At 33.3% G+C, this 72,089-nt stretch overlaps 6 protein-coding genes and 1 long non-coding RNA gene across 7 annotated transcripts; 5 read left to right on the top strand and 2 right to left on the bottom strand.

Moving 5' to 3' along the window:
• The first annotated feature begins 2,097 nt into the window (after positions 1-2,097).
• On the top strand, positions 2,098-3,647 carry LOC131612184 (uncharacterized). Its single transcript, XR_009287313.1, has 3 exons — positions 2,098-2,224; positions 2,328-2,394; positions 3,234-3,647. It is a non-coding gene; the product is annotated as an uncharacterized LOC131612184 (long non-coding RNA).
• An 886-nt stretch (positions 3,648-4,533) lies between these two features.
• On the top strand, positions 4,534-5,583 carry LOC131614495 (uncharacterized). Its single transcript, XM_058886068.1, has one exon. It carries the CDS (start codon positions 4,534-4,536, stop codon positions 5,581-5,583), a length of 1,050 nt encoding a protein of 349 aa, XP_058742051.1.
• Positions 5,584-25,639: 20,056 nt separating this feature from the next.
• Positions 25,640-28,415, top strand: LOC131612183 (peptide chain release factor PrfB1, chloroplastic-like). Its single transcript, XM_058883990.1, has 7 exons — positions 25,640-25,917; positions 26,018-26,101; positions 26,257-26,477; positions 26,577-26,780; positions 26,965-27,180; positions 27,386-27,572; positions 27,850-28,415. Exons 1-7 carry the CDS (start codon positions 25,752-25,754, stop codon positions 28,152-28,154), a joined length of 1,383 nt encoding a protein of 460 aa, XP_058739973.1. The 5' UTR covers positions 25,640-25,751; the 3' UTR covers positions 28,155-28,415.
• A 4,547-nt stretch (positions 28,416-32,962) lies between these two features.
• Positions 32,963-36,744, bottom strand: LOC131609716 (uncharacterized). The gene is made up of 12 exons (XM_058881503.1): positions 36,529-36,744; positions 36,391-36,446; positions 36,280-36,313; positions 35,982-36,080; positions 35,704-35,852; positions 35,395-35,433; positions 35,159-35,251; positions 34,717-34,815; positions 34,531-34,617; positions 33,641-33,724; positions 33,391-33,456; positions 32,963-33,294 (listed from the first exon to the last, which is right to left on the bottom strand). The coding sequence occupies exons 1-12, from the start codon at positions 36,593-36,595 to the stop codon at positions 33,208-33,210; spliced, it is 960 nt and encodes a 319-aa protein (XP_058737486.1). The 5' UTR covers positions 36,596-36,744; the 3' UTR covers positions 32,963-33,207.
• Positions 36,745-46,220: 9,476 nt separating this feature from the next.
• LOC131614494 (uncharacterized) lies at positions 46,221-48,033 on the bottom strand. The gene is made up of 5 exons (XM_058886067.1): positions 47,909-48,033; positions 47,599-47,719; positions 47,223-47,513; positions 47,046-47,147; positions 46,221-46,832 (listed from the first exon to the last, which is right to left on the bottom strand). Exons 1-5 carry the CDS (start codon positions 48,031-48,033, stop codon positions 46,221-46,223), a joined length of 1,251 nt encoding a protein of 416 aa, XP_058742050.1.
• Positions 48,034-56,321: 8,288 nt separating this feature from the next.
• On the top strand, positions 56,322-67,285 carry LOC131614493 (F-box protein At4g22280-like). Its single transcript, XM_058886065.1, has 4 exons — positions 56,322-57,284; positions 57,365-57,508; positions 57,688-57,762; positions 66,842-67,285. The coding sequence occupies exons 1-4, from the start codon at positions 56,322-56,324 to the stop codon at positions 67,283-67,285; spliced, it is 1,626 nt and encodes a 541-aa protein (XP_058742048.1).
• A 1,708-nt stretch (positions 67,286-68,993) lies between these two features.
• On the top strand, positions 68,994-70,865 carry LOC131609715 (acyl carrier protein 2, mitochondrial-like). Its single transcript, XM_058881502.1, has 2 exons — positions 68,994-69,295; positions 70,343-70,865. The coding sequence occupies exons 1-2, from the start codon at positions 69,080-69,082 to the stop codon at positions 70,517-70,519; spliced, it is 393 nt and encodes a 130-aa protein (XP_058737485.1). The 5' UTR covers positions 68,994-69,079; the 3' UTR covers positions 70,520-70,865.
• Positions 70,866-72,089: the final 1,224 nt, after the last annotated feature.

Raw genomic sequence — 72,089 nt, 5'->3', positions numbered from 1 at the left:
TCATATGTTACTTCAGATTGTATTTTAACTTATAGTTTACAGGTTATATTTTTTCTTTCTTTTTTATCTTTATTATTTTAACAAAAATTGATTTTTGTCTTTTCTAATTTATTTTAATTTAAAATGAAATATTTATGTATTAAATGTCTTATGTCATTTTACATTTATAAGTTAGTTGAGCTGCTAGTTTTACCAAACAATTTAATTAATTTATCAACTATCAATCTCAACAACCGTTATTTTCACCAAACAAACTCATTAGATACCATTTTATTTGACATCTACATTGACTCATCACGACGATGAAGAGCACAAAGTATATCACTTACTTTGTCTTTGAATGTGTGGGTTGGACATAACTCAATCCTATAAAAATAATTTGTTGGGTAAAAATTGTCCCTATTTATAAACTCATATTCAAATCATATATTATCTATGGAGGATTCTTAGCACTTTGAGTGGTTGAGACTTATTTTCTTATGTTAGGATGCTAGAATAAGAATCCTAACAAAGCTAATAAACAGCTGTAAATTCTACACTAAGAAGACAAATAAAATAAACTAAGAAAATTAAAGACTTTTTTCATTTCATTGATATCTCAAATGTGTCAAAGACACTACATTATATAACATTCATAATGGATAATAAAACTAATAGCATAAATACTATTAGAGCTCAATAATAATAATACTAATAAATACTATTATACTATCTATAAGAGTGTATTTGATGTGGTATGTAGATAAAATAATTCACAAAGATAGACATTATCCATGAGTTTTTTTGGGGAGATGTGTGACAAGATAATTGGTTGCAAACTCTTGTCTCTTTTAGACAATATTCGAAAGCTAAGTATTTTGAAATAATTTCTAAATAAATTTTTTAATACTTTTATTGTGATCTATTTTTAAATCTGGATACCACAATATTTTTCGTCTTTTGCTCAATGGAAAGTTTACACTTACTACAATGAAGAGTTTATCCTAGCTTGCATGATATCTCCAACTACGGAGCATTCTATTAGTGACTCATATAGGTAACTCTATATGACATATTAGTGAATTATATATGTTTCTCTCTTTACACCGATCATTATGTATGTATTTATTCACAATACAGTTTAATAATACTATTTACATACGATGTGTTAAATTTTCAATAATTTAATTAAGAAACAATGCAGCCACGTGTTATCTGCTGCCGGAAACTTCTCGTATAAGATCAAGAAGATATAAGTATCTACACAGCATATTCTTTAGTTCATATTATCATTCAGCGCACGGCGCTTGAGTCAGACTATGACATGTTATATAATTTATTGTCCATGTAATCAAACATCTATGATACTCTATTAAAGAATGTCTTTAAATAAGGGTAATGTTATCAAGTGTTCTCGAAATATCGGTTAAGAGATTAAAAATGTAAGTTGAATATTGTTTAATTTAATAAGTTAAAAAGTTAATTTTTTATCTAAATTTTGTGTATTCAATATATTAAAAACATAAATAATTAATTTTTCTAAAAAATATTAATTGTATTCAATACATTATATCTAGAATATTTTTTTTATTTAAAATGGTTAACTAATATTTCGAAGACACTCGTTAAAATGACCCTTTAAAATTTAAATAATATAAAGTTAAATTCGAATTCAAGTGTACTGATTTTAGCACATCTTGTACACTCAATTTAATGTCTCCTTTCTTACTTTTCTAAAAAAAATATTATATTCAAAATGTGTATAAAAAGATTTAATTACTTTATTTTTTATGGAAAAAATTTAAAAATATATCTTTTACTATTACAAAAAATTAGATGAATGGTCTCACAAAAGGATTTAGTATTTATCTTTTTTGTTAAGAGTGTACGTTTTTAGGTACAATAAACTTAGTAGAGTGTTTTTTACAAGCAATCTAATTTATTTCATTCCACAACTAATTTTCAATATAAGAAAAAATTAAATTAATAAAGTTGCGCTTAGTTTAAGAATTGACTGTTTTAGCTAATAAGTGAGCTACTGAATTTGTTTGTCACTTAACAAACTTTACCTTAAAGTTGAGATAAATATACACTGTATTTGTTTGTGATAAATATATTCCCTTCTTCATTTTCTCTTCCTCTCTTCCTCATTTCTCATTCTTCCTCTCTTCTCTCATAGTGTATTTCTCTCTTCCTCTTCTCATTCTCTTACTCTTCTCATTCCATTCTCACACCATTTTTGAAGGTATTGATTTATTTAGTTTATTTATATTTTATATTTTATATTTAGTTTATTTATAATTTGTATTGATTTATAATTCTAACTTATTTTAATTTTTTTATTCAAGATTTTGAAGATTGGAGGAGATATTATAAGAATTGTACTTGAAGATTGGAGGAGATTAGAAGATTGAGGTATTTTTATAATTTTAAATCTGATATTTTGAAGTATATTTTTGTGTTATATTTGTGTTAATAGATAAATATTATATTTTTTCTGTAATATTTGGATATATTAATTAGATTATTGAATATTATTAGGTTAATGTAGTATGTAATATTTGTGATAATTGTATGTTTTTTCTGGAATTTTTGTGATATATTAATGTAGTATGTAATATTTGTGATAATAGATAAATTGTATGTTTTTTATAGAATTTTTGTGATATAAATTGTAGGTTATGTAGTAATTTATGGTAAATAGGTATATTTATGTTTTTTAATAAAACATATTATGTTTTTTATTAAAACAGATTTTGTTTAATAGAGATAATTTGTTTAGTTTATGGTAATATATATATTTTTAATCGAAATATAATTTAGTAAAAAAGAATATAATTTAGTAAATCGAAACATATTTTGAAATTTATAATATTTAGATATGTTATATTTTTTGGTAAATAGATATAATATTATTAAACATAATTTATATATGTAATTTTTATATATTATTAAGGGTTAAATATGTTAGAGGTCCCTATAAATATGCCAACTTTCAATTTTAGTCCCTACAAAATTTTTCTTCAAATAATGGTCCTCGCAAAATTTTCCGTCCCAATTTTTGGTCCCTCCCGTTAGATTCCACTAACGGAGGCTTACGTGGCCTGCCATGTGTCACGCCACGTCAGTTAAAGTTAACCCTAAAGAAAAAGAGATATATTGCGGGGGTTTTAAACCCCCTTTAAATAACTTTAAAACAATACTTTTTCACAAAAATAGAATAATAATTGTCAAACGTTCCCTATCTTTTGAAGATGGAGTTTTGTTGCTGAAGCGCTCAGGGCATGCACACACTTGAAGAAGCTTGGTAGAAGAAACTATATGAAAAGGATGCTAAGATTAGATAACAGGAAATAATTATTTTGGCTTATTAGATAAAGAAGAATAAGAGAAAATGGTATGTGCAAGTGCTATTGTGGCTCTGTTGCTTTGTACTGAATACAAGTGCCGCGGAGATATATTGTTTCCACCAGTGAGCACCATGAGCTTAATTAAAATAGGCACATATGACCCATCTTGTTATAAACATTTATACTAGTGGATGTCCATCCCTCTTCTTATTCTTCATCTTCCTATTCCACTTTAATGTACTTAATTTTCTACCTTCCTTGGGTCCTATAAATAAGACTCATGTTACAATGTAAAGTTCACCTTTGAGAAGAATATAATACAATGTTGCTTGTTCTCTTCTCTTCCTATCTTTTGATCTCTATATAGTTCCATTTAGTTTATAATACGTTATCAGCACGACGCTCTCAGGTATGATTTGGAGGAGATTATTTTTTTATGATATTCAGTAATTTTATAATCATATTAGGACATTTAACATTTTGTAATTTTATTGTTCGATAATTTTATTGTAATTTTATGGTTAAGATTATGTAATTTTATTGTAATTTTATTTGTCATAGAATTGATGTATGTTTAAGAATATTATAAAAAAAAAATCTTAGGTAGCAACTCAACTTTTTGTAAGATGGGTTGATGTTGTTGAGGTTGTGGATAACACATGTGGTTTTACAATGATTCCAATTTTAATGGATAGTGCACAAATAAATTTAATTGTGTCAAAGGATTAAAAGGTGGATTTGGCTTAAAGCATGAAAGAATTATTTTTGTTTATTCGATGGAATTGAATTAGAGAAAGAAGAAATTACTTTTTGCATCCCAGAAGGATATATGGTTTTAATTTTAACGCATCCCAGAAGGATGGTTATAATTTTTAGATCATTGTTTGTAACAAAAGCAGAGCATCCCTGAAGGATAGCGAAATAACATTGTATAGTTCATGAAGAACTCATAATGCTTTATTTATTTTATTTTATTTTATTGTATATGTAAGATGTATTTTGTCACTAAATTGATTTTTTTTTTATAAAAAAAAACAAATAATTTTAAGACTAATGTGACAATCTAGTTTACTATTGTGTTATTTCTAAATATTAGAATTTACAAAAGTATTATTTTAAATATTAATATTTAATATTTCCTTTATGATAATTATCTCATTATAATATTTTTATTTCTTTTATTTTTATGATAGAACTACTAAGTATGTCAAATCTTACAAAATGGGATTTTGGGGCTCTTGATATTTCAGGAAAGAACTATTTGACATGGGCCCTAGACGCCCAAATTCATTTAAGCGCAGAAGGTCACGGTGATACTATTAAAGAAGGAAATAAATCATCTGATCAACAAAAGGCAAAAGCCATGATATTCCTCCGTCGTCACCTTCACGAGGATCTTAAAAATGAGTATCTTACCGTAACTGACCCACATGTCTTGTGGAAAAATTTGAAAGATAGATATGATCATCAAAAAACGGTTATCCTACCAAAAGCTCGATATGAATGGATGCATTTACGTTTGCAGGATTTTAAAAGTGTAAGTGATTATAATTCTGCAATGTTTAGAATAACTTCTAAGTTATTATTATGTGGAGAAAAAGTAACTGATGAAGATATGCTAGAAAAAACATTTTCCACTTTTCATGCATCCAATGTGCTCCTGCAGCAGCAGTATCGAGAAAAGGGGTTTATTAAATATTCTGACCTAATATCTTGTCTTCTTGTGGCTGAGCAAAATAATGAACTATTGATGAAAAATCACGAGGCCCGTCCCACTGGTACAACTCCATTCCCAGAAGTGAATGTGGCAAGGCACGACCACTATAGGAAAAATCGTGGTCGCGGTCGTGCATACGCACGTGGACGTGGTCGTGGTCGTAATTATGCTCATGGTCTTGGTTTTGATCGTGGTCGCAATGGGAATCATAAAAACACATATTTCCACCCGAAGTGGAAAAATGTTGAAAAGAATGAAAAAGAGGGTCAGAGTAGCAAAACAAATGAAAATATTTGCTATCGTTGTGGAGGAAAAGGTCATTGGAGTCGCACTTGTCATACTCCAAAACACCTTGTTGATCTTTATCAAAAATCACTGAAAAATAAAAAGGAAAAGATCGAGACTCACTTTGCTAATGAAGATGATGATCCAGATTATGGTAATATGGATGTTACCCATTTAGATATTGGTGACTTCTTTGCTGATCCAGATGGAAAAATTGATCACCTTATTGGAGATGGAAGCGTCAAGAAATAAAATTTGTGAAAATTTTCTTTTTATGTTTTATGGATGTTTTGAATTTTATTTTCTAATAATAATAAAGTGTGTTTTCTACTTGTTTGTTTACATAATTTACTATTTAAATAATTTGTGTTTTTAATGTGCGCTTATAACTAATTGTTAAAAAAAAAATTATTATTGTTCTTAGAATGAATATGGACGCTAGCTCCAGTAATGAAGATATGTGCCTTGCTGACAGTGCAACAACCCACACAATTCTCAAGCATAAAAGATATTTCTCTAACTTAGTGAATCGAAAAACTGATGTCAGTACTATTTCTGGCACCTCAAAAATAATTGAAGGCTCTGGAAGAGCCCATATGTTGTTACGTGGTGGAACAATATAGCACATTGATAATGCATTATATTCCCCCAAGTCCCATAGAAATTTATTAAGTTTCAAAGATATCCGCCTAAATGGATACCATATTGAAACAGGAGATAATGGAGGGATTGAACATCTGTGTATTATAAAACACAATTCAGACACAAAATGTGTAATGGAAAAGCTATCGGCTTTATCCTCTGGCTTGTACTACACTTATATTAGTACAACTGAAGCACATGCAACTGTAAACCAGAAGTTTACAAATAATGATAAATTTCTAATTTGGCATGACCGGTTGGGCCATCCCGGTTATATAATGATGCGAACAATAATTGAAAATTCATGCGGTCATCAATTAATGAGTAGGGAAATTATTCAATCGAATAAGTTCTCATGCAGCTCTTGCTCACAGGGGAAGTTGATAATTCGGCCATCACCAACAAAAATTGGAAATGAATCTATCAGTTTTTTAGAGCGTATACATGGTGATATTTGTGGGCCAATACACCCATCATGTGGACCATTTAGATATTTTATGGTTTTAATTGATGCATCAACTAGATGGTCACATGTTTGTTTGTTGTCAACTCGTAACCAGGCGTTTGCGAGATTGCTAGCTCAATTGATTCAAATAAGAGCTCATTTCCCCGATTATCCTGTCAAGAAAATTCGTCTTGATAATGCTGCAGAATTTTCATCTCAAGCATTTAATGAGTATTGTATGTCTATTGGGATTGACATTGAACACCCAGTAGCACATGTTCATACACAAAATGGACTTGCAGAATCATTTATTAAACGAATAAAATTAATTGCAAGACCACTGATTATGAGATGCAAGCTCCCAGTTTCTGCTTGGGGACATGCAATTTTGCATGCTGCAACATTAATTCGCATCAGGCCAACGAGTTACCACACCTCTTCCCCTTTACAATTAGTTTTTGGTAAAGAACCTAATATTTCCCATCTAAGAATTTTTGGATGTGCAGTGTATGTTCCAATTTCTCTACCACATCGCAATAAGATGGGTCCTCAAAGGAGGATGGGAATATATGTTGGATATGAATCTCCGTCTATTATAAAGTACCTTGAACCAACAACAGGAGATTTATTCACTGCTCGTTTTGCTTATTGTCATTTTGATGAATCAAATTTTCCAGCATTAGGGGGAGAGAATAAGAAGCTGGAAAAAGATATCAGTTGGAATGAATTATCATTATCTCATCTTGATCCTCGAACAAAACAATGTGAACTAGAAGTTCAAAAGATAATTCACCTGCAAAACTTAGCAAATCAATTGCCAAATGCGTTCACTGATCCAAAAGGTGTGACTAAATCATATATACCAGCTGCAAATGCTCCAATAAAAATTGATATCCCTGTTGGACAATCTAATGAGTCTCAACCACGCCTGAAGCGTGGTAGACCAATCGGTTCCAAAGATAAAAATCCTCGAACAAGAAAGGGAGCTAAGAATAAAGATGGCCCAAGTGAGGATATAGGAAATCTAAAAGAATCGTCAGACATAATAGACATTTCATCTCTAGAAGAGATTGATCAGGTACCTGAAACTCATGAAAATAAAGAGATCTCGATAAATTATGTCCAAAATGGAATACAATGGAACCGAAACGAAGTCGACATTGATGATGTTTTTGCATACAATATAGCGCTGAATGAGATAAATGGCAAAGAGGATGAGGAACCAACGTCTATCAAAATTTGTAGACAAAGTGAGGAGTGGCCAAAATGGAAGGATGCAATTGAAGCAGAATTAAACTCACTCTACAAAAGACAAGTTTTTGGACCTGTAGTCCGAACACCTGAAGGTGTGAAGCCAGTTGGATACAGATGGGTTTTCGTACGAAAACAAAATGAAAAAGGTGAAATTGTGAGATACAAAGCTCGACTTGTCGCTCAAGGATTTTCCCAAAGACCTGGAATTGATTTTGATGAAACATATTCACCTGTAATGGATGCAAACACTTTTCGATATCTAATAAGCCTAGTAGCACATGAAGGGCTTAATTTGCACATGATGGATGTTGTAACAGCTTATCTGTATGGTTCACTTGATAGTGAAATTTACATGAAACTCCCTGAAGGGTTCAATGTACCAGATGCACACAACTCCGAATCTCGAGAACGCTACTCCATAAGATTGAAAAAGTCTCTTTATGGGCTGAAACAGTCTGGGCGAATGTGGTATAATCGCCTCAGTGAATATTTGCTTAGAGAAGGATATACAAATAACTCCATTTGTCCTTGTATTTTCATAAAAAGATCAGGAAAGGAATTCGCAATAATAGCTGTCTATGTGGATGACATAAATATTATTGGAACTACTGAAGAGCTCCCAAAAGCTATGAGTTGTTTAAAGAAAGAGTTTGAGATGAAGGACCTAGGAAAGACAAAATTATGTCTAGGTTTGCAAATTGAACATTTGGACAAAGGAATATTTGTACATCAAGAAGGCTATATAGAAAAAGTGTTAAAACGCTTCTATATGGACAAAAGTCATCCGTTGTCTACTCCAATGGTTGTTAGATCATTAGATGTGGAGAAAGATCCTTTCAGACCTCGAGAAAAGGATGAAGAATTGCTTGGTCCTGAAGTACCATATCTCAGTGCAATTGGAGCACTAATGTACCTTGCGAATTATACACGTCCTGATATATCATTTGCTGTAAATCTATTAGCAAGATACAGTTCTTCACCTACACGAAGACATTGGAACAAAGTCAAACATATACTTCGTTACCTTAGAGGTACAATAGACATGGGTTTGTTTTATACAAAAGTATCCCAATTCGAATTAACAGGTTATGCAGATGCAGGTTACTTGTCAGATCCTCATAATGGTAGATCACAAACTGGTTATTTGTTTACATGTGGAGGTACAGCTATTTCCTGGAGATCGGTGAAACAAACCATAGTAGCAACATCATCTAATCATGCAGAACTTTTAGCATTACATGAGGCAAGTCGAGAATGCGTTTGGTTGAGATCCTTAATTCAGCACATCCAAAATACTTGTGGTTTATCTTTTGAAGAATTAAATACAACGATCATATATGAAGATAATACCGCATGCATCGCTCAATTGAAAGATGGTTACATTAAAGGAGACCGGACAAAACACATTTCTCCAAAGTTCTTCTTTACTCATGATCTCCAAAAGAATGGTGATATAAGCATCCAACAAATTTGTTCATGTGATAACCTTGCAGACCTTTTCACAAAGTCACTCCCAAGCAGAATTTTAAATCAACTGGTACACAAGATTGGTCTTCATCGAAGAAATGACTGTTCAACTGAGGGGGAGAAATGAAAGGATATTGTACTCTTTTTCCTTCACTAGATTTTTTTCCCACTGGGTCTTTTCTAGTAAGGTTTTAACGAGGCATATCCTCGATGGACATCCAAGGGGGAGTGTTATAAACATTTATACTAGTGGATGTCCATCCCTCTTCTTATTCTTCATCTTCCTATTCCACTTTAATGTACTTAATTTTCTACCTTCCTTGGGTCCTATAAATAAGACTCATGTTACAATGTAAAGTTCACCTTTGAGAAGAATATAATACAATGTTGCTTGTTCTCTTCTCTTCCTATCTTTTGATCTCTATATAGTTCCATTTAGTTTATAATACATCTAATAAAGAAGATAGGATTATAATTGAAACAAAAAAAATATCAAACAATAATGTTAGTGTCAGAAAAACTTATAATCAACATATATTCTCTCAAGCCTAGGTAGGATATGGATTTCAACAATATTTTATGTAAAGAATCAACTAGTCTCATTATATTAGTTTTTGTTAAAATTCTCCACAAGAAGTATATGAGAGGAAATCAATAACTTCTTAACTTATTCATAATTGTGTCCCACTCATTGAATTTATTTATGGATTATGTTTTTTAAATGAATTTCTATAACTGTAGTTACTTGAGTCTTGGATCCTCGGTTTGAATATTTTGTTACTTGTTCTTTATGTGCTTTTGTTTTCCTAAGATTATGTATGTTTTGGGGGTTAATTTTGACAATATTTGAAGAGTCGAAACACATTGTTTGACTTTCCCAACTGTTGTTAGTTGAGAGGATTGCAGCAAATAGTGGTTTGTTCTATTTTCGCTTTGCTATGGCGCTCTTTGAAGAGACTTAATACTAAATTGCATATCGATGAACAATTGGGGTTTGTTTAAATTCTGCCATGTTATAGCCACTGTTGACTTTCCTTGTCAAGTAGCCACTATTGTAGTATAACATAGTATTAATTAATTTTCCATCTTGTAGAATTAAAACAATGGCTGAGCGAAATATTAATCTCATGTTCTTGATATTACGATTTTTCTCGAAACTGCAGAAAATTGAAAGTTGCCTATCAAAGGTTGAGCAGTCACCTTCTGAATCTATGCATAATACGCTCTCTCCAGCATTGAAAGCATTAGTAGCGGATAAACTCATAAAGCATTCAGATGTTGATGTCAAAGTTGCACCTGCCTCCTACTTCAGCGAGATAACAAGAATCACTGCACATGATGCTCCATATGATGATGAGGAAATGAAGGTCCACTTGATTATTTTCTACTGTAAATTAATTGAATTCTATTCTATCATCTTGTTCTTATCAAATCACACCTATTGAGTTTTTGGTGTCATTTTATTTCAGGAGGTCTTTAGATTAATTATATCTTCATTTGAAAATCTACATGATAAGTCAAGTCAATGGCAATTGAAAAGGACTTTAATCCTTGAAACAGTTACAAAAGTCAGGTCATGTGTGGTAATACTGGATCTTGAATGTGATGCACTCATTTTGGAAATGTTTAAGCATTTCTTTAAGACAATAAGGTAGGAACAGTTGTATTCAATGGATGGATTTATCGTTTCTGAATGTTTTTTTTTTACATTTATTAGACTTTAGGCCCTGAGCCTACCCTTGTCGATGAACACCAGAAATCTTCCAAAGATAGGGAACTTTTGATAATTATTGCTCCATTTTTGTGAAAAAATTATTGTTTTTTAAGTTATTTAAAGGGGGTTTAAAACCCCCGCAATCTATCTCTTTTTCTTTAGAGTTAACTTTAACTGACGTGGCGTGACACGTGGCATACCACGTAAGCCTCCGTTAGTGGAATCTAACGGGAGGGACCAAAAATAGGGACGGAAAATTTTGCGAGGACCATTGTTTGAAGAAATTTTTTGTAGGGACTAAAATTGAAAGTTGCCATATTTATAGGGACTAAAAACATATTTAACCCTATTATTAAACATGATTTATATATGTAAGTAATGATATCTAATTAAACATAATTTATATATGTAAATTATATAGACAACATTTATATTATACAATTTTTTTTAAAGTTTAATATTTATTAGTTAATGAAAAATAGAGGTTTAATATGTATTGAAAAATATAATATATTTTAAAATGGTAAAAAGAAATTTTAATATGTATATAGTATGTTATTATGTTAAAAAATGGTAAAAAAAAATAATATTATATTAATATATATTGAAAAATAGAATATTTTTTAAAATGGTAAAAATAAAATTTATTATATATGTGTATATGTTAAAAAGGTAAAAAGAAAATTTAATATGTATATAGTATGTTATTATGTTAAAAAATGGTAAAAAAATATAATATTATATATATAGACAAAAGTTTTATTATATTAGGGTATAAAGACATTTTATATTATATATATATATATATTTTTTTACATTTTATTTATATTTATATTTTTATGTAAGTTATTAAAAACATAATTTATACATTCTATTTTTTAAAAAAGAATAAAGTTTATATATTATGTGAGAATATTCTTGTTATATGTTATAGATTTTGTATAATAGCTAATATATATATATGTGAGAATATGTTATATATTATGTGAGAATATGTTAAATAAAAAAGTTATATATATAGTTTACATAAATGTTATAGATTAATTAGGGTAATTATTGTACAAATATGCAGTATGGAATATTATATGTACTATCGTAGTTGGATGTACGATAGATTGGAACCAGGAAGACGTGCACTTAAACCAAATTTCGTAGAAGGAGTTGATGGGTTTATCAAGTGGGCATTTGTTCAGGAATGTTGTCGAAGTGAAGGGGGGTTAGGTGTCCTTGTCTTAAATGTGAATGTAGACGTATAATTAGTGATCCAGAGGAAGTAACACGTCATTTGCATAGAAGGGGTTTTATTAAAAATTATTGGGTGTGGACGTCTAACGGTGAAAATTTGCCGATGAACGTGCCAGAGACTAGTAATACTCATGCTTTAAGCAGTAGACCGACTATGGAATATGAGGAAAACGTTAATATGATCGGTGAGATGGTTGAGGATGCTTTTGGCGTGAACGTGACCTATGATCAACCTGAAGATTTTGATGGGGAAGAGTTGCCAAATGAGGAAGCGCAGAGATTTTATCAGTTGTTGAATGAGATGAATATACCGTTGTTTAAGGGGTCGTCAGATTCAAAATTATCAATGTGTGTGAGATTATTCGCTGCTAAGGCAAATTGGAATGTTCCAGATCAGTGTTTGGAATTCTTCGCAAAAATGATGTTGGACTCAACTCCTATGAAAGATAACTTACCTACAACATTTAAAGATGCAAATAAGTTGGTGTCGAAGTTGGGTTTAAATGTAAGAAAAATTGATTGTTGCACTAATGGTTGCATGTTGTTTTATGACAATGAGTTTGGTACTAATGATGGATTGTTGGAGGAATGTAAGTTTTTTGAGAGTCCAAGATATCAAATTCAAAGTAAAGTTGTTGACCGTAAGCAAACACGTGTCGCAGTGAAGTCCATGTTTTATCTTCCGATCATACCAAGGTTAAAAAGAATGTTTGCTTCAATGCATAGTGCAAGTCAGATGACATGGCATCATACAAACAAAACAAGTCCGGGCACTATGCGACATCCATCTGATGGCGAGGCTTGGAAGCACTTTGATCGAATACATCCTGATTTTGCCGCTGAACCTAGAAATGTCAGGCTTGGATTATGCTCTGATGGATTTACTCCATATGTCCAAGGGTCGGGAACCGCATATTCTTGTTGGCCAGTTATTGTAACCCCTTACAACCTCCCTCCTGAGATGTGCATGACAAAACCGTACATGTTTCTGACATGTATCATTCCAGGACCGTCGAGTCCAAAAGTTGGAATTGATGTGTACTTACAACCTCTAATTGATGATTTGAAAAGGTTGTGGATCGGAGTATGCACCTATGATATATCCCGTAAACAAAACTTTACTTTGCGAGCAACCTTGATGTGGATGATTAACGACTTTCTAGCATATGGCATGTTGTCTGGTTGGGGTACACATGGAAAAATGGGTTGTCCGCATTGCATGGGAAGCTCTACGGCGTTTACGTTAGAGAAAGGGGGGAAGAGCTCGTGGTTTGATTGTCATCACAGATTCCTACCAATAAATCATACCTATAGAAGAAATAAGACAGATTTCAAAAAAGACGAAGTGGTAAAAGATCTTCCTCCGCCTCGACTGTCACCGGGTGCAGTATGGGAACAAGTTTGTCACCACCCAAAATTCACAGATACGGGTAAAGCATGTAGAATTCCAGGATACGGGGTCGAACACAATTGGACAAAAAGAAGTATATTTTGGGACCTCCCGTATTGGAAAGATAATTTGTTACGCCATAATTTGGATGTTATGCACATTGAGAAGAATTTTTTTGATAATATATTTAACATAGTGATGGATGTTAAAGACAAAATAAAGGATAATGAGAAGGCGAGACATGACATGAAAAAATGGTGTAATCGAAAAGAGTTGGAGTTGAAGCCTCAACCGAATGGAAAATTATTAAAACCCAAGGCTAGTTACACTCTGACTTCACAAGAAGCTAAAGCAGTTTGTAGATGGTTAAAAGAATTGAGAATGCCCGACGGATATTCTTCAAACTTAGCAAGGTGTGCCGATGCTAACACTGGGAAGTTGCATGGCATGAAAAGTCATGATTGCCACATATTTATGGAACAATTGCTGCCAATTGCGTTTGGTTCTCTACCAAAACATGTGCTTAATCCACTGACTGAAATTAGTAAATTTTTTAGAGATATTTGTGCCTCAACTTTAAGAGTGGATGATATCATTAAGTTGGACCAAAATATTCCAATCATTCTTTGTAAGTTGGAACAAATATTTCCTCCTAGATTTTTTGACTCCATGGAACATCTACATGTGCATCTTGCATACGAAGCTTATCTTGGAGGACCTGTTCATTATAGGTGGATGTATCCATTTGAAAGGTTTATGGGTGATTCTAAGAGATCCGTGAAAAAGAAAGCTAGAGTTGAAGGATCCATATGTTCACATTACTTGCATCGGGAGACATCACATTTTTGCAGTCACTATTTCAACAACTTGATGTTAACCCCAAGAATCATAAGGAATCCCGTAAATGTTAACGAAAGAAGCCAATTCACCTTATCAGTCTTTGGGCTTCCAGGTCGTCCATCTGGAAAGAAAGGTGTTCATTGGTTGACCCAACAAGAAATGCAATCCGCACATGTTCATGTGTTGATCAACTGCGTCGAAGTTAAACTGTATCTTGAGTAAGTATACCCAACTATTATTTTATCTATAGTGTGTAAATATTATTACCTTGAAACTTATAGTGTGTTTTTTCATAGGGAATTTAACAACGTCTATTTTCAAAGCACCGGTGTACAACCAACATCCGGTGTCATTCATGCACAATTTCCATCTTGGTTCAAGGATAGATTGTCATGCATTGTTACACTGACACCAGAAATACTCCATTTGAGAAATTTGTGTGAAGGCCCTATTCTAAGCGCAAACGAATGGCACACATACTTCGTGAACGGATATAAATTTCACACTGAGACTTGGACTGAAGGGAAAAAAACAAAAAACAGTGGTGTATTCGTAAAAGGAGTTACAGATGGGGGTAAAGATGATTTTTATGGCTTTGTTAAACATATCTACGAGTTGGTATACAATTACTTGGACTCGAAGAATAAAGTTGTCTTGTTTTACTGCGAATGGTATGATCCAACTAGAGGCACAAAAATAGACACGACATATGGTACTGTTGAGATTCAAATGGAGCGAAGGTACAAAGAGTACGACCCTTTCATAATGTCACATCGTGTTAGGCAAGTTTATTATGTTCCTTATCCTTCATTTGTGCCACGTAAGCGAGGGTTATGTGTTGTTATAAAAACAAAACCAATAGGCCATGTTGAAACTGACGATCTAGTGGAAGATCTTGCTTACCAAGTTGATAAAGTTGGACCAATTAATGATGTCATTGCAGTTGAGCAAATTACCAATTTGTCTTATATAACAAATGAGGGGTATGAAGTTGATGCTTCTATATTGTTGGTTGAAGATAATGTGAATGAAGAGCACGAAGGCGTTGAGTCTGAGGATAGTATCACATCAAATGATGATAATGATATGTATGAAGAGCCTGTAGATTTAGAATAATAAATGTATTTATAAGAGAATGTTTTTTTTTGTAATTTTACTTAATGAACCATTTATTGAATGTGTTAATGAATGTATATGAGAAACATGTTTGAATATATTTGTGTGAATGTATATATTTTATTAATTGTGTATTCTCAATAAATAGGTAAAATGTCATCCCGATCTGAGAAGGGTAAGGGTCAGAAGACCCGACGCCCAAGGATAGTAGTATGCCAATCTCCTCAGACAGCAGTGTGTCCCCCCCACTGAGTCAATTAGATTACATGTCCATGGCCAGTACCCAACCTCTTACGTCATTACTCTCCTCTCAGGGGAGGCCTATGTCTGGGTCACCATCTTTTTTTCGCCCACCTGTGGACTTTAGTTATCCGTTTCAGCAGACTGCAGGACCTAGTTTTTCATCATACCGGCAGACTGGAGGATATAGTTTTCCACCTAACACACAGGTGCCCCCAGGATTCCAGCAGACTGGAGGATCTAGCTTTCCACCTAACACACAGGTGCCCCCAGGATTCCAGCAGACTGAAGGATCCCACACTCCATATCCCACACAGGTGCCCTTATCCTTCTAGCAGACACAGGTGCCCCCACGCTTCCAGCAGACTGGGGGATCCCACACCCCGCATCCCACTCATATACCTGCACGTGAGGATGATCATGTGGAGCCGGGTGGGGATGATACTGCGCGGGATGAAGATGATGTTCAGTCTGATGGTGACGATGTTTAGGGGGAGGATGATCCGAGGGAGATTCATATCATTGACGGTAGATATTATATTTGGCCCGCTGGAAATTCGTAAGTATCTTATATAATAAATTTTTATTAAGTTTACATTTCCTTTTTTTCATATAAATTTATATTTAATGCATGCTAATTAACATAATTGTTGTTTAGGTTTGGGCCGAGTCGGACTGCTGACAGGTGTGTGTACTATGTGATTCAGCAAATGTATAAAGAAGCATGGACGAGATTTGGAGATGTTTCAAATAAAAATGCTTGGTTTAATTGTTTTAAGGTATAATTAATATATTTTTTCGAGTCATTGTTTTTTTAAATTTTTTTACTATAGTTTTCTAACAGTTTATTTTAATGTTTTCAGGAAAAGTGTACTTGGGATCCAATGAGCGAGAAACTTGTAAAAAAAAATTATTTCAGCAGAACATCAAAAAGACTTTCTGACACGTTGCGAAATATTAGAAAGTGTTGGGAACGTGATGGTAGTCGTCCTGGGTGGCTGGGCCAAGAAGTTCTTGAGAAACTTATTGCATATTGGAATTCAAAGGAATTTAAAGCTAAATCTGAAAATGCAAAAAAAATGAGGGCATCTAAAAAAGGAGGTCACCTTAATGCAGTTGAAAGTATAAGCACTTACGAACATTCTCGACACATGGTAATCATTGCCACTTTTTAAAGTTATGTTTTGAATAATTATTTGTTTTTAATTAAAGTTAATTTTATTTTTTAGGCTAAAAGGTTGGGGAGACAACCACTCATGATCGAGTTGGTTAAAGAAACTAGGACAAAAAAATCGGATGATTTGGTTGACGAGCGTACTCGAAAATATTTGGTAAGTTATTCAATTTTTTTTTATATTTAATGGCAATTTTGTGATGTTATTTTCACGTGGCAACTAAAAAGTTCCGGCGTGATTTTCATGTGGCAACTCTGATGTTGTGTCATGTAAATCACGTGGCAACTAATTTTCAATTTATTATTTAATATAATTTAATTTAAGTTATATATACATAATTTTTATTCTATTTTATGTGTAGGAGGATTATCAAACAAGGCTTGTAGAATTTTTGGTCGCTAATCCCAAATATTCTCTTAGAGAAGGAGAGCCGCTTCATCCAGATGTTGATTTTTATATTTGGAATGAAGTCATTGGCGGAAAAGGGCCTAATGGATGTTTTTTTGGTGCTGGAAATTTGGCGGGAAGCTTGAGAAGTGGAGATAGAAATTTATTTCAAAGAGTTAGAGATGGGGAAGGATCGTCACGTCCAACACAATTGGCACCGCAAGTAATGGAAACAATAAGACAGTTGGCTCTAACTGAGGCGAGACGCGAGTTAGCGCAACGTGAGGCGAAGCTAAAGGCCCAAATGGATGGACGTGAGGCGGCGCTAAAAGCACAAGTGGAGGGGAAACAACGGTAAATAGAGGCAATGGCGAAGATGCAAGCAGAAACGCAACAACAACAAATAGAGGCAATGGCGAAGATGCAAGCAGAGATGCAACAACAAATGCGGTTATTTATGCAGTCTCAACAAAGTGGTGGTCAACCGTCTAGAGGAAACGTGGGAGCGGCTGACACTGAGCAAGAGAATGATGATGATTTCAACCTTGATAATTATCCCGATCCAGATGATGATTTTTTAGGATGAATTTTATTTTTATTTTTATTTGAAATTGTATGGGATAACAAAATTTTACTTATTATATGTTAGTATTTTGGATATTATATTATAAATTTAATATATTTTAGTAGTTTAATATATTTTTGTATTTAGTTTATTATTATTATTAATTTAACTAAATAAATATTTTTATTAATATTTATTAATTTCCAACAAATAATATTAATAATAAAACTTTTTTTATAATAATAAAAATCAGATTTTTTTTTTAAAACATTTTAATGTTTGTGGCATGTTTTACATGTCACTGATTTGTGACATGTAAATCACGTCGCAACTTTCAAAATTAATTTCAAAATTAGCGACGTGTTTTACATGTCACAAATTAGTGACATGTAAAACACGCCACAACCATTCTTCGTGTCTTGTGCCATACTGCTTTTTGCAGTCCTTGTCTGTCCCAATTGCAGATAGAGGCTTGGTAATTGTGCAACATTAACGACGTGTTTTCCATGTCACAAAGTTGTGACGTGATAAACACAACACAATAAAGTTCTCACGCACTCCCAGGCGACGTATATGACCATATCGCTAATCTTTTTTTCTGACGTGATTTTCCATGTTGTGTCATGGAATTCACGTCGCTACAGACGTGATTTTTTGTAGTGCATGTAATGATAAATCTACCATTACAGTCTCTAACACACCAACTCCTATTTGTTGTTTTTCTTTGATTTTTGAACCCGACATCCCCATAACACTTCAACCAACCAACATTCGGCGGAGTCCAAACTATTTGGTAGTTGTTACCATCTATAATATAATAAAATTCATTATTCTAGAAAACCCCAATATGTCATTCACTCTAAAATTGCCACATCCTTAAAATGGGGGCAACTTTGGTCCAATTTTTTCATTACCCAACTAATAATATCACTAAGTTGAAAACCAACATTTTCTTATCCCTTGGTACAACTTCTTCCACGTATTTTTTCTCTCAAACTCCAAATTTGATTTCACTTTGTGACATGTTTCTTCAAAATCTAACCAAATTGAATGTACAATCGATCATTTTCTCAAACTCTCATTTACCATGTCTCTTTTTTCTCTTTCTTCAATATATGTCTCATCTTCTTCCTCTTTGTTCTCTCCTTCCCCATCTACAACCACCATTGTTTCAAAACCCTATCGTGACCACTGTTCAAAATTCATTCTGCCACCACTATTTTAATTAGGGGTGTTCAAAACCAAATCGACCCAATAGAAAACTGCAAAACCAAACCAAACCAAATCGGAATCGCAAAAAACCGCATTTGGTTCATATGTGTTTGGGACATTTTTTAACAAACCGCGCGATTCGGTTTGGTTTGCAGTTTGTATTTTACGAACCAAACCGCCTTATGTTACAACCCCCAAAACTTCAATTAGTTTATATCCAACCCAAACTCAAACTTTTCAATTACGTTTTTAATGTTCCTCTTCTAATCTAATCTCTCATCTCTTCTACTCTTTCTTTTTCATCTTCTATAATATTTTATCTTTTTTTTTTCTATTTTATTATAATGTTTTTTATATTACTTTATGTTACTATTTTATGTTTTTTATTCCACTTTTATCTAATATTATTTTTGTATATTAAATAGAAACTTGTTATCCAAATATGATGAATTTTGTAGTTAATTGATAACGCATAAATGATTAAATACAAAGTTATGTTGTCATATATATATGTGTATGTATGGCTCAATAACTTTTTGTTAAAATAACCGAACCAATCCAAACTGCATTGTTTGGTTTGGTTTTATTTCCAAAAGTCAACCGAACTGTACACTTTTTCTCACCGCAAACACCCCTAGTTTCAACCGCATACATTAGGTAAGCTGCTTCTTCTTCTTCAAAATTTACCTTTTAAAGTAATTATTTTTCAAGTTCCTCTATAGTTTTAACTGAAAAAGTTTCAATTCCATGTTTTTATCTTATTTATCATTGTAACTCCAAAGTTTATGACATGAAAAAACTATGATTTTGATACAAGGAATCACTTATTCGGACATTCCTGCTTCCAAATCTGTTGATTCAACTGCAACAGGAGAAACACCAAGCAATCCAAGTGTAATCATTTCTTCATCTCTCTAATCCTTCTAATGGGTTTGATTAGTATAATTTTTTATTTTTTTAGATTTACAAACATAAACTTTATATGTAGATATAATATATTCATTTCTATCTTATTTAAAATATTAGAATGGAATGGTGATGAGAGCACGATTTATGTGTTCATCATGATCAAGAGTACTAAAAATTGTCATTGGTAAGAAATTACCCATACCCTATTGATTTTTTATGTAGTTTTCTATTTTGGATCTTTGATTTTCAAATTTTTATCTTTTAACATATTTGGATCGATCTGATGTGTATATTATTTTTCTTGATTTGAACAAGATTCACATTAGAGTGGAGTCAATCTGATATCTATATTTTTTTTCCAAATTGAAAAATTAGAGAGGTGTAAAAGATTTAAATTAGAGTGGTTTTCTAGGGGAGGAATGAAGGTTTTGAACAATGACTATGTCTAGATGTATCATTTTTTAAATTTTTTTTATGACTTTTCATTTTTTTAATATGTTTTTTAGATTGTAGATCAATTGAAGATGAATATGGATAGTAAAAAAACATCGAAAATGTAAGTGCAAACATTAACTTTTTGTGTAGATCTAATATATTCATTTCTATCTTATTTAAAAAGATTGAAATGGAATGGTGATGAGAGCACGATTTATGTGTTCATCAGTGATCAAGAATACTAAAAATTTTCACTGTTAAATAACTACTCATACGCTATTGATTTTGTTTTCTGTGATTTTCTATTTTGGATCTTTGAGTTTTTGGAGAAGTATTTTCCAATTTTTCATGCTATTTTTTATCTGTATATGATAGTAACTATTAATTAGATTAGTTTGATTTGATTTACTAGGTATGTTGATTGGGTTTTGTTTGACACCAAGATTGAAGTTGCTAGGTATGTTTAATTTCCTATTTGTTATGTTTACCGCTCCCAATTCAAGTTCTAAAGGTAGCAATAGTCAAGCATTTACGAATTACAACTCAAATGATTGTACTAGTCATCATATGGCACCTGAATCAAATTGGCGGAACGATGGAATCAGGCCTAAAGTAAGTGTAATTTAACATATTTTTAGTTAATTTAACTTTTTTTGATGAATTCTAACGGAATGAATCGTCATTGAATTTCAGCTGATAAATATACTTCCAAAACCATGTTGTATAAGAAACATGGAATTAGGGGTGGCAAAACGGGCTCGGCCCGCGGGGAAAGCCCGTTTTACCCGCACTTTTTCGCGGGGTGAGACAAGGTTTTAGGCCTGCTCCCCTTAATATGCCCGCCCCGCCCCAGTTTTTTGCGGGCACGAGCTTTTTCATAAAATTTTACTATTTTTAGGCCTAAAATGTTCAATGCCCGCGTGCTTTCCTCGTCCCGCCCTCACTTTTTTGCGGGGCGAGGCAAGATTTTAGACCCGCACTCTCAAATATGCCCGGCCCACCCCACCCCGTTTTTTCGCGGGCTTTTGCGGGGCGGGCATGCCCGTTTGCCTCCCCTACATGGAAGGATACGTAAGGGATGGTTATGGATGGGAACTAAAGAAGTGGTGTCCGTCCATTTTTGTTCTTCAATATAACGAGGTTGCACGCGTAACATACTGCAATGTGTTATTCACTTTTCAAACGAAACAGGTTCTTTACTCTATCCTTTTGCTACTTATATGACTTTTTTATACATTAGTTATAGTTTTAAATCTATCATTTTTAGTGTTTCAATCTTGATTTATCTTGCTTTTATTTTTTTTAAAATTTCTCAAGTTAATTGAGTGCATGTTTTATGAGCACATTTTGGTTCTGAACAGATAAAGGAAAGTTATACAATGGAGAAATGACACAGATTCGCAATTGGGCGTTCTTGGACTACCAGAAAAACAACCACGCCCTATTGAAGTCAATTTTTTAATGGAAGATGATGGATTAGGACCACACACGTTTTTATCAATTGCAAATGGCGCATCACATGTAATGTGTTTAGCTTTGAGGCAAAGTTGTTGATTATGTCCTGTTGGCACGACTCCATGGTCAAACATATATATCACTTATGCTTGTGAAGGTTATTCGTTTTATGTTTGGCGTGCAGGTGAAAGAAGAAATACATTAAAGGAGAGTATTGTTATCTCATCAAACTCAATATTACATATTTACAATATATGATTCAGATAGTTAGTTGTAATTTGTTGTTATAAACTTGGGATATAGGTACAACTATTACGAGTAAGTTGAAATGCATTAAATGTATGAATAATAGTTGAATTAAAATGGTTATTTTTTATTTAGTTTATATTAATTTTCATTAATAACTTTATTTTATTACTAAATTATTGGTTGAAGATTTAACTTTTCCTTCTTTGTAACGGAAAATTTTTATATAAATGTTTTATGATTAAGGATAAGAATAAGTTATATATTATTCTACTTTAATTGATAAATCTTTCTAATTTTATATTGTTATATTTACGGCTTCCTTTTAAATACAAAAATATTTTAATTTTAGAATATATTGAACCTTATTTCTCCAGGAGTGCTTAGCAGCATAAATAGCTTTTCATTCATCAATAATTTCAATTTTCGTAGAAGTTTTTTAATAATATAAATTCAATTTCGAATAATTGTATGTTATTTCCCTTGACTGTCCTTATTAATTTGATTCTTATTCATTTAATACAAATTCTTATTATTTGTCAACTTTTAAAATTAGGGTTAAATATATGTTACCCCTGCCAATGTAACGAGTTTTGATTTATCCCCCCCCCCCTAAAAAAATTTATGATCCCCCTTTATCTTTTCCAGATTCCATCAAAAAGAACCTTGATGTAGAATTTGGTTGAAGATTCCTTTTAATTGTCCTACGTGGCCAATAAGGTTTTGTTGAATGGGCATCATTTATTTTTATTCAAAATGAAAATTAACTTATAAAATTCTTGATTTCTAAGTTACCCCCTTGAAAACCTAGGGTTCCTAATTCATATGGTTTTGCAGCCTAAAGTAGTAACTGAAGATGACGAAGAAAAGATCGAAGAAGACGAAGCAATCGAAACATGCGAATCAAGCGAATGAAGCGAAATAATCAAAGGAAGCAGATCAACCGGAGAAGACACATCAGGAAGAAGATGCAGAGGCTTATCAAACCCAACATTTTCGTATTTTCACTGTATGCTTCTTTTTCCCAATGTTGTTAATTGTAAGGTTTTCATCATTTTCCACTTGAAATTTCATAATATGCAAGTCTTCAATGTTGTGTTCCACCATAGAGGGGAATTTGTAAGGTTGGTTGATGGGGTTACAATTTACAGAGGCGGTGTCTTGACTTTAGTTTCTAGGCAATACATTGACAAGTGGCCAATGGTTAGATTTCATAAGTTGGTGACTGAGTGGGGTTACATAGAAGGGACCTATAGAACATGGACTAAGATTCTTGAAATAGATTAAAACTATATTCATATTAGGAATAATGATGATTGTTACGATTTTTCCGCATACGCTTGTGTGACCCAATTAGATGGTGAAATGTTTGTGGAACATGATATAACTAATATTGAAGTCCCAGTAAGGGTCCTAGGTGTGTAAATGAGACTGCTGAGATGGATGGATGTGGTGATGAGGGAGTAGAATGGTTGGGTGATATTGAGGATGAACTAACCATTACTATATTAGATGGATTTGATGGTATTGATGTCAGTTTACCCATTAATGAGGGTACCATAATTGATGGGTCTTTATGTGGTTCCAAGAAGAAGAAATGAGAAGATGATGAATATGTGAGTGATGAGTAAGACTGTTCTGATCCAGATGCTTCTGATGAAGATAAAGGGCTTAAGTTTGAAAAGTTTAGGAGATAGCAATTGAGTAAGAATTTTAAATTTAAGTGAGGTATATAATTCGATTCATATATGACTTTAGAGAGGCAATACGGGAGTGGTCAGTATTGAATGGTAACGAAATTACTTTTGTGAAAAAATGAGAGCTACATGGTAAGGGTTGAATGCAGGGCCAAATATGATTTTTTAATGTTATGCTCTAAAGTGGGCCATAAGCACACTTATGCTATAACACTATATTAGACAACCATACATGTGCTAGAGTTTTGGATAACAGATCTGCAAACTCTAGGTGGGTGGCCACAACAATAATGAAGAAGATGCAAACATATGAGATAATTAGGATTTGTGTCATTATTCAAGACATGAGACAGAATTACTCTGTTGGAATTAATGTGGCTAGGGCATGGAAGGCAACGCTCATAGAAAATAAGATAATAGAAGGAGATGCAGACAAGCAATATGCAAATTTATGGAGATATGCAGTTGAGTTGCAAAGAGTGAATCCTGGGAATACTATGGAGATCATAGTTGACAGACCAAATCCTTCATTTTTCTTCCACCTCCACCCCTTAGATTGTCACCTCTAGAGTTATTTGATACCACCCTATTGCCACTATTTTCACCCTTTTGGAATGTTGAATTCTTGGAATTTCGGGATTCTCTTTCACCAAAGATCTAAAATTTTCCTTTTCCTTTGCTCATGGGACACTTTCCTTTCGCCTTATTGTCTCTCTTATTGAAATGGGCTTGCAAAGCAATCGCCACCTTTGCCTTATAAAAATTCCTTTCCCCCATTCACAGCTCATGTGCCTCAAGAGAGCCCTGCAACTCCTCTTTGCCTATCGCCACAAGATCCTTCGATTCCTCAACCGCAACAACCACAATGTCAAATCTTGGCGTTAAAGAAAGTAAGATTTTTGCGACAATATACTGGTCAATGATCGTTTCTCCACATGGTTTTACTTGGTTCACCAATCGAGTAATTTTCGTCATGAAATGTTGGTGGTCTGCTTCTCCTCCATTTGAATCAACTCAAGTTGTCCTTTGTGAGTTTTTAAACTCATAATCTTCTCCTTGTCACCCCTTACGCACGCCTTCTCCAAGATTTCCCATAATTGCTTCGATGATTCACAATCACCAATTTTCTTGAAATTATTTGTATCAATGCATTGATGGATTAAAAACATCGCCTTGAAATCTTTCTTCTTTTCTTCCTTATGCGTTGCTCGTTGTGCAACAGTTGCACCTTCGACAAGAGGACTCACATCGTTCTTGATCATTTCAAGAACATCTTGGTAGCCAAATAACACCATAATTTGCTTGCATCATTTGTCATAATTCTTCGCATAATGGATGAGTAGGTTTGCATAGATTCTCTCATTAGAAATAGAGTTCATGTTGCACACTTAGTGTTTGGTGGATCAAATCAGACTCTTGATGCCAAATGTTAGAACTTAGAACCACAAGGTTGGTGAATTATTATTGAGTATTTGAGTGTGGAGAGGAGAGAGTGAGAGAATTAGAGAGAGTAATTGAGGGTGAAAAATAATGATTATTTTATTATGAGATACCCAAAGAATATTTATACATAATACAAGATAATGTGCAATTAACTAACAAATAAAATTAAAAACTTTTAAAGTGTAACCCATTACACTTACTAACTGTTTCAATTTTTAACTAATTTTACTTTGCTACTGTAAATTCTATTAGTCAATTTACATGCATGTAATCGTTGACATGAAAGTACAACCGATTAGTCAATTTATATAATAGTTGAAAAAATTATATATTCATACTCTAAAATAAAAGTAAAAATGAAACACAGTTAAATTTAAAGATAAAGTATTTATATAGATATTTATACCGCTCATGAACACTAACCATATCCATAAACCGAATGAGTCTGTGCTCGAGGCGACAAAATCTTTCTCAAACTCTTTCCCTTGGAGGGAGTCACATTCACCGTGGAAAACTATTTTGCGAATAAAACCCTCCGAATCCATGGAGGTTGTTTCTCAGCCTCTCTGCTGCCACACCATCGTAACCACCAAAACCTATAGGTCTTACAAACAGCCATACTTTCCCTCTTCTTCGCTACATTTTCCCCTCCTGTCTTTCGGCACCACAACCCTCTCCCGCCGTCCGTCTCATTTTGCTCCACCATCAGGTACATTTACTTAGCATTTCATCATAATACTTGTCTGATTATGTTTCGCTATAACTCTGATTTGAGAAGTTACTTTTGTGTTTCTGGCTTTTGGCGATAGTTCTGTTTGCAACGGCGCCGGGGAATCAATTGAGCATCGGAGAAGAAGGGGATGATACTCATACAAGTGATTCCGCACTTCAAGGTATGAATAATTAAATAAGTACTTGTAGATTTGTGAATTGGTATTGGTGTTATCATGTATAATCTTATGCTGCATCATAATTAGTTAGAGGTTTGTCACTAAATTCAATATGGATTAGTTTGTTTTGAAGTAGCATTATCAGCACTTTGTTGCAGATTTTTATACCCTAAGGAAGGATGTTGAAATTGCGTCACAGCGTGTGAAAGAGATTCGAGAATCATCTGGGTTACAACTATTGGAGCAAGAAGCTGCCAACTTGGAAAAGGAGGCATCTTGTAGCTCCTTTTGGGACGATCGAGCCAAAGCTCAACAGACTCTTTCGACCCTGGCTGATGTCAAAGATAAGATTAAATTGCTCAATGACTACAAATCTCAGGTTAGATACATTTCTGTCATTGTATATCTCTCTCTTTTAAAGGCTCGTGTTGAATGGACCAGTTTTGTGCTACTATGCTCATCATTACGATGAATGTAGGTTGAGGATGCAGAAACAATAGTTATGTTAACAGAGGAAATGGAATCCGTTGATAGAGGGCTTTATGAGGAAGCTTCTAGTCTCATTAAAGAACTGAATAAGTCAGTTGATCAGTTTGAGCTGACTCAACTTCTTTCTGGTCCTTACGATAAAGAAGGTGCTGTTATCACTGTCACAGCAGGTGCTGGAGGTACCGATGCACAGGTAAATAGCTTTTTTATGTGCAGGTGATACCTTAATGAACATGCTTTTGTTGTCTGGTATATTATTATACGGGTAGGAGGGCAGAACCTATTTTTGTTTTGCTTGGAATTTGAGTACTTGGTGGTGATGCTGAGTTGAGTATTCAATTTCAACTTCTATATGAAAATTATCATTTCCAGTGCAGGACTGGGCCGACATGCTTCTTAGGATGTATGTGAGATGGGGTGAGAAACATCGATACAAAACCAGAGTGGTTGAGAAATCTCTTGGAGATGAAGCTGGAATAAAATCTGCCACCATCGAAGTTGAAGGTCGTTATGCGTATGGGTATTTGTCTGGGGAGAAAGGGACACATCGCATTGTTCGGCAATCCCCTTTTAATTCCAAAGGTCTTCGTCAGGTAATAACCAACTTTTTTGTTTAGCCGAATGTCAGATTGTACAATCAGTTTCGAAAAATCCCAGTAAAAGTGTTGCGGTAGACTGTATAGCTATGATATCTGTTTAAGAAAAAATAGAGAAGCTTTTGAATATGCTTAGTCCTATGCCTTTAATTATAAAATGCACAAATTGTTCTTTTAAACACAACATTTATTATTTGAACAGACAAGCTTCTCTGGTATTGAAATCATGCCCCTTCTTCCTGAAGAATCTCTGAATGTTGAAATTCCCGAAGAGGATCTAGAGATTAGTTTTTCGAGAGCAGGTGGAAGTGGAGGTCAGAATGTTAACAAGGTTGAAACTGCCGTTCGGATTACACATATTCCAACTGGTGTCTCTCTTCGCTGCACAGGTTTTTCTTTCTCCTTTGCCCCGCTTCCATTTCAAAAGAATGGGAGCTTCCCTCAGTTATTGCCTCTCTCTACTCAACCTTATTGAGTCAATTTGAAATAACCTTTTCTATGAGTTTCTGCCATGTTCGTTGCATGTTATCTTGTTACTACTATGATATAAACAAATCCTACTATTATCATCGCATCTGCCACCGTCACTATAATTATTTATAGTGTGTTACTGTTGCTGCTATTTATTATAAGTTTTAACTCCAAACTACGACTGCGTATGTGCAGAGGAAAGATCCCAACTAGCAAATAAGGTAAAAGCTTTAAGCCGTTTGAAAGCCAAGCTGTTGGTGATAGCTGAAGAGCAACGTGCAACTGAATTTAAACAGATTCGAGGGGATGTAGTGAAGGCTGAATGGGGACAACAAATAAGAAATTATGTCTTCCATCCATACAAACTAGTAAAGGATGTAAGAACAGGACATGAAACGCCAGATATCACCTCTGTTATGGATGGGGAGTTGGATCCCTTTATCAAATCATACCTTAAACACAAGTATAGTATGGCATTGTCTACAAGTGGGGTCAACTAATATCATCTTCAGTAATCACGAAACTTTGTCCTCCGGTTTAATGGAGTTGGATCATCATGTGATTAAGGAGATTTTGTTAAAAAAAAAAATCCCATCTTGTCATATATAAAAAATTAAATGATAGTTTGTAGTTGTTGAAATATTTTATATTTAAAAATATTATTTAACTATCATATTATAATAATTATTATGTGGGTATATAATTACTTTCTTCATTATTGAGTTTGTATCTGAGGTTATATTACCGGTAGTTCATTGAATGGTTGAAGGTGCAATGCCATGGTGAAAAAATCGACCAGGTGGTCCTTGGACTTGACAGAGGTTCATAAGACATTTGCTTTGTTTTGCTCTCACAATATGAAAAACATGGTAGACTGCAATGTGTAAAACACTTTAATTATCACAATAAATCAAAGGTGTCCTTGTGCATCTCATTTGTAAATCATTCATGAGGTACAAGAGGCCATTGCAGTTCACAGGTAGCTGCTTCAAAAGCTCTGTACTCAACTTCTGAGAATGACCTTGAAATTGTTCACTGCTTGGATTTTTACGAAATGAGTGACTTACCAAGGAAGAAACATTGACCTGATATTGACCTTCGAGTGTCTATGCATTATGCCCAATATGCATCTGAGTATCTATTAAGTTGCATAACTGAATCCCTAGGAAACAATATGCCTCAACCTGGACATGTCTTGAGATACTTAAGAACTCTGCATGCTGCATTGAAGTGAGTTACGGTAGGAGCAGATAAAAATTGACTCAGTTGTTGTGTACAAAATGTAATACCATGTCTTGTAGCATTCAAGTATAGTAATATGCCCACAAGTCTTCTATAAGCAGAAATGTCTGAATATGGAGTATTTGAATCTTGGTGAAGCTTGATTGTGGGATCAGATGGAGTGAAAACTAGCTTGGATCCAATGAAACCTGAATCTTCCAATAGGTCAAGACAACACTTTCTTTGGCATAATAAAATTCCATCCTTTGAGTGTGCCACCTCTATGCCTAGAAAGTATTTTAGCTTATCTAAATCCTTGATCTTGAAAGTGTTGTCCAAGGTTACTTTGATTGAACTGAATTCATTCAAGTCATTTCCTGCCAAAATGACATCACCAACACACACTAGTAAAATAGTGAGAGAGGATGAATTTGCCTTGAAAAACAGTGAATGATACGAGCTAGCTTGTTTATGTTGATGTTCATGAAGGAACTTTGTAAGCCTTTCATACCATTGTCTGCTAGCTTGCTTAAGCCCGTAAAGGGATTTGACAAACTTACAAACTTGATTAAGTTTAGTTGTTGAAACACCTGGTGGCACCATCATGTATACAACCTCTTGGAGTTATCCATATAAGAATGCGTTATTTACATCTTGTAAATGCCAATGGTTGAGCTTTGGAACAGGTGAATCAGTATCAAAATAGTCAAGTCCTTCGATTTGGTTGTACCCTTTTGCTACCAGCCTATCCTTGAACCTTTCAATGGATCCATCTGCCAAGTACTTTATCTTACAAACCCACTTACAACCAATTGGTGTGACAGTAGGTGATAGATCCACAAGCTTCCATGTATATGTTTTATCAAGTCCACTAAGTTTAAATTGCATAGCTTACATCCAACATTCATATGTCTCTGAATTACTCTTTGGTTCAGTGTGACACATTAAGCACAAGGAGTATTGTGAATATGAAGGAGACATTTTTTATGAGAAATGAAATTAGATAAAGGATAAATAATACCTTTGGAAGCCTGGCTTTGGGTAACTACAGACTTGTATATATAGTCTTGCAAATAAGAGGGATGATGTCACAGCCTTGAGAAAGTTTTGGTTGGTGGGTTAGGTTGATTAATTAATTGAGGGTTGGTGGGTTAGGTAGATGTCGTGTTATGAATAGTTGTTGATGTTGGAATATGTTTGTCATGGTTTGAGCTTGATGTGATATGGTGTGGGCATGTTGGACTTGTTGTGGCATGTGGATGGTCAGGTCGAACTGTGACAGTATTATCATGTATAAAAGGGAAACAGTTGCAAGAAGTAGATGAGGACTAAGATGTGGATTTGTAAGGTAGGATATGATCATGAAAAGAAACATTTCTAGAAACAAGAATTTATGTGGTATGAAAATCAAATAACACATAACCTTTCATGGCATCTTTGTATCACAAGAAAATACACTTTCTTGCCTTAGGATCAAGCTTTGTCCTATGAACTTGGAGTATAGGCATAACACAATGAGCCAAAAAATATGAAAAAAGTCTAGGTCAGGTAACTCATTATGCAGGACTTGGAAAGGTGACTTGTTTTTAAGTATAGGAGTAAGCACTCTGTTGATGATAAAAGTGGCAAATTGTCAATATTGCTTAGGCAATTTGGACTGATATAGAAGGGATTTACCAAAATTCAACAAATGTTGATGTTTCCTTTCTAACCTCCAATTTTGTTGGGAATTTTCAACACTATTTTTGGTGAACTATGCCTTTGGAAGCATAAAATTGGTTTAACATGAATTTAGCGTCCATTGTCTGACCTGAAAATTTTAGGACTTTTGTAGAATAGGTTTATAATCATGGTGATGAAAATTTGAACTTGTACGCAAGCCTTATATTTTGTTTTCAAAAGGATGATCCATACAAATCTTGGGGGCCCAAATGTAATGGTAAAACATCAGGAATTTTGTATGGATGAAATGGAAGGGGGCCCAAATGTCAAAGTATAATACTTCAAAACTATGAGAAGCAATGAAATTACTTGTAAGTAAGGAAACTTTTATGTTTGGCCATATGTAAAATATCACAAATAGTATTATTGTCAACAGCAAAGGAAGAATATAATTGTGACATTTGTTTGATTATTTTGGAAGAAACATGACCTAGTCTAAAATTCCATAGAGCAAACTTAGGAATTACACAATTATCAGAACAAGAATCGGAAATGGAACTAGTAATGTGATAGGCATGGGCTTGGTCATCTTGAGATTAAGTTATGGCATGGTCAGCAAGGTATTAAGCAGGGACTTTGGCCTCAATATGAGTTTCGTTTATTTTCAATTTATACAATTTATTCTCTTGACTACCCAAACTTTTGTTCTCTTGGTGTTCAATTCTTGCAAAATACATTGATTGACACAAAAAAATAGTAGCACATTTTAAATTTTGACATAATGTTAAAATTGAAATGATGTTTAAACTAAATTCTGGTGCATACAAAACATGATTGAGATAAAAAAATAGGGGAAAAGATAATGTTTCCTGCATATTGCACCATAACACAGTTTCCATTGAGAAGACTAACTCTTATAATACAAACTAAACAACTCTACATAAGAACAAACATGATCATTGGCACTTGAATATAGAATTCATGAGCAAGAAGAAAGGTTAGGATTAGAAACTATATTACACATGATACCTAAAGGGAATTAACAAGTGAATGAATTTAGAAAATTTAATTAGTGGTAGAGGGTTAAAAGGAGGAAGCCAAGTTAGAATATTGAAGCAAGGTAATTGGCGGGTCATACTGAGCTTGAGAAATTGACACATGATTGCTTGAAGAGGAAGCTGCTTGAACCTCATATGTATGCTGAGATGGAACGTTGTTAACAACCTGACTGTCATTCACAAATGATATGTTTTTGTTGAAATTCAGGTGGGATGCTTTTGATAGCGAAAATCAATAGTGTGACCACTTCTATTACAAAAGGTGCCCACTCTAGAAGAATTATTAACATTATTAGAACTGCCATTATGCTTGAAATCTGACATATGTGTTGCATTAGCCAGAATGGAGTTGTCCTTAATAAGTGCTAAATTTTTATGGTTACTTTCTTCTTGGGCCACAAAGTATGGTTACTTTTAGTTGTCAAGATCAAGAAGAAAGTAACCATAAAAATTTAGCACTTATTTACAAAGCCTCTTGAAATTTGGAATAGTGTACCATTATCAAACTCAATTGATGTAACATCACCTACAACAGTATTTCCCAATAGTTTGTAGATGTTATTTGCATTTCTCTTTTTTCTGATCACAGTCAATGCACCCTTGCTAACCTTCATAATGTCCCTATCTCCATCAAACATGTATGAAAACCATTTTTCTATAGAGTACACAGGGATATCAAATTCTTCCTCAATATTGAAATATATCTAATATCGTTCAATGTTTACACACAACCATCATCTATGTCAATTTTAATTTGCCTAACTCCAATGATATTACATGCTTTAGCATCATCCAATTTTAATTTGCCTAACTCCAATGATATTACATGCTTTAGCATCATCCAGATAAATAAATCCAAAAATATCTGTCACCTAAATTTAGTGAACCATTTACGGTGTTGTGTCATGTGTTAAGACAACTACAGTCAAAAATCAACGCAAATTGTTCACTTGCTATATGAAACGTAGTATATCTACTTCATTGCCAAAATCATCAGTTTGGACCATATTTGCATAACTACATGAGTCTTGCTTTCTGATTGAATAGTCCCTATTCTGATGCTCAATCAACTTGCGACAATAAAAGCCCGAAAGTCCCTGCACCCCCAATTATCTACCCATAATACCCCAATCATCTACCCATAATAATCTCTACAAATGTTAAATTCTGTCAAAAAAAACACTTCTATTTTCCTAACATAGCCTTCTTCCATCATCCCAATTTTCATCAATAATCTTTCCCATTTGCAATCTTGGAATTTGTCCTAGGTCTCAAACTTATCTTAAGATTCGCTTCATCTGTGCATGATTCTGTAGTATTTACATTCATACAAAAAATAACTCCTTTTAAAAACTAAATTGCTCAAATCATAGAGAAGATCACATGTTGCACCTTTAGAATTACTCTCATGCAAATGCAAGGTCTGACTGACTTGGATTTAGCTATGGCAGAAATTTTATGGTACCATATTACTCTTTTATTGTTCAAGTAGATACTTTATATGTTATAATTTGTCAACTGTCAGAAAGGGTGTTACTCAGTTTGATATAATAACCTCCAAATAAATTGTATTTCATTTTTGTTGCTGTTGAAAAACATGTATCTATAGACATCATCCTGCCTTCTTTTTTCCAAATAGTAGACTCAAAGAGTAAGTGCTTCCCTTCTCTGCAGCAGCCTCCACTCGACTTTTACCAACCTACCAGTCATTTGTATAAAGTCATTAATTAACATGTTACGAAAACCAATTGTCATAAAGACCCACAAAATGCATATGAAAGATGGAAAAAAATACCTTGTCCATGACCCAATAACCAATAGTTGGCATGTACTGAACAAGGTACATGACAACAAGAACAGGCTGCAAAAAGAGATCACTTTTGAGTCTCTGACATTCACTTTTGAGTGCAGGAGCAAGTTAAATAAAAGGTAACCAATAGCAAGTATTAAGCAGGAAACTATGAAGGCATAAAAGTTGAAAGTGGACTAGTATTCTAAGTTCTAAAATAAGTAAATTGCTTATAGCCTGATACCAATGCTTTTACCTGATATGATATCCAAGCTTCCTTTAAGCCATGGGTTGCGGCAATAATCGTCAACTCGGCACACTTCTCCGCTGACACACGCTTCTGTCGAGACAAATTTCGGAAGGAAGATAACAAAATTTCAATTATTCAGACGATGCATCCAGCAAAACACTGCACGGCACACATTCAAGTAGAATATGCTAATGAACAAGCTAGAATATAAAGGGAAGTTTATACTGTAAACTCCAGGTCTAGGATCTTGATTGTGCTTCTCTTCAGTTTACAATACATTTTTATTCATAGTTTTGACCATGTTTGGAGACATAAGACAATATAGGACTAGGAATGAATGCAGTAAAGAGAAAGTTGGGTAGTACTATGGAAAACGATGGTTTACACATGTGTGGACATATATAAGTCACAATAAGAAGTGTAGATCACACCAAGGGTTTTCCAATGGTTAGGAGGAGGCCTGGAAACACTATGGACCAGACCATTAAGAATGGTTTTAATTATATGGTACTTTTTGAGTAAACGTGATTTATGAGAAGACATTATGATATCGCTTGATTCGTGCAATCTGAATCCACAAATTGGAAAAATACTTTCTGTTATTGTTGCATGTGTGACTATTCTTAATTGTTTTCATTTAGCAAACATAGCAAGCCATATTCATAATTTAAAATGATAATCCCATGCATGCCTACTTTCAAAAGAAAAATGTGAAAAAAAACTACATACATCAACTATGACTAAAGAGTACGGGAAAAAAATTCATTCTTGCAAAACATGTATACATAAACTTACAAAATAGTGATGTATGGAAATAAAGTAAGATAAAAACAGACAGACTCAAGTAGTGCCTTTCTTTTCATAACAGTGTATGATTAGCTGGGAAAAGTGTATACCTCAGATGGGACCTGCGATCCAGCGTTATTTACTGTTTGTATAGGACCAGGACAGACAACAGTTACCTGGATTCCTTTCTGACAGAGCTGCCACCATAAAAAGATTAGGCAGTTCATGGTGTGTATTGTAACATAATAGTTGGATAAAACAACATCAAAGATAATAAAAACTATATATATATATACCTCTGAACGCAATGAATGGAAGTACCCATTTAGTGCAAATTTAGAAGCCGAGTATATAGCCTGACCTGGCGCAGGTGTCTTTCCTGCTGCGCTACTCATCTGATAGTAAACATAGAACAAAATATTATAAACTTATGAAGAGGAAATGGAGATGAAATTTAAGATATCTAATGAGCTCCAACAATACACATGTTAGTTATGACGATGGTCAGAAACTAACACACACAACATAATGCATATATGCCAATATATTATAACCAAACGGTTAAAGTTGTGATTGTTCATTCGAGGATAAAATGTAATTGAAAAGCGAACTAGTGACTGCTCTCAAACATCATACTGCAAGCTCCGCCACTATGATGCATTTTCTAACCACTTAATATAATATTGCTATACAAATTTGATAACCAAAATAAGATATTGTTAAAGAATTCCCACATACCACCACAAAATGACCTTTACCCCTCTTCAACATGAAAGGTGTCAGGAGCTTTGTAAGAGTTATTGTCCCCAGAACATTGACATCAAAGATTGCCTAATCAGGAGAAAAAGAGTAATGCAAAACTTCAGAAGACTGCTTTCAATATTTTGAAAGGAAAGTAAAAACGAGGGAGGGGAACACTTTTCAAAGCTTTGGTAAATTAAGCAGTGGGAATAAGAGTCACATTCATGAATTACCTTGAGACTATCCTCAGTCACATCTAAGACGGATGATTTCTGCAAAACAAAATAGATATTTTCATAATACTTTAAATTAAAGAAGTATCTGATAAATAAATAATAGTTAATCATATTAGTAAACAGAGTTTTCATCAATCCTCACAAAGTATCACCAATCAAAATCATCACATGTGAAGTCCCTTTTCCCCTTTTGTTTTACATTAATAGGATATCTACTAATCTTCTAATATAACTATAACAATAACAGACATGTCTAGGTTTTGACATATGAGATAAAACAATTATATAAAGGTAAGATTAGGTTACCGGACGCTCATACGCAGCATTATGAATCATATAATCAACACCAGAATCCGGAAAAAGGGATTCTGCTACATCGACAACCTTCCTAAGAGAATCTTCTCCTGACGTTAAATCCAACGGTAAAATCTTGATCCCGTCAGGTGCATGCTTACCTAGCAGTATGCAAATCACATATTAACGAGTTTGACAAGCCTCTGTATCATTATCAGTACACAAACATGAGTGACTACTTTATACCTTACATTACATGTAAACATATACTATGAGTTACATCATTGTACCTTTCAGCTGCAACTTTACTCGGTTTAGGTCAGCTTCATTCCTTGCTGAGATTATTAACTTGGCCCCTAAACTTGCAAGCTGTTGAGCTAGAACTTCCCCTTCATATAGATTCATCAAAATCAATCACGCGAACAAAACAACAACAAATATGGAAAAGATTCTTACTTTACAAAGCTTAAGTAAAAAAAAAAAAAAAACCTAAAACCAAATAAAATAGTAATAACAGTAGATTCCAAAACTAAAATTTGATGGCATAGCATAATTAATTTGATAAAAAGGGTATAGTTGTTTTTCTACCAATTCCACGGCTGGCACCAGTAATCCAAAAAACCTGAAAAGAAATTAAACATTAAGATAAAATAACATGAGAAATTAACCAAGTGTTGGATTGGTGGAAAGTGAAAGAACCTTATCTTCAATCAATTCACGTTTTGGGTGCTTTTTTGACATCAAAGTGAAATCGGCTAAGAAATCAAAAGAAGAACAATAAGCGTTGAATGATAATTTGAATTAGAATAGAGAGGTTAAAAGAGGAGTGATAATTACCATATGCGGTGGCGAATTTGAATAAGAAGAGGAAGAAGAGGAAGATGGAAAGGATGAGCACCAACATTGCTATTGCTGCTATGCTGCTAGAAGGTTTAGAGAGAGTGCCTACCGAGTGTTTGTTCTATTGACATGAAATTAAATTGAATGGAAATGGAATGGGCGTTAAGAATTGTCTTTTGAATGCCTTCATGGTCGTCGGTCATTTATCATTCATGGCAAATTATTGCATTTTTAACTTTCTTAATAAAGTAGTTATGGAGAAACTTTAACTCCATTTTTTTAGTCTCTAGTATCCTGTTTTCGTAGATGTATTTTCGGAAGTATTTTTTTTATTTTAAAGTTGTTTGTTCAATAGATGCATCTACGAAAGACTTTCATATATGTATTTACGAAAGCATTTGATGTTATATTCGCGTCACACTCTTCTCCTCCCCCATTCTTCACTTTTCATCTTCTCTACACTCTCAATCTCTCTCAACCTCAAAAATCAAACATCCATCAAACTCCGTTGTTTTCTCCCGAGTTCGGCGGTAAACATGGGCATCAACGTTCAACACACTCCATCAACTTCAAAACTCAATTTAATCGGTAAGTTTTCGAGTTATTTTAGAGTTTTCCCATAATAGAGTTTGAATTCAATTATTAGGTGTAGAAATGATTAGATAGTTTTAGAAACGTACTTTAAAGACAATGTAGGTCATTTTTTATGTGTAAAACGGACGATCAAGCCACAAAAATGGGGTTTTTTTAGCCTCTGGAACAGTGACAGGCGTCATTGTTGCATTCTTGGAGTTTCAACATTCTGTAGGTGCATCTATAGAACAAATGAAACGTTAGGTACTTCCGTAGTGTTTACCAGTGATTTATGACAAACAACCGCTAGTCCTCTAAAGTGTTTAAACAATCTGGTTACTCGCAGGATCGACTAGATTGATCCTAAGACATTGTCGAATAGTGTTTTAGTGATTTAATTCATATTCAATAATCTATATAGTTTGCAAAAATGTACAACTTGCTAATGTAAAATTGCAATGAGTAAATAACTTTAAAACGAAATAAAGTAAATGTATCAACAAAGAACTTTTAAGTATAACTTTGCATTGAACAAATAACATAAAGTATGAAAATATGATGTTCTTCACACATACATTGTTTCAGCAAAGACTCTTTTCTCTCGCGCCGGTACTTCGAGTGTATTTTGTGAATTTTTGTATATTGATTCGAACATGCCAAACTAAACAATAGTACTCCTATTTATACTACTTCGACCCTAACGGTCATTACATAAATGTCTGCCACGTTCGACGTTTCGAACGTTTTACTATCCTTCGGATGTCTCCACGTGTCTACTGGACGAAACCCCTTCATTTTGAATTTCAAATCTTCCGCTCTGCCGTTTCGACTATACCAGCGCCTACGTCGAAGGATACTTGTCACATTGCTAACATTACTCTTAGTCAAATAACATTTCTTCTAGAGAGAAGATCCTTAAATAGCTCCATGAGAACTATTTCTTCATCATGATCCAACAATAGAAAATATCACAATCCTTTAATCGAAATCTTCAGCTAACATGTAGATGCATCTACAGAACAAATCCAGTTTTTTGAAATGCTAGGTAGTTTCGTGGATGCACCTATAGAAGTCTTCCATATTTGCATCTACAGAAATAATTTTTTTCCTTTTCTTGTTATAAATAAATTATATCTAACTCTATTTTATTTGTAATACAATGCAGACATTATGGTCGACCAGTCAGACCTCATTATAGCTGGGAGGATTGCACAACATGCATCTGTGCGACGTGCACGAATGTAGTTAGTCTCACAGGTGAGGGATGGATCCTCCGTTCCAACAGATGCACCTGACACCTTCGTTCCAGCACATGAGCCTTCCACGTCTACTACTTCATCCTGGAGACCTCGGGATGATGGTGAGAGTTCCTCATAGACGCCCTCCACCCCAAACGTCGCCGGGACACTTCTTCTACTCCTGTGCCACCTCCGAAGAGGGATGCTGGATCTCCGGTGTCACCTTCTGAGCTGCACGATGAGGCTGATGCGAGTGAGGCGTCTGTCGTCTACCCAAGGGGTCCTTCAGATTTATCCTTGTTGATAGGGTATGCATATTATTTAGCCAGACATATTTGGGACGAAGACGTAAAAATTCTTAGACTTGTTAGTTTTTTATCCTCAGTTTCTGATTAATTATTTATAACTTTGCTTATTATTAACAGTGTTTTCTTTAGAATATTTCAGGATAGGAACCCACAGAAGTTGTACAACCACGACCGGAAGATTGCCTCTCTCGTGCAACCTACTGAGTCGTGGTTCCAGGATGTTTTCGCAGCTTCTGGGCTGAAGGACCTCTGCCAGATTGGATACCACATGATATATAATGGAAAGCTGATGGAATTTGCAGAGAGGTGACACCTAGAGACGTCGTCATTTCATCTGCCTCATGATGAGGTTACCATCACTCTTGGCGACATCGCATGCCTCTTGCATATACCTATCAGGGGTACCCTCCTTGTTCACGGTAGGCTGACGAAGGAGGAAGCGAGGGAGTTACTGATTAAAGAGCTCGAGGCTGATCATGAGGACGCACTTGAGGAGGTGGAGAGAACCCGCGACGTGCACGTGAAATTTTCCTTCTTGACACAACAGTACGAGGCCGAGCTCCTTGCGGCACAATAGACTGCTGGTGACCTAGTAGAGGCAGCGGGTGATGAGATGTTTTGTCCTATTTTTGTTAGGCACCTAGTTGTTTGTGGACACGAGCTCGTCGTACACATATGTCGTTTACCTGAGGTACTTATCGAATACCGTACGTATCTATGAGTACAACTAGGGAGCGGCTACACCGGCGTACAACTACCATAGACTCTGAGAGGGATGCCTGTGGAAGGTAAGGACTGTGGCTGGAAGCTGTTCCCTCTTAGTGGTAACAATCTTATATCATTCTACTTTTTCTCAAAGCTGTTCATTATATATTTGTGGTAATGTTTGATCCCCGTGTTTTTGTTCAGGGTTGGATATTATAGCATTTCCCCATGATCATTGGCTGGGGAGAGGTGTCGGGCTGCACTAAGGCCATGCTGTTAGGGGTGAAAAAACGGGCAGTGGCCCGCACATCGACTAAAAATTGGCAGGTTGGGTCGGGATTTTGGAACCCACCGCCAACCAAAGTCTGCCCCGCCAAAATCTTCCCCCGCCAAAGCCCACCGCCCGCCAAAATCCGCCTCGCCTATTTGTTTAGCCTGTCTCGTCTTAAGTACACATTTTTTAGTTAATTCTAATAATTCTAATTCTTGATAGTTTTAATTTATACATTTATTTGTAATTATATGTATTATTTTTTTAAGTAAAATTTATTAAAAAATTATTTTATAAGAAATTATTTTTAAAAAAAATGATAAAGTTAATTCAAAAAAGTCTCGAAAATTGCCTAAAATGGCTTCATAGATATATATCTGAAATAACCTATAAGTAAAATTAAGAAATGGTACGTTCATATATATATATATATATATATATATATATATATATATATATATATATATATATATATATATATATATATATATATATATATATATATATATATATATATATATATATATAGGGGACGACTCAGGTGAGAACACTTGGTTATTATGAAAAATGAGAACAATGAATCACGACCATTGAATTTTGATTTTGTTGATTTTAATGAACTGGATTGGTTTATCTTTCTATGTTTATTCAAAATAAATATTAAGGATCATAGAAAGAGAAACCAATCCAGTTCATTAAAATCAACAAAATCAAAATTTAATGGTCGTGATTCATTGTTCTCATTTCTCATAATAACCAAGTGTTCTCACTTGAGTCGTCCCCTATATATATATATATATATATATATATATATATATATATATATATATATATATATATATATATATATATATATATATATATATATATATATATATATATATATATATATATATATATATATATATATATATATATATATATATATATATATATATATATATATATATATATATATATATATATATATATATATATATATATATATATATATATATATATATATATATATATATATATATATATATATATATATATATATATATATATATATATATAGGGAGCATTTTAGTGACAATGTGTACAGAGAAATGGCCTAATAGTAGAATGGTCAAATAATGAGCCTTTTGGTTCTATATCTACTGATGTAGTTCAACATTCCCACAACCCGACCCATAAGGTTGCTTATGATGTTGTTTACCAACATATTCAAGTGAGTCCTTATCATTTGAGCCCCTCTTTTGTTCTTCTGCGTAACCCTAACCTTCATTGTCTCTTTCATCTCCGTCTTTCCTCACTGTTCTGAACCAATTGCATGTTATCTCTATTAGGGTTTTACAATTAGAGTAAAATTGGACTTTGTTAGCTTGCATATACTTAGCTATCTCAAACGCATTCAAGATACCTTGCGCTTCCGCTGTTATGGCGTTCAATTATTCTCAAACACGACTCCAATATTCCATTTGTCGATTATCACAAGGTTCATAGTAATGCAAGTTGGTTTTCAATACATGTCGTATGCATAAATTTAAGTCCTATTTTTTAGTGATGATTTAAATTAAAATAAAATTGGTATTAGTTTTTTTATTTAATAAAAATCGCATAAATTAGTTTCTTATTAAAAATATCAAAGTAATTAAAATCGGACCAAAGATTAAACTAGAATAAATATATGGATTATAAGTTTAAAGGTTTAATCGGGATTGAACTGAGATCGAACTGGTAATATATACTTATTTTAATTTTAATTTTAATAAAATATATACTGAGGTAGTAAATAAAAACAATATAATAATTATAATTCACACCATTAAAAATTAGTAAAATTTTAATATTTGATTAGTGAAAAAAGTGATAACTTAATAAATATTATTTAAAAGAATAATTTAAACAAGTGAGAAAAAAACCAAAGATTTTGTATATCATATTTATTTATATAAATTTCTGTAGTATAATTCTTTTTTATATAATTGATATATCACAATCATTCATCATCATTATTTCAAATATAATTTAAATAAATCAAAGATGATTTAAGTTATGATGGTTATGATAGAGTAAAAATATTTTATATTATCTGTGTATTACAATTACGGGTGGCAAAACGGGAGGTGGCACGCCGGGCCGGTCCGCCACCCGCTACAAAATGGCGGGTTGGGTTGGGATTTTAGGCCCGCCGCTCGCCAAAACCCGCCCCGCTAAAACCCGCCGCCCGCCATACCCGCAATTCTTGATGGTTTATATTTTATACATTTATTTATAAATATACTTAATATTTTTTAAGTAAATTTGTTAAAAAGTTGCTTTTATAAAAAATTATTTTAAAAAATAAGTGAAAAGTTTAATTAAAAGGTAAAAAAAGCCTATTAATTTATTAAAAAAAAAATATAAATAAAAATAGGCGGGTAAGTCCGTCGCCCGCCAACTAGGGGTGGCAAACGGGCATGCCCGCCCCGTTTAGGCCCGCCCCGCAAAAGCCCGCGAAAAACGGGGCGGGGCGGGGCGGGCTTTTTTAAGAGTGCGGGTCTAAAACCTTGCCCCGTCCTGCAAAAAAGTGAGGGCGGAGCGGGGAAAGCCCGCGGGCATTCGACTTTTTAGGCCTAAAAATAGTAAAATTCTATGAAAAAACAAATGCCCGCAAAAGCCCACAAAAAAACAGGGCGGGGCGGGACGGGCACATTAAAGAGAGCGGGCCTAAAACCTTACCCCGCCCCGCGAAAAAGTGCGGGTAAAACGGGCTTTCCCCGCGGGTCGGGCCCGTTTTGTCACCCCTACCGCCAACCCGCCATCTTGGCGGGGCGGACATGACTTTTATGCCCATTTTACTTGGCGGGCATGCCCGCCCCGCTCGTTTTTTGGCGGGCATAAGGCGGGGCGGGCGGCGGGCGGGGCGGGCGGCACGTTTTGCCACCCCTAATTACAATTAAATTATTATTATTATTATTATTGGCTCTGTTTGGTAAGACATATTTTCGAGCTTATAGCTTATGTCTTATGTCTTATACGTTCATATGATAATTTAGGGTCTGTTTGGTAAAAATAGCGGTTGACTGATAAGCTAGCTAATAGCTTATAGCTTATGATTGATGGCTGATGACTGATGACTTATAGCTTATAGCGGATGGTTGAGACTGATAGCTTATAAGCTCATTAAAGTGTTTGGTAAAATTAGCGGTTTAATTAACTTATAAATGTAAAATGACATAAAAGGTATTTAATATTTAATTATTTTATTTTAAATTAAAATAAATTATAAGGGTTAAAAATGAATTTTAATTAAAATAATAAGGATAAAAAAGGAAGAAAAAGTAATAAGTTATAAGACATAAGCTAAAACGCTATTTGAAATAGTGTCTGGAAAATAAGCTATAAGCTAGTAAAATAAGCTATAAGCTCGTGATAAAAAGACCGTTACCAAACGAGTCTAAATTATCATATGAGCTTATAAGACATAAGACATAAGCTATAAACTCGACAACATGTTTTATCAAACAGAGCCTTAGACTCGTTTGGTAATGGTCTTTTCATCACGAGCTATAAGTTGGAAGTTACGCATCTTTATTTGATGAAAATTGAGGGTAAACCTTTTAAATTGACTGATATTATGGTTTGTTGTGAATGTCATGGATTTTAAAATCTTGAAAACTCTTCCCACTAAAATTCAAAAGACGCCTTTGATAGTTAGGTTTATCATTATTGGTAATTTTTTGTCATATCCCATTGTGCTGCATTTCTGTCTCAACGTGTTAAGTTTTTACAAAAAATTACTACTTCACAAAAACTAAGGTCTCTATTTCTAAAAATATATGAAATCAGCTTACAGTTGTCATATTATCCTGAATAAGTGTGAAATGGGCTACTACTTGGGCTATTTGGTTGGTTAGGAATGGTGTTTGTTTTCGGAATGATCCTTGGAATGTCAACAACACCGTTTGGAACATCAAGTTTTTGGTTTGGAAGTGATCTTTTTGTGGAAATATTACACACCCCAATTATTCGTTTTACGAGTTTAGTAAGGAGCCGTTGTATTTCCTCTCGTAAGGGTAATTGGTATGTAATTTTCTTTTTCGTCAGAATATAGGAGTCATCAAGTTAAAATAGTAAAATTGTGTGTAGAAATCTCATGAGCTTATGCTTACTTTTTCACCTCATGATTTAGGTCATCGTGTTGATACTAGTCTTGTATTGAGTAACCCAGTTAGTTGAAAATTTAGTTGCATTGTTTCTCTGTTTTTAAATACTTTGAATGGTGTGATTGATGCCCTCTTTATTTCACTTGGCAAATCTGATATGTCCACTCAACAATATTTGCTTGCCTGTTCATTTCAAAAATTTTCTACTGAAGACAAGGAAGTTAAACCACCGTTTTTCCTCATTTTCACACCTTATCAAATCCGTGACCCTAACAAATTGTCTTTTGAAATTGTACTATCTGGATTTACAATTTTACCATACTTCATTCAATTCATTGGCCTTTCATTGATTGTATATTATTATTATTCATATGGTAGATGGACATTTTTCATTTCAGAAGTTGAGTGAGACTTTCATTCATCACCTTGTGCCTAGAGATATCAACTTCCTTATTTTACATCTTTGTTTGCAGTCTAATAATAACAATAAATGGATTATTTAGATTGATTAATAAATTTTATAGAAAAATTGAAATCAACCTCAATTAATTTTAAATTTAATTCTTTTATTTATTTTAAAAATTAAAAAATTAATAACTAATAATGGTATAAAAATATCTTTGCGTAAATTTTAATTTTAATTTTATATTTGTTGATACATTTTTGTTTTTCAGAAAATATGAGTTTTTTTTTTTTTTTAAATCTTCTGCTATTAGTTTTAGTCTCAAATTATTTATAAAATTTAATGTTGCATATTTTTAATGACTTTTTTTTTTATATATCATTAATAAGATGCAACATGAAATTTAATAAAGAGTAAAAATGTAAAAATTGATATATTTTGAGAAAATGCAAAAATGAAAAATTTAAAGGAATTAAAGTTTGATTTTTTTAATAAATTAAAAATAAAAATTGATATATTTTTAAAACTCATATTTTACAGAATTTCTCAATGAACCCCATGTCCCTCTTACGCACCACCGAATTGTCTATTTTGTCCTCGTACTTCCGTAAATGCATCTCCGGAAACACTAATTTTTTTTTTTAAAAAAGTTGATTTTTTCCGTAGATGTATCTACGGAAATTTGAGAATTTCTCATTTAGTGAAAAATTAATTTAATTAATTTGTAACTTAATTTGAGATTTTTCCAATTAATTGAGAAATTTCTAATTTTCACTATGTTATGTAATCAAACTTAGTTAATTTTAGAAAATCTCAAATTCTCAAATAATTGGAAAAAATCTTTGGGAAAAGATGAAATTTTGCGTGGTGTTTAAGAAGTCCATGGGGTTGGTTGAGAAACTTAAAGAATTTAAAATTCATTTAACGAATATAAAACTATAATATAAATTATGTAATTTACTTTCTATATATAATTAGTAATTATTAAAAAAATATAATTAAATTTGATATTATTTATATTTGGTGCATAATTTGAGTATTAATAGAATTATTTATATGTGAAGCATAAATATAGTTTTTTTTTTTAAAAATTTCTTTACCCACCTCTCTATTTTCTTGGTCACCTCCGGTGAAAAACCCAAAATACTCTTACTTCGGAAATGCATTTCCGAAACGCTTTTTTTTTTTTCAAAATTTGTCTTATTTCGAAAATGCACTTCCGAAAACACGAAAAAAAGGTGTTTTCGGAGATGCATTTCCGAAAACACTTTTTTGGGAGAGGGGTGTCTTCGGAGATGCATATCCGAAATATTCCAAGACCAAATTGGTCTTGGAATGTTTCGGATATACACTTCCGAAAGAATTCAATAATTATTAAAAAATTAAAATCAAGGTGAATCAATACAATTAATAGGTATAACACTACAAAAAATCACGTCTGTAGCGACATGGAATCCATGACACAACATGGAAAATCACGTCAGAACGTAAAATTAGCGACATGGTCATATACGTCGCCTGGGAGTGCGTGGGAACTTTTTGTGTTGTGTTTATCACGTCACAACTTTGTGACATGGCATTCACGTCGCTAATCTTGCACAATTACCAAGCCTCCATCTGCAACTGGGACAGACAAGGTCTGCAAAAAGCAGTGTGGCACAGTACACGAAGAAAAGTTGTGGCGTGTTTTCCATGTCACTGATTTGTGACATGTAAAACACGTCGCTAATTTTGAAATTAATTTTGGAAGTTGCGACGTGTCTTACATGTCACAAATCAGTGACATGGAAAACACGCCACAAACATTAAAATGTTTTTAAAAAAAATCTGATTTTTATTATTATAAAAAAATTATTATTAATATTATTTGTTGAAAATTAATAAATATTAATAAAAATATTTATTTAGTTAAATTAATAATAATAATAATAACTAAATACAAAAATATATTAAACTACTAAAATATATTATATTTATAATATAATATCTAAAATACTAACATATAATAAATAAAATTTTGTTATCTCATACAATTTAAAATTAAAATAAAAATAAAATTCATCCTAAAAAATCATCATCGGGATCGGGATAATTATCAAGGTTGAAATCATCATCATTCTCTTGCTCAGTGTCAGCTGCTCCCACGTTTCCTCTAGACGGTTGACCACCACTTTGTTGAGACTGTATAAATAACCGCATTTGTTGTTGCATCTCTGCTTGCATCTTCGCCATTGCCTCTATTTGTTGTTGTTGCATCTCTGCTTGCATCTTCGCCATTGCCTCTATTTGCCGTTGTTGCCCCTCCACTTGTGCTTTTAGCGCCGCCTCACGTTCATCCATTTGGACCTTTAGCTCCGCCTCACATTGCGCTAACTCGCGTCTCACCTTAGTTAGAGCCAACTGTCTTATTGTTTCCATTACTTGCGGTGCCAATTGTGTTGGACGTGACGATCCTTCCCCATCTCTAACTCTTTGAAATAAATTTCGATCTCCACTTCTCAAGCTTCCCGCCAAATTTCCCGCACCAAAAAAACATCCATTAGGCCCTTTTCCGTCAATGACTTCATTCCAAATATAAAAATCAACATCTGGATGAAGCGACTCTCCTTCTCTAGGAGTATATTTGGGATTAGCGACCAAAAAATCCACAAGCTTTGTTTGATAATCCTCCTACACATAAAATAGAATAAAAATTATGTATATATAACTTAAATTAAATTATATTAAATAATAAATTGAAAATTAGTTGCCACGTGATTTACATGCCACAACATCAGAGTTGCCACATGAAAATCACGCCGGAACTTTTTAGTTGCCACGTGAAAATAACATCACAAAATTGCCATTAAATATATAAAAAATAATAAAAATTGAATAACTTACCAAAGCTTTTCGAGTACGCTCGTCAACTAAATCACCCGATTTTTTTGTCCTAGTTTCTTTAACCAACTCGATCATGAGTGGTTGTCTCCCCAACCTTTTAGCCTAAAAAATAAAATTAACTTTAATTAAAAACAATTAATTAATCAAAACATAACTTTAAAAAGTGACAATAATTACCATGCGTCGAGAATGTTCGTAAGTGCTTATACTTCCAACTGCATTAAGGTGACCTCCTTTTTCAGATGCCCTCATTTTTTTAGTATTTTCAGACTTAGCTTTAAATTCCTTTGAATTCCAATATGCAATAAGTTTGTCAAGAACTTCTTGGCCCAACCACCCAGGACGACTACCATCACGTTCCCAACGCTTTCTAACATTTCGCAACGTGTCAGAAAGTCTTTTTGATGTTCTGCTGAAATAATTTTTTTTAACAAGTTTCTCGCTCATTGGATCCCACGTACACTTTTCCTGAATAGATTAAAATAAACTGTTAGAAAACTATAGTAAAAAAATTTAAAAAAAACAATGACTCAAAAAAATATATTAATTATACCTTAAAGCAATTAAACCAAGCATTTTTATTTGAAACATCTCCAAAAGTCATCCAAGCTTCTTTATACATTTGCTGAATCACATAGTACACACACCTGGCAGCAGTCCGACTCGGCCCAAACCTAAACAACAATTATGTTAATTAGCATGCATTAAATATAAATTTATATTAAAAAAAGGAAATGTAAACTTAATAAAAATTTAATATATAAGATACTTACGAATTTCCAGCGGGCCAAATATAATATCTACCGTCAATGATATGAATCTCACTCGGATCATCCTCCCCCTAAACATCGTCACCATCAGACTGAACATCATTTGCATCCTGCACAGTATCATCCCCACCCGGCTCCACATGATCATCCTCACGTGCAGGTATATGAGTGGGATGCGGGGTGTGGGATCCCCCAGTCTGCTGGAAGCGTGGGGGCATCTGTGTCTGCTGGAAGGATAAGGGCACCTGTGTGGGATATGGAGTGTGGGATCCTTCAGTCTGCTAGAATCCTGGGGGCACCTGTGTGTTAGGTGGAAAGCTAGCAGATCCTCCAGTCTGCTGGAATCCTGGAGGCACCTGTGTGTTAGGTGGAAAACTATATCCTCCAGTCTGCTGGTATGATGAAAAACTAGGTCCTGCAGTCTGCTGAAACGGATAACTAAAGTCCACAGGTGGGCGAATAAAATATGGTGACCCAGACATAGGCCTCCCCTGAGAGGAGAGTAATGACGTAAGAGGTTGGGTACTGGCCATGGACATGTAACCTAACTGACTCTGTGGGGGGGCACACTGCTGTCTGAGGAGACTGGCATACTACTGTCCTTGGGCGTCGGGTCTTCTGACCCTTACCCTTCTCAGATCGGGATGACATTTTACCTATTTATTAAGAATAAACAATTAATAAAATATATACATTCACACAAATATATGCAAACATGTTTTCATTAACACATTCAATAGATGGTTCATTAAGTAAAATTACAAAAAACACATTCTCTTATAAATACATTTATTATTCTAAATCTACAGGCTCTTCATACATATCATTGTCATCATTTGATGTGATACTATCCTCAGACCCAACGCCTTCGTGCTCTTCATTCACATTATCTTCAACCAACAATATAGAAGCATCAACTTCATACCCCTCATTTGTTATATCAGACAAATTGGTAATTTGCTCAACTGCAATGACATCATTAATTGGTCCAACTTCATCAACTTGATAAGCAAGATCTTCCACTAGATCGTCAGTTTCAATATAGCCTATTGGTTTTGTTTTTATAACAACACACAACCCTCGCTTATGTGGCACAAATGAAGGATAAGGATCATAATAAACTTGCCTAACAAGATGTGACATTATGAAAGGGTCGTACTCTTTGTACCTTCGCTCCATTTGAATCTCAACAGTACCATATGTCTTGTTTATTTTTGTGCCTCTAGTTGGATCATACCATTCGCAGTAAAACAAGACAACTTTATTTTCCGAGTCCAAGTAATTGTATACCAACTCGTAGATATGTTTAACAAAGCCACAGAAATCATCTTCACCCCCATCTGTAACTCCTTTTACGAATACACCACTGTTTTTTTGTTTTTTTCCCTTCAGTCCAAGTCTCAGTGTGAAATTTATATCAGTTCACGAAGTATGTGTGCCATTCGCTTGCGCTTAGAATAGGGCCTTCACACAAATTTCTCAAATGGAGTATTTCTGGTGTCGGTGTAACAATGCATGACAATCTATCCTTGAACCAAGATGGAAATTGTGCATGAATGACACCAGCTGTTGATTGTACACCGGTGCTTTGAAAATAGACGCTGTTAAATTCCCTATAAAAAAGCATACCATAAGTTTCAACACATGAGGTAATAATATTTACACACTATAGATAAAATAATAGTTGGGTATACTTACTCAAGATACGGTTTAACTTCGACGCAGTTGATCAACACATGAACATGTGCGGATTGCATTTCTTGTTGGGTCAACCAATGAACACCTTTCTTTCCAGATGGACGACCTGGAAGCCCAAAGACTGATAAGGTGAATTGGCTTCTTTCGTAAACATTTACGGGATTCCTTATGATTCTTGGGGTTAACATCAAGTTGTTGAAATAGTGACTGCAAAAATGTGATGTCTCCCGATGCAAGTAATGTGAACATATGGATCCTTCAACTCTAGCTTTATTTTTCACGGATCTCTTAGAATCACCCATAAACCTTTCAAATGGATACATCCACCTATAATGAACAGGTCCTCCAAGATAAGCTTCGTATGCAAGATGCACAGGTAGATGTTCCATGGAGTCAAAAAATCCAGGAGGAAATATTTGTTCCAACTTACAGAGAATGATTGGAATATTTTGGTCCAACTTAATGATATCATCCACTCTTAAAGTTGAGGCACAAATATCTCTAAAAAATTGACTAATTTCAGTCAGTGGATTAAGCACATGTTTTGGTAGAGAACCAAATGCAATTGGCAGCAATTGTTCCATAAATATGTGGCAATCATGACTTTTCATGCCATGCAACTTCCCAGTGTTAGCGTCGGCACACCTTGCTAAGTTTGAAGAATATCCGTCGGGCATTCTCAATTCTTTTAACCATCTACAAACTGCTTTAGCTTCTTGTGAAGTCAGAGTGTAACAAGCCTTGGGTTTTAATAATTTCCCATTCGGTTGAGGCTTCAACTCCAACTCTTTTCGATTACACCATTTTTTCATGTCATGTCTCGCCTTCTCATTATCCTTTGTCTTGTCTTTAACATCCATCACTGTGTTAAATATATTATCAAAAAAATTCTTCTCAATGTGCATAACATTCAGATTATGGCGTAACAAATTATCTTTCCAATGCGGGAGGTCCCAAAATATACTTCTTTTTGTCCAATTGTGTTCGACCCCGTATCCTGGAATTCTACATGCTTTACCCGTATCTGTGAATTTTGGGTGGTGACAAACTTGTTCCCATACTGCACCCGGTGACAGACGAGGCGGAGGAAGATCTTTTACCACTTCGTCTTTTTTGAAATCTGTCTTATTTCTTCTATAGGTATGATTTATTGGTAGGAATCGGCGATGACAATCAAACCACGAGCTCTTCCCCCCTTTCTCTAACGTAAACGCCGTAGAGCTTCCCATGCAATGCGGACAACCCATTTTTCCATGTGTACCCCAACCAGACAACATGCCATATGCTGGAAAGTCGTTAATCGTCCACATCAAGGTTGCTCGCAAAGTTTTGTTTACGAGATATATCATAGGTGCATACTCCAATCCACAACCTTTTCAAATCATCAATTAGAGGTTGTAAGTACACATCAATTCCAACTTTTGGACTCGACGGTCCTGGAATGATACATGTCAGAAACATGTACGGTTTTGTCATGCACATCTCAGGAGGGAGGTTGTAAGGGGTTACAATAACTGGCCAACAAGAATATGCGGTTCCCAACCCTTAGACATATGGAGTAAATCCATCAGAGCATAATCTAAGCCTGACATTTCTAGGTTCAACGACATATATAATATTATTTTTTTCCCACTTTTTAACATAATAAGAACATACAATATACATATTAAATTTTCTTTTTACCTTTTTAACATATACACATATTTAATAAATTTTTGTTTTACCATTCTAAAAAATATTGTATTTTCCAATACATATTAATATATAATTATATTTTTTTTACCATTTTTTAACATCATAACATACTATATACAAATTAAATTTTCTTTTTACCTTTTTACCATTTTAAAAAATATTTTATTTTCCAATACATATTAAACCTCTATTTTTCATTAAATAATAAATATTAAACTTTTAAAAAAAAATTGTATATTATAAATGTTTTCTATATAATTTACATATATATAAATTATGTTTAATTATATTATATATAATAACTTACATATATATAATTTTTATGTTTAAAAATATATTTCGTTTTAATAAATTATATATATTTTTTAGAAATAATATTATAGATTTAAAAATAAAAAACATAATCTATTTTCTTAAAAATATATATATTTACCATAAACTAAACAAATATTTCTCTATTAAACACAATCTATTTTAATAAAAAACATAATAAAAAATTTAATCTGTTTTATTAAAAAACATCAACAAATATATATCTATCATTTACCATAAATTACTACATAAACATAATAACATTCAATCTAATTAATATATCATAAAAATTTCAGAAAAAATATAAAATTTATCTACTATCACAAATATTACATACTAAATTAACCTAATAATATTCAATAATCTAAATAATATATCATAAATATTACAGAAAAAATATAATATTTATCTATTAACACAAATATAACATAAAAAACAATCTAATTTAAATCTACCAATAAATTAATTAATATATCAGATTTAAAAATATAGAAATACCTCAATCTTTTAATCTCCTCTTATCTTCAAGTTCAATTTTTATAGCTCCTCAATCTTCAAAATCTTGAATAAAAAAATTAACATAAATTAGAATCATAATCAATACAAATAATAAATAATAAATAAACTAAATATATAATACAATTAGAAATAACATACCTTCAAAAATGGTGTGAGGAAGAGGAACAAAAAATGATAAGAGTTGAAGAGTTGAAGAAATTGTTAATGGAAGCAATGCTATGGAAGAGGAAGAAAATGAGATAAGGGAAGAAGAAAAGTGAAGAGAAAATGAGACGGAGAGGAAGTGAGAAGCGCTTTTGAAATAATGATGGCCAAGTTAGCGACGTGATTGAAACGTCACTACCTACCCACGTGCATTCCACGTCAGAACATCCAATGGTCATCTGGCTTCCGTCATACATATCACGTCGCTAATTTCAGTCTTGCTAGCCACGTCGCTAATTGGACAACGCTCATAAAATTTAATTTTTTCTTCTGTCCTCGCCTGCCACTGCCTGCTCATGTCCATTCAAAGTAAGACTTTAGGAGTTCCGACGTGATAAGCACATCACAACAAAAAAATTTGAAAATTTTATTTTTCCCACCATTTGACTTTGCAGATTCCAATGGTTGACAATTTAATTTATTGTTTGCGACGTGGATCTAATGTCACAACATTTTTTTTTTCTGACTCCCCATGGGTTTACGTTATTGTTATTATTAATCATTTAAATATTATAGTGACGTGGTTTTCACGTCGGAACACTCCTTATTTTCCCACGTGAATAACACGACACAAATTCTGGACGCTGGGGGCCTGTTTTCTTATAGTGTAAAATCAAGGTGAATCAATAAAATCAAGGTGAATCAAAATTTCCTAAACAATTTTAAAGTTAAAAATTATTTTACTAACTTATATAAATCAAAAACATTTTAATTTCATAAGTAAATTTTGAATTATATAGAATTAAATATAAAATTTATTCATTAAATAAAATTAAGACAAAATCTTTTTTTAATTTTTTTAAACTAAATAAAAAATTATAACACATTTTTAATTATGAATCAGAATAGAAATATATAAATATATAATAATAATTATTAATTTTGTAAGTGAAATATATAAATATATAATATATAAATATATAATAATTATTATATAAATATATAAATATATAATAATTATTATAAATTAAAACACTCATTTTTTAATTTTTATAATTATTATATAAATATATAAATATATTTATAATTAATATACAATAATTAATATATAAATATATAAATATATAATAATTTTTATAAATTTATAATAATTATTATATAAATATATAAATATATAAATTAAAACACTCATTTTTTAATTTTTTTTGTAAATATATAATAATTATTATAAATATATAAATAAAAAATTATAACTCATTTTGTAAGTGAAATTATTTTAATTTTTTAATTAAAATTATTTTAAATTTTAAAATATGAATCAGAATAGAAATATATAATAATTATTATTCATAACTCATAGATTATATCAAAATATATAATTATTATTATTCATTACTCATAAATTATATCAAATTTATGATATATGAATTAATTAATATCCTAAAATTAATTTTTGGGATTTTTAAAATTTTTTTGTTTTTTCGGAGATCCGAATTAATCAAAATCCCAATTTTTGAGATTTTTTTCTGAAATGCACTTCCGAACTCTGAAAAAATTTAGAAAAAAAATATTTCGGAAATGCATTTCCGAAGCGAGGTAAAGTGGGGTTTTCGCTGGGGTGACCATAGGGAGGTGGATAAAGAAATTTTTTTTTTCTCCATATAGTACAAATATAGATAAAGTAAAAAGCAAGTTCAACCTTTGGCAGGCGAATCAACTCTCGATGTCTGGAAGAGTGACGCTAGCGAAAGCTGTTATAGAAGCGATTCCAACTTATTTTATGATGAATAACTACATTCCTTCAAGCTGCCTGAAAGAGATCTAAGAAGCTCAACAAAATTTCATCTGGGGGGATGACAATAGTAGTAGACATTTGCATACGGTGAGATGGCAGGATATTATGAAATCCAAAGATGATTGCAAATGGTAAATTTACAAACATCCTTTTTGATTGCTGGGTGGAACCCAGACGTGTTCTTATAAACTATATAAATCTGAAGGTTGATAAAAATCTGATTAACGACGACCTGTGTGTGGCTGACTTGGTGACACCAACAGGAGGTTAGGATTGAAAATTCTTGTATGGGGTCAACAGCAACACACAAGAGAAAGAGACACCACATATTCACCAAAAATCCTAAGGTGATATGTGTATGGATCATCTCACTTATAAAGTGTTCAACCTCCACCTTTTCAAGCAATGTGGGACTAACAACTCACACTTACACACAACAATCGAATGAGAATGGTGATATTTTTTCGGTTGCATGAGTTATGCAGAAGTAACGTGTTTCAACGTTTGGTGGTTGTGTGGTTCGCGTTTTGCTGTGATTTTGTCGAGAAAAAAAATTCTAAAAATGATCTCTTTCTACTCACTTTTGTTCTTTCAACTTACTTTACTTTTACTTACTTTATCTTACTTTCACTTAATAATAACCAAACATAGTGTTAGGGACTTAGGCTATGTTTGGATAGTTTAAAACTGACGGAGCGGAATGAAATATAATGAAGCGGAATGGAACGGAATGGAACATAAGTTTCATTCAATTGTTTGGATATATTACGATGGAGCGGAACTAATTTCTCATTCCACTATTTAAATATTGGACGGAACGGAATGCATTATAACTTTTTTAATCCATTTTTACCCTTATTTTAAAAATATTATTAATTATATATTTAATTTTTATACAAATAAGAGGAATCCTCAAATTTTAACTATCAAATATGAATTATTAGAAAACTACGTGATTATTACAACATGAAAATATATAATTATTGGACTACTGTTATCTAGATCAAAATATAAGGTCTAAAAATTGAGAAGTTTGATACTGCTATCGGTATTTACTTAAGTTCAACAAAATCATATTTAATAGAATAAACAATATTACTACATATACATATTTTGATAAAGGTAACAAAATATTTGAAAACGAGATAAAACAATAGAAGACTCTTGTCACAGTACATTGCATTGCTTCTTTTCAGTATACGAAAACTTTCGAAAACATATCGTACAACAAAGAATCTTAAAATATATAATTCATCTTGTAACATAAAATAATAAAAAAGCTATCTTGCAGCACACAATCAAGAAAATATATAAATAAAGATAAAACAAAAGTATATCTAATTTCTGAAAATTAAAAAAATAAAGTGTGATATGAACATGAAAATAAATCAGGATTTTGATTTAATAGAACACAAATATAGATATATGTAAAAACATATAGAGGAAAAATGACATACCTTGTTAGGGTAGAAGAAAAATAGACTCTTTGTAAGAAGAAGACTTGTGAGAGAGAAGAGTTACAGTGAAAGAAAAGAAGAATATCAGGTTAATTAAAATAAGGAATATAAACGGTTAAAATGAAAATTTGGAGAATAAAATTGTAATTGTATTTGAAATTGATTCCATTCAATTGGATACACCCCAATTTGGGGAATGAAAATTGGGCTAAAATAATGGTATTGAATGGAATGGGTTCCATCACACTCCATTTCATTCCTTTCATTTTTTTTTTAAATCCAAACAATGGAACACGACTCCATTCCATTTCATCCTTCTCCATCAATCCAGACATACTCTTAGGGTTGAAAAAAAGGTTTTGAGTGGTGCAAGCACAACAATCAAATTCACACTTTATTTTATAAATAAATCAATTTTTGCTCTAATTATGGTCCAATTTCTTTTCGGTTTCCGCCAAAATATGTTTGCCCTAGTTTTAAATTTTCATTCCTTACTAAACAAAGTTATAAGACAGCGGAGAGAAGGTTCCCAGTTCCCTATCCACCAACCGCCGTCGTGAATAGCCGGCGACTCACTGCTAATAGTAGCTCTCTGCACCCATCGTATAAAGAAAAAAGTTACACTGTAAAATGTTTTTCTTCTCTCTATTTCTCTTATTATTTGTTCCCATTATAGATTGTTTTTTGCTTAGATCTCTTAGTTGTTTTTGCCTGTGCATGTTTTTCCCATTAATTTGAATCCGACTATAGTATCAATTTCATCTTCATTTTTTTTTTTTTGTATTTTGCCCTAAATACATATATCATAAAATTGGTTTTTATGATTGATAACACTTTTTTGAATCATTTGTGCTTTCATTGTTTGTTTTAGGAATTTATTACTAAAATGGATTGTGGCGGTTTTGTTACTACACGTGACAGACATGCGAACAAGCATTCCAAGATGCAAAAATTCAACCAAGGTGAAGATATAATAAGCAAGCTACCTGACGATATCATTGTCCATATTCTTTCTTTTCTTTCTTATAAAGATGCAATCCGCACTAGTGTTTTATCACAGAGATGGATATACATGTGGACATTTCTCACAACCCTATATTTGAAAGATAAAGCTATTGTTCGGGCTTCTTATCAGATCAAAACTAGTTTTATCAACTTTGTATGCAGGCTGCTGCATCGCCTCAACGCTTCAAACATCAGTAAATTTTATCTTTCTCTTTCAGAGAAATATGACCCCTACATTTTCAGTGAGTTGATATCGCTTGTTTCAAATCAAAAAGTTAAAGAGATTTGTCTCATTTCCCTTCAAGAATGCAACATTTCATGCTACCCCATTTTCAAATGCCAGTCCTTGGAGAAATTGGTGCTATGTCTAGGTCTTTCTATTATCCAATTTCCATCTTTTGTTTGCCTTTCATCCCTCACTGTCCTGCGATTGACATCAATCAGAGATCCAATGAAAATTACTTGTTACTCCTCTAATCAGTCCAAAGAGTTAACACTTAAATTCCCGGTTCTTAAAGATTATTACTCATGTGATTGCATTTGGTTAGGTGTAAAACGTGTTACTATAGAAGCGCCTCTACTTGAAGAGATTAAAATAATTCGTCAATGGTTTATGACGTCCAATGTTTCACAGGCAGAAATTGAGATTCGGGCTTCTTCTGTTACAGAATATTGTTATAGTAGCTATATATCATCAGAGACCACTTTGCTAGACGCTGCACACGTTGCTGACGCTTCCATTTGTCTAAGTGATTCAAATGTAGAGAAGACTGGCGAACAAATGCAGATTTTTGTTCGTAAACTTTTCAATATCAATAATTTGAAATGTTTACGAGTCTTTCTGGTAAGACTAAAAAAAATTTAGATTTTATTTTTAGGTTTCTCAATATGTTGTCCTAACACATTTTTCTTTTGGTTGTCCAGGATCTTGCACCAATGAAACATTATTTGGCTGGTATTCATACATTTGAAATACTGAGTTATCTGCATCTATATTACCCTGTCACCATTAAAAATTTGTTAGTCTTACTTTTAAAATCACCATGTCTGGAGACTCTAGTTTTACAGGTTCGTGATTGATCATTTTTAAAATTTTACAAAATTCATCTAAGATAATATCTTTTGGTGTAAAAAAAAAAAAAAGAAGAAGTGAAAATAAGATATGTATTTGTAATTGTGTTAATGTTTTTTCTACTTAAGATAAAAACATAATACTTATTTGACTTCTTTTTTTTTATTTTCACCAGCGAGTAATAGATTCAAAAACAGAACCTCCAAATTTCGCGATAGTACCGGAATATTTTCTATCTACTCTCAAAGTGGTAAGATTTGAAAAATTTGCAGGTGCAGAGCAGGAGTTTAGTTTTGCTAATTTTGTTATGGAGAAAAGCCAATTTTTGGAGAGTATTAGTTTTTCATGTTATAAGCTGAGTGGGGAAGAAATTGAAAAAGTTAAGGAGAAAATATTCTTAGTTAAGAGAAGTTTTAACATAGAATTTTCAGCTCATTCAGTCACATGAGTTATTTAAGAGTGTGAGGAATACACTTTATATATATATATATATATATATATATATATATATATATATATATATATATATATATATATATATATATATATATATATATATATATATATATATATATATATATATATATATATATATATATATATATATATATATATATATATGGAGCATATCAAGTGAGAGCATTTTATAATGAGAGATGAGAGGAATAAGTATAAACTATTGGATTCATCAAGAGAGAGAATGTTAATGCATTAATGTGACTATTAATTTCTCTCTCATGATGAATCCAATGTTGTTCCTGGTGAATTTATTTACAAAACAATTATTATTTATAATATTATTGCATATTATTATATGTTGTTGGCTTCTAAAGTTTGAATTACTCTGTTAATTTAACAACAAATGATTATTTGCTCCAATCTGATGTTGTTTGGCATTTTAAAAAATTTGTTGTTGTTGGCTATTGCTGCTATATGTGAACCTATTGTATTGATGATGAATGATGCATGAAAGTGATGATAGATTATAGAAATGAAATGGATGTATATGCTAAGTAAATTACTCTATTATGAGCATTATTTAGTTATTATATATCAAGTTTATGACAAACTCTTTTATTCTCAAAACTGGTGAAAGATTTGAGTACTGATTGAAGGTATGATGACACTCTTTTGCTGTTAAAACTGGTGAAACTAGAAATTATTCTTCTCTTAAGCTTATAACACATATTTGAGTGACAGTATTATTTTGGGCTTTTGAGTGATAGTATTGTTTTGGGGTGTTGTTGCATTATAGTTGTTACTTTCTTCAATGAGGATGGTGATAAATAGTCGCAGTATAATAAAACAAGTTGGGTAGGTGTGCTGGTAATTTTGGTCAGTTTAACACGTCTTTATCAATTTGGATGGCGAACCCTTTACCGATGTTGTTTTTTATTTTTATTTTTTTTATAAGCAATTTGGGTCTAGCAGGAATTGAATTTGAGAGGAGCACGCTCTTAAGACTCAAGTCTTCACCACTAGACCACACACGCGAACACTATAGGTGTTGTTATAATTCAGTTTTCAATTATAATCGAGTTGAGTATCTCTTGTACTCGTTTCAATATACTTGTTGCTTATTAAAAAACAAGTTGCCATTATGATTTACAATTTTACAATACATTGATCTTAGTGGAACATTAAGATGACACAAAAAAAATTTTGTTTATTCTTATTGTCTTTCTACCAGCTCTTGCTGCAAGTAGGAATTTATTATTGTAACTTCGATAGTAGAATATGGATTGTTACACTACTTCGTCTGTTGTTTTAAAAATCAGACTGAATTGGTCAGTTGAACCGATTGAATTGGGAATCGGAGATGTCACATGTTTTGTCTAGTTGTTAGACTGGATAAGTTGTTGAATCAATGGAAACTGACACCACAAAAAAACTTGTCAAAATACTCATTTTGGTCCCTTAATTATACCTCTAGGTTCAGTTTGGTCCCTTAAATTTTTTTCGCACCAAATTGGTGCTTTAACTTTTTAATAGATGCATATGAGTTCCTTCCGTCAACTCCGTTAGTCCAAATGTGTTAAAAGTCTACGTGGCAGTGACACGTGGAGTTGACCAACTCTTGTGACGGAGTTAGCGTCGGAAAAACCGACCCTAATAACTATTTCTGGATTTTAATTATTGTTGTTCATCTCCTTCCACGAATTTATTAATTTCAACAATTTTACTAATTTCAATATACAGCCAGCAACTGCTCAATTCCAAACAAGTAGAGTTTTCAAAAAAATTAAGTTCAACAACATTCATTGAACCTAAATTGAATAATATCTGGTGTATATGTTGTCCAGATACATTAGTTACTCAATGAATCTAAAAAGCAAACTTTTTCTTATAAATAGGACTAGAAGGAGTAGTAAATAAGAATATAATCTATAAAAGGTAGTGAGATCAAAATATAATTACCATTCGTTTAGCATGTTGGGGGATGCTAATGCTTCCAACTCCATGATTGGCGGCTCAATTTTCAAATAATTTACGTTGTTTTGCTTTTTCAGATTTTGCCTTAAACTCATTAGACTCCCTATAATCAAGCATTTCTTTAAATACATATTCACTCATCCATAGAGGCTGGATCGCTCTTTATTCTCAACCAATTCTAAAACGCCTAAGCATGTCAGAAAGCCGGGTTGTTTCTCTCTTCTTAAAATTACCCTCAATCATCGTATCTATTATGTTTCGTGTGTATTTCTCCTGCGATATTGAAAAATATATATTAGATATAATTAAAACAAGATAGTATTACAAATAATAATTACTTAAAATGAAAATATTATACCCTGAATTTGTCAAACAAAGATTGATACAATTTTTTATCCTTCTTGACAAGTTATCCAAAAGTCTCCCAAGGTTGTTTATATAACTCCTGAATAACCTCTTGTATGCTTACTATAGCTGGCCTACATGGCAAGAAACTAAATAACAAAAATTTGAATAGTATTAAATTTAAAAAATGATAACATGTAACATATAGGGCCAATCTGCTCCCGATTTGAGGGATGTGGGGTGCGAGATCCCTTTGAATGATGGGATGACGAGGGTACTGTGGGGCAAATGGAAAGCTAGATCCTCCTTGATGCATGTATGGTGGGGTGTGTGTGAACTAAATGAAGAGGTAGATGCCTCATATTGCATGTATGGCGGGGTGTGAGGAAAATAGAAAGGTATGTCCATCAGGCTGCATGTGTGATGGGCATACATGTGTAGTGTTATGGACTTTCCCGACACTGAGAGTCGGCCCAATCCATGTCCATCCTTGAGGAGGCCCAAATGACCTAGGCCCAATCACTCACGAGCGGAGAACGGCACTCTCCCCACGCCCGACATCGAGCACGACACGACCTAGCCGACCAGATCGGCTCCCGCGTCCCTAGGCGCTCGTTTGACTTCCCAAATCTCACCTCATGTCGACCAAGATCGCCCCTCTGCTCGCCTAACGGCGAGTGTCGAGCAGTCTCCCAGGATTCTTAGGGTTACTCCTATAATCGTGACAGTAACGAGTTTTAGGCCTAAATCCACGGCCTAGCCCAAAAACTCAGACCGTTAGCCATGCACTAAGGGTATTATATAAACTCTCTCACTTGAGAGGGTCAGGTAACACATTTTCATAACCCTAAACACTTACTCGTATATGTGATCATACTGACTTGATCGTCGGAGTACCTTGCAGGTACACCCCCGGCCTCTCCTCTTCCTCAACACCGTGCAAGACGTTCGTGGCCCTTTCTAGTTCTGACCTCTAGGTCAGTACATGTAGGATGGAATGATATGGGCACAAAACCTGGTGGATAATCATGTGAGGTGAGTAATGAAGTGTAATATAACATAGGCATATTCAGTTGAGCCCTCTGACTAAACTAAGGCATAGTCAATTGAGCCCCCTGGCTAGAGTAAAGCATAGTTGGTTGAGCTCCCTAACTAGACTGAGACAAAGAACAATACATAGAAGACGGAGGCACCTCAACTATAGTTACCCTCGTGTAACGGGCTCAACCCTTACCTTATAATGTCAGGATGACATTTTGTCTAATTAAAAGAAAAGAATATAAAACAATAAGTAAAAATATTATTTAATTTGAGCATATTAAAGGCATAATAGATACACAATAATTAAAAAAAGCAAGCTATCAAGATTGAGTATCCTTGTAATCTTCATTATCTTCATTTGATTCAACATTCTCTTCAAATTAAAACTCTTCATTATCTTCATCCACATTATTTGTGGACAACAAAATAGACGCATCAACTTATTGACCCTCAAACATGTTATCACATAAGCTTGTAATTTGTTCAACTTCAATCACATAATTAATTTTTGAAATTTCATCAGCATGGTAAGTAACGTCTTCCATACGATCGTCAGCTTCAATATGACCTAATGGTTTTGATTTGATCACAACACACCAACCCAGCTTACCTCGTTGAATTGAAGGATAACAGGCGTAATAAACTTGCTTTATAGAATGTGCCATGATTAAAGGGTCTTAATATTTGTACCCTCGATCCATTTGAATCTCTACAATGTTATAATTTTTTAATTTGTTTTTGTTCCTCTAGCAAATGGATAACCAATCACAAGAAAACAAGACAACTTTGTTTTCTGAGTTAAAATAATTGTATAACAACTTGTAAATATGCATAATGATGCCATAAAAGTCATCTTCACCACCATTTGTAACTTCTTTTACAAATACACCATTGTTTATGGTTTTCTTCCCTTCTATCCATATTTGAGCGTGAAATTTATATTTGTTTACCAAGTATGTGTGCCATTCTTTCACACATTGAACAATGCCTCGAGACAAGTTTCTCAAAAGGAGTATTTGTGGAAATGATGCAACATTGCATGCCACTTGTTACTTGAAGCATGATGGAAAATAAGCACGTATGTGAGTGGTTGTCTCTTGTTCACCGGTGGTTTAAAAATAGTAGGTATTAAATGCCCTATATTGAAACACATTAAAATTAAGTTAGAAGGTAATAATTTTATATCCAATGTGTTCTAAATAAATATTCACTTGGTTTAACTTCAACACAATTAATCAAGACATGAACATGAGTATATTGCAATTCCTTTTCAGTCAGCAAATACACATTCGTCTTTCTAGAATGACAACCAGGAAGACCAAAAAATGATAAGGTGAATTGACTTCTTTCTGTAACATTAACCTTATTCCTTATTATTTTTGGAGTTAACATCATGTGATTGAAATAATGAGAGCAAAATTTTGATGTTTCCAGATGCAAGTAATGTGCACATATTGATCCCTCAACTTTAGCCTTATTTTTCACTAATCTCTTTGAATCATCCATGAATCTTTCAAAAGGATTCTTTATTGCTTCTTTATCGCTGAGTTTATGTTTCATATGTCAATTTGGTTGCCATGATTCCGTATCGTGCTAGAAATTTGTTGTTTGATTTGTTTCGGTGCAACATTGCAATTTCATTGTGTTTAAATTAGATTTAATTTTGTGTCAAAGGTTTCGCATTCGCACCCTCGCATTACGTGAACTTAATTCGCGTCCTCGCGATACGTGAGTTCAATATGTGTCCTTACATGACCATTCGCGTGTGACTTTATTCCATACGTTTACTTGACGTGTTTGTTTTCTTATTTCGATTTCTACGAATGTGTCATATGCATGCTGGTTGTGATTATTGGGTAAGCGTGTTAATTTTTCTCCTGGTGGTTATTACGTGTGTGTGTACCCATTTCTGTTGCTTTTTGTACCTTGTGTTAATTTTTTATATTCTTGTGTTTCATTTCATAAAGTTTACTTTCGCAATTAAATAGAATCGTTTCACAAATCCATTTCAAACCAAAATCAATAACCACTTTATAAACATCAAGTGCATATTCAAAACTAAACTAAAACACTTTGCAAATAAAATCAATCGTCGGTTCAAAGACTTTTTCATTCAATCTAAACCTAGAGCTAATTAATACCTTGGTCAACACCAATTTCTTTTTCAAACATAATTGAAAACGCTTCAAAACTTTTTCTTAATGAATTTTTATAAAAAAAAGAAAGAGTTAGGCGTATGCCTATCTTTTCCCAGAGTATTTGGGTGCTCGATGTATAGTTTGTTGCTTGGATAATCTTCTCCGCTCAAAAAACGTAATAAATACAATCGAATGCCACAAGCCTTAAGTGGTGAAGAAGGAATAATTAGATGTATGTCTCTTTGTTCCGAGTACTAGGACGCATGTTGTATAGCTCACCGTCTAAATGCTCACCTTCATCCATGGACTTTAATTCGATTCTTATCAAACACTTTCCACAATAAAAGGGATGAAAATGACTAGTTAGGCGTATGCCCCTCTTTTCTCGAGTATTTGAATACCTGCTCGTAGGTTACCTTTCAAATACTCGTTTCCTGCCTAAAATCAATCTCAACCAATCAAGCTTCTTTTTCCGCCTTAGCGCAACTCAACAAACCTTTTCACAGAGAACATGCTTCTCCATTCAATCGCAATACAAAGAACGTCATCACATCGCCGATGATCATCAACCATACCAAGTGCGTGACGGTCTGCTCGTCACGCTGGTGACAATCGTCACCCTGAACCCCAAGGTAGAAATTGCATTTTCTGCAATGAGAGCTCACTCAAAGCTTCTATTTTGGTATTCAAACATCCAAAACGCATAAGAAACAAAATCATATAATCATATCATGTTTATAAACATTGACTCACCACTCAATAACAATTTTTTCATCAATCTATCACAAAAATCATGTTTATGTTCATAATTTCAAAACATATCCATGGCAACCATCAATTCCAGAATTCATACCAATTCATCATACATAAAATCCAGCAGTATAGCAAGCACGATTTTCACAACTACATACATCAAACATCATAGAATTCATATTATTATATTCAACTATTCATCAAAACATAACCATGGAAAAAATTAGAGGAGGTGATGACCCCTCTCTGCCCTCATTCAATATACACTCATAGTAGAGTAATCTCCCCTCACTTGAATTTCCAGCAAAGCAAGCTCTAGAACAATGAGGGATTCTTCTTCTCTTAAGCCCTTAATCTCTTATTTATCGTTGCCTCTTTTTCTCTAGCTCTCCCAATTCTACGGATTATAAAAATCTCTCAGCCCTCACTCTTTTCCTATTTAAATGAAAACCTAATTCCCCTTATTTAGGTTATTTCTATTTTACCCTTCCCAACTCAAAATTTCTTTTTATTTTATTATTTACTCTAATTTTCACTATTCCTCTTATTTTCTAATTATTTTCTACAAACTCTATGAAACCACCAAAATGTCAATATTTTATTTTTATTTTATTAACTCGATTATTCAAAATTAACTAAATTCTAAATAATGTCTTACATTATATATACTCCCACCAATACCCACCAATAACACATAACACATATCCCCCACATATTTAATTAAAAAATATAAATCACTTAATAATTAAATAAAATGCAACTAAGTTCAATTAAATAATTTAATTGAATTCAGGGTGTTACCCCATCTCTCTACAAACGCGGACAACATACCATGGTTAGCCGTAACATAACTGATCATGCATAAGTCTCTCATCATAGATAGTTGCATCACATTCTAAAACCATTGCTAATTAGACTGTTGTAGACTCGTAATCTTCTGGCGATGGTTGATGAATCTTAAAGCATCACGGTCTTATAGGAAAATAAATCATCGTAAGACATGTCTTTCAAAGAATATTTTGAATAATATAATAAACATATTTTTCAAAGAATGAATATAATTGAAATTTACCTCTTCGTCCCATACATGTCTGGCATATGGTCTGGGTATAAAGGAAACATCAATAAGTCGGACGAGGCTCCTCCAAACTCATGCAGGGCCTCGGGTTTCTACAGGACCTCGAGGGCCTCATGCAGAGACTCGGGTGCCTGTTGTGCCTTAATAAGTGACAAATGCCTCCTACAGGAAGATGTAGGCGAAGATGCATGAACCCTAGAAGTTGACGCCACCGCATCAATCGGGCTAGAAACAATAGGTGTATTCGAGTCTTCAGATCTTTCCCTCCAAAACGGATGCATGTTGTGTAATTCTATTGTGCCTCAATATGTCTTGTTTATCATTCATAATGCACAAACTACACAAGCATTACACAAATGAAATACAATAAGGTCAAGCAAAGCAATGCAGTATGATAAATTTCAGAGATGCATCTCCGGATTCTAGAAATTAAAACGTTGGAAATTTCAGAGATGTATCTCTATAACGTTATGCAACTCAGATGAATATTAATGACAGAAATGTAGTTCATGCCAACATCCAAAATAATGTGTTGATCATTGAAATTACCAATCAAACACATTGCTCATGTAAATAACATATCTAAACTACCTATTACATAATCTAATGCTCAATTTCCACAAATGTACATAGAAAATAAAAAAGTTTAGAAAAGCAAAAACTTACCAAACGTGAGTTTAGTTCAAGGTTGAGTGAGCTATTTGATCAATATGACATTGATGGAAGAAAATTTGAAGTTAGTTGAATGATTTTGAGAGAATGAGAGTTGAGAAAGTTTCATACTAGAGAGGTTTATATTTTGAGAGAGTACTATGAGAAGTGAGGAATAAGAAAAGGTCTGGCGCATTTTTTATTAAACAACGTTCAGAGGTGCATCTCCGTAATTTCCACAGAGAAACAAATGTGTTTGAGGTGAATACGAAAAATGTATCTCTAAAATCTAGGGGCATTTTTAGTTTTTCACATGACGGTGTGGTAGCAATCCTTAGGGAATTTCTTAACACACCCTTATATGGGTGAAATATACTTCGGAGATGCATCTCCGAACGCACTCTAAATCAATTTTCAAGGTGTTTCAGAAATGCATCTTCGAAAACACCCATATTTACACGTTATTATTATTTGAACGTTGGATTTAAACATTCAGTGGTATTTTTGGATATGCATATCCGAAAAATATTGTTATACCAGTTTGCTGCATGATCACCCCTACCACTATTTCATTCTCTTCATTTCCCCCCATAACCAAAACCTACCACAAAACTTCAATCATTCTCAATCAACTTTTCATCTACAAACCAAGTTTCAAGTGTTTTATCATATCAAATAAAGCATATAAAACAACAATTTAAGGTAAACTTTCCTCATTTCATCTCTCATTTTCTTACATTGATGCTGAGTTTCAGATGAAAAAACAACGTCACTTTGGATATGCATATCTGAAACCCACCTACTATATTTCAAATATGCATATCTAATACATGCCATGTTATAGAAATAAAATTTTATTTTAACAGATTTTCTGTTTTTGCCTATTTTAGATATGGTGCCCCCCGAAGCTGCCCGAAGCTGTTGTAAAGGTTTCAGATAAGGTGAATGACAATGTTAGGCCGGATGAGGTGAAGGACGAGGTTAAAATGATTGATGTCGAGATATATGTTCGACAAAAATTTATAAATGATCAAATTTTCAGTGATCGTCAACATATGCTTGAATGGGTCCGAATGGAAGCTAGCAAACTCGGGTTTGGCATTGTGATTGGAAGTTCCAACAATGACACTAGTAGAAGGCAAACATTTGTAACAATGAGATGCAAGAGAAATGTAAAATATGTTCCAAAAATTCGGAACTTAAAACATGTTGACACCAGATCGAGAAAATGTGAGTGTTTATTTAAATTGCGCGGATATTGTACGGTGGATGATATCTGGCAGTTTGATGTCATTTCTGGTATACATAATCATGCGTTGGACACCAAGCTTTAAGGTCATCTAATTGTATGTCGGCTTAAGCCGGAGGAGAAGGAAATTATTTCAGAAATGTCGATAATCAAAGTTGCGCCGAGAAACATACTTGTTGATTTGAAACGCAAAAGACCACAAAGTGTTTCAAATATCAGGAAGGTATATAATAAATGTTATCAACGGAACATCGCAAATAGAGGTCCAAAATCCCAAATGCAAAAACTTTTGAAACTTTTGAACGATAACAACAAAATATTTCAAGGTATAGAGTGTGAGAATAAAGCCAGTGTCTGTGAAGTCGATAACCACTGTGTGGAGTACTTTTCACCGATACTCTACTAAAGGTCCGACTGAAATTGATGTGAAGCTTCAAAGATCGAGAGAAGATGTTATCAAAATGTTGCACTATATGTAATGTTAGATTTTTGTTCCACTATCTTTGTAATTTCGACTATCCATGTTAAATCAATGTTAAGTTGCTTTGGTTTTAAGGTTTTTGTTTATGTTTGGTAGTCAGTGTTTATTTAAGATATGTGTGTCCGAAAGTTACCATTCGGTGTCTTCGAATATGCATCTCCGAACCTATTCGATAAAAACTAAAATGTGGTGAGTTTGAATATGCATATATAAATTAATGGAGTGTTACGAGAATTTCGCCTAGAGCCCATAAGAGCGTATTAAAAAAGGGAATTTCTTATTCCACCCCATGCTTTTCTTACGCCCCACGCGAAATTCCTTAAATGCCCCTCAAAACCGAAAGTATATTTCTGGTGCATACCAAAATTTGATAAACTATACATTGGAACCGAAATTTAATTTCCGATTTTGACCCGAAGAAGTAATTTTGATCTTGTGCTACATAGAAACTAGAAAAAACATAATTGAATAACGACACCAATATCACAAACTCAAAATACAATTCATAACATAACCTTAGGAAATACATTAAAGATTTTAACATAAATCAAACATTACAAATCAACGTCCACGTGGACGTTGCAACATCATGATAATATCATTGACCGATCTTGAAATAGTTGCATCTAGCTCGATCCGAACTTTCTCCTCAAAACTGGTAAAAGTATTCCACATAGCTCGTATATCAGTGTGGTTTTTCAGCTCACGGTTGATGAACACAAGCTTTTCATCTTTGTCAACAGATGACGAGTTGTACTCCATCATCACAACTTTGTGATTGTCGTCATAAGGTACAAGTTCCTGTAATATTTCACGCACATCTTCATAAGGTACAGAACCGGAAATATATCTCCGGTTTTATTTTTACCTTTTGAAAGGTGAAACCACATTTAGCCTGTTTTTGTGAAATACACCCTTCATTCTCTTTTATAAGCAAATTTAACTTTTTATATTCATTCAATAAATAATGTATTTAGACTATATATATGTTAGATACATCATTCATTCAATGAATCTAAAAAATTAAATTTTGCTTATAATAAAGAATGGAGGAAATATATGGTATAAATCGGAAATGCATTTTCAATTTTTAAAAAACAGTTTCAAAACTGTAAAAGATTTTTTTTTAGGGATAAGGTGGAATAAGAAATACTCTTAAAAAACTCCTCAATCGTTATAGTAATTAGTAAGCAATCCCCATATTATATGGATTTGACATAGGCAACGTATGCAACTTCACATACACAGCCTTGTATTTGGGCCTAACGGGTAAAATACACGAAGCCCAATTTTAAAAACAGGGTTTGATTTGAGAATCATTTCATCTAACTTCACAATCTTTCTTTTCACTTCGTTGTGCGTTGCTTTGAACAGAGAGTGAGGTTTTTGATATCAGCAATGGCGGCGAGGAGAACCGGTTTACCTCTGATGAAATACCTAAGAGTGCAGGTTGATGCTCTTCCGCTCAACCACCAATCTCCGTTGCGTCTTCTTCCCAATTTCTTCCTCCGTCACTTTAGCGAAGAGGTTAGGGGTTCTTTCCTCGACAAATCTGAGGTCACAGATCGCGTTGTTTCGTGCGTCAAAAACTTCCAGAAAGTAGATCCTTCTAAGGTATTCACTCTTCTACTATTATCCCTTTCAAAACCTAATTATTGTTTCATTTATCATTACATGATGTAGTTGATTTCTAGGTTCAGCTCTTAACTATTATGGTTTACTTGCAATTATTTCTTGATTCATTTTCGTGATTTTGCAAATTTGTATTGCCAATTTTTAGGTCATGTTTGGATCGATGGCATATTGCAAATTTATATTCCCAATAGTTAGGTCTCTTTCCAATAGATAAGTGCTTATGTAAAAGTTATTTATAAACTATGAAGCACATCCACCTAAAAAGTTATTTATTTATTTATTTATATAAAGCATAGACACCCTGAACACAACACTTGTTAATAATTTGAAAAAATTAATTAATTAAACGTAATTATAAGTGTTGGTGCAGGTGTCTGACACCACTGGCAGGGACACGCCTTTTTCCAGAGGTGTCGGTGCTACATAATTACAAAAGATAAAATGAAGTTATTTGGACATGATAGGGCAACCGAGTATAACATTGTTTCGGTGTATGAGATGCATTCCATGATAAAATCTTTCATCTGTATAAAGATAAATTGTTTCAGCACACGTGAATATTTATTCATTGCCATGGGTTTGATCTCTCTTAAGTGAATAATGTACTTTGGAGGATTAAGGTTTATAAACAATATAGTTAAGTGTTTATGTTATTATGATATAAGTTTTTTTGTATAAGTTATTTCTATAACATGAGATGAAATATTATCAATGTTTTCATAAGCTATCCTAGAGAGTTTGTGAAAACAAGTTGAAAGAAGGTTTTGGACAATGTTATAAGCTGTGTTTCAATAAGCTATCCTTATCAGCCACACTAGCTCGTATGCTAGTAGATAAGTTCAATTACCAATTATAAAAAGTGCCTTAGTGTAGACTTACGCATCTGTTTTTTAACACATCATTTCATTCTAAAGGGTTTGTATCATTTTGAGAATTTAAATCTCTCTGCCAGCAACTGTGTACTGTTATAATTTAAGTTTATGTTCTTTTAATAACATTGAGCCCGTGCTTATTTGCTCTTGACAGGTTACTCCATCTGCTCATTTCCAGAACGACCTTGGATTGGATAGTTTAGATGCTGTTGAGATTGTGATGGCTCTTGAGGAAGAGTTTGGATTTGAGATTCCTGATAATGAAGCAGACAAGATTAACTCCATTAATCTTGCAATTGACTTCATTGCATCTCATCCTCAGGCCAAGTAGTGGAACTCATGAGGCTAGCTCTAAAACTTTCTTTTCTTTATCATAAATTAGGGTAGAATCAATCAACTTTAAGACATTTTTTGCCTCACTTGTTTGCTTCTAAAATCAAACTTTATTTCCTCGCCCTTTAAATCCCAGAAGTGTGTTTGGCTGGGAATGTCCTAGCTTGAGTGGTATTTTACTTTTGGTAATATTGGCATCACAAACATCGCATTTTAAGCTCCCATTTTTCATGTCAATAAAAATTGTTAGATTTATGATTATGAAATCTTGAGATCTTATTATTATCCTCACTTCTCATTGTATGATTATGAATTTTCTTGAATGGATGTTAACTTAATGATGAGTGATTTCATGCTTTGATTGGTGTTTCATTTTTTAATGACACGTTAGTTTAGTTAATGCCATGTTGGGGCATTTGTATTCTGCAAACTGATAGAACATTTGGTATGAAACTAGCATCAACTCTACCACCGAGCCACCTCTCATCCTCTTCATTCTGTGTCATGGGCTCTAACAACCTGTTGTCATCAACTCATTTTGAACTGTCATTTTGTTCATTTTTCAATTTTGAGCCATTGTGAATTATTAGTTCTTTATCATGGTTTCGGCATGTATTATTATGGTTCGATGTGTGTATATAAAGTGAGAAGCAAATGTGGAATGGCGGGGCAGAAACTTTGACCAAATGCCATACAAAAGTCATGGCTTTCCACTTCCCCGGCAAGCCATGGCAGAGCCCTTCTCATGTCTTCCGTTCTCATCTTAATCACTTATTTCCATCTTTTGATCCTATATCTGTTTTCATTCTGTCTTTTTATAATCTCTAATTTATTTAGTTTTGTTTGTTCCTCTCTTTTTATTTGGCCAGTCCCTTTTGTTTGCATAGGCTAGTCTTTGTCTCTATAATGTTACTCTCTTCTACATAGAGTTGTTAATTTGAGCTGTCCAAGTCTAATAGACTACGACCAAATTAAATAAATTGTAAGTTGATTATTTGCCGGTCAATTAGAGCACTTGTGTTGCAGGGCAAGTTAGGTGCTACTTTTTAAAAGTCACAACAATATGATTAGAATAACATTAAGCTGTGCATTCCTTGAATTTGGATAACTTTGTAAACAATACAGAGAAGTTCTGCAGCTCTACCGCATAAACAACAAACTGATATGTCAATCAATAATATCGTGACTAATATAATTTCAGAAATGAGCACAGAACATCTTAAAGCTTTATCAAAATATCTTGTTTGGATTTTTCAAACCATTTGACATAAACAACATGATGTATCCATAACCCCACTAGATTTATTCCGAGGATAATATTGAACCAAAGATATCTTCCTTCCACCAAACATTAGCCGCATTGGCTTTACGGATCCTCTTCCAAGCTCTTGATTCAATGTGGCACCATTTGGCTTATGGTTTAAAAGTACTATCGAAACAAAAGCACTGAACGTAAGTCTAAACAAATATTGCTGCTAGAACTAGAAATAATAATGATATTGAGAGCGAAAATCTGTGTTTCATTAGAAAGTGAAAGCAGGCTTATATAGCCTTTACAATAGGAACTA

The sequence above is a fragment of the Vicia villosa genome, linkage group LG6 (genome assembly GCF_029867415.1).
Source record: "Vicia villosa cultivar HV-30 ecotype Madison, WI linkage group LG6, Vvil1.0, whole genome shotgun sequence".
In the NCBI taxonomy this organism is placed as follows: domain Eukaryota; kingdom Viridiplantae; phylum Streptophyta; class Magnoliopsida; order Fabales; family Fabaceae; genus Vicia; species Vicia villosa.
This window is presented reverse-complemented; position numbering and strand designations above follow the sequence as displayed.

What these genes read in the sequence shown, in the direction of transcription:
- LOC131612183 (XM_058883990.1), top strand. Translation starts at nt 25,752, where the DNA reads ATGGAGGTTGTTTCTCAGCCTCTCTGCTGCCACACCATCGTAACCACC. An exon ending in TCAATGACTACAAATCTCAG is followed by an intron (nt 26,478 to 26,576) that starts GTTAGATACATT and finishes CGATGAATGTAG; the next exon opens with GTTGAGGATGCAGAAACAAT. An exon ending in CTGGAGGTACCGATGCACAG is followed by an intron (nt 26,781 to 26,964) that starts GTAAATAGCTTT and finishes TTTCCAGTGCAG; the next exon opens with GACTGGGCCGACATGCTTCT.
- LOC131609715 (XM_058881502.1), top strand. Translation starts at nt 69,080, where the DNA reads ATGGCGGCGAGGAGAACCGGTTTACCTCTGATGAAATACCTAAGAGTG. An exon ending in AGAAAGTAGATCCTTCTAAG is followed by an intron (nt 69,296 to 70,342) that starts GTATTCACTCTT and finishes TGCTCTTGACAG; the next exon opens with GTTACTCCATCTGCTCATTT.
- LOC131614494 (XM_058886067.1), bottom strand. Translation starts at nt 48,033, where the DNA reads ATGCCCCCACGCTTCCAGCAGACTGGGGGATCCCACACCCCGCATCCC. An exon ending in CAGGATGCAAATGATGTTCA is followed by an intron (nt 47,720 to 47,908) that starts GTCTGATGGTGA and finishes ATTGTTGTTTAG; the next exon opens with GTTTGGGCCGAGTCGGACTG. An exon ending in ACGAACATTCTCGACGCATG is followed by an intron (nt 47,148 to 47,222) that starts GTAATTATTGTC and finishes TTTATTTTTTAG; the next exon opens with GCTAAAAGGTTGGGGAGACA.
- LOC131614493 (XM_058886065.1), top strand. Translation starts at nt 56,322, where the DNA reads ATGGATTGTGGCGGTTTTGTTACTACACGTGACAGACATGCGAACAAG. An exon ending in AATGTTTACGAGTCTTTCTG is followed by an intron (nt 57,285 to 57,364) that starts GTAAGACTAAAA and finishes TTGGTTGTCCAG; the next exon opens with GATCTTGCACCAATGAAACA. An exon ending in TGGAGACTCTAGTTTTACAG is followed by an intron (nt 57,509 to 57,687) that starts GTTCGTGATTGA and finishes TATTTTCACCAG; the next exon opens with CGAGTAATAGATTCAAAAAC.
- LOC131614495 (XM_058886068.1), top strand. Translation starts at nt 4,534, where the DNA reads ATGTCAAATCTTACAAAATGGGATTTTGGGGCTCTTGATATTTCAGGA.
- LOC131609716 (XM_058881503.1), bottom strand. Translation starts at nt 36,595, where the DNA reads ATGTTGGTGCTCATCCTTTCCATCTTCCTCTTCTTCCTCTTCTTATTC. An exon ending in TGGTGCCAGCCGTGGAATTG is followed by an intron (nt 36,081 to 36,279) that starts GTAGAAAAACAA and finishes ATCTATATGAAG; the next exon opens with GGGAAGTTCTAGCTCAACAG. An exon ending in ATGCTGCGTATGAGCGTCCG is followed by an intron (nt 35,434 to 35,703) that starts GTAACCTAATCT and finishes TTTGTTTTGCAG; the next exon opens with AAATCATCCGTCTTAGATGT.